The sequence below is a fragment of the Hippocampus bargibanti genome, linkage group LG17 (genome assembly GCF_051943395.1).
Source record: "Hippocampus bargibanti isolate YZ-2025 linkage group LG17, ASM5194339v1, whole genome shotgun sequence".
NCBI classification, from domain to species: domain Eukaryota; kingdom Metazoa; phylum Chordata; class Actinopteri; order Syngnathiformes; family Syngnathidae; genus Hippocampus; species Hippocampus bargibanti.
In genome coordinates, this window is record NC_142750.1 from 3417501 (window position 1) to 3475077 (window position 57577).

General features: G+C 40.3%; 2 protein-coding genes across 2 annotated transcripts in view; both read left to right on the top strand.

Moving 5' to 3' along the window:
* The window catches only part of LOC148885267 (adhesion G protein-coupled receptor E3-like), a 16790-nt gene extending 13616 nt beyond the window's left edge, over window positions 1-3174 (top strand). Inside the window, exons 20-22 of the mRNA XM_089018685.1 lie at window positions 974-1133; window positions 2008-2070; window positions 2225-3174. Coding sequence (XP_088874811.1) covers window positions 974-1133; window positions 2008-2070; window positions 2225-2272 — 271 coding nt within the window. The 3' untranslated portion in view covers window positions 2273-3174. The remainder of the gene's footprint in view (window positions 1-973; window positions 1134-2007; window positions 2071-2224) is intronic.
* A 6401-nt stretch (window positions 3175-9575) lies between these two features.
* elfn2b (extracellular leucine rich repeat and fibronectin type III domain containing 2b) lies at window positions 9576-50435 on the top strand. The gene is made up of 4 exons (XM_089019402.1): window positions 9576-9714; window positions 19752-19922; window positions 45615-46255; window positions 46349-50435. Exons 3-4 carry the CDS (start codon window positions 45917-45919, stop codon window positions 48848-48850), a joined length of 2841 nt encoding a protein of 946 aa, XP_088875528.1. The 5' UTR covers window positions 9576-9714; window positions 19752-19922; window positions 45615-45916; the 3' UTR covers window positions 48851-50435.
* The last annotated feature ends 7142 nt before the right edge of the window (window positions 50436-57577 follow it).

Here is a 57577-nt window from a genome sequence, read left to right on the forward strand (position 1 = left end):
GAGCTGCTGTAAAGGCAGCGGTGCTATCTTGAAGTCAAAACAACAATAACAAAATAAGACAACATAAAGACATTCAATCTTAAGCACTTTCTGCACCCTCTTTGTTGCACGAAGCAGTTCTAGATGAAAGAGGAGAGGATCAAATCATCCTTTTCACCAGTGGATCAGGGATGTCATGGTGAAATGAGCACATCTGCTACAAACTAAATGTTGAAAAGCAAACACGAAACCGTAGCGTCCATTGACGAAAGACGTATGGCTGCCGCTGCTCACCCGCAGAAATATATCCTGTGACTGTAAAGTGTCCTTGAAAGGCGCTTATAAATGAAATGTATTATTATTATTATTATTATTATTATTATTATTATTATTATTATCTCACATTTCCTGTCCCACGTAAATCCGCTTCAATTCCAAGCTGCGGCAGTTCTACATATGCTAAAGCACAATCGCCCCAGAGCTGTCCAGCGATGACAGTCAAGGCACCGACATTCCTCCCAATCACAAACTGTGCTGGCATATTCGCACGACAACAAAAAAGCAATAATAATAATAACAATAATAATAATAATAATAATTTTTATTATTTATTTATTATGATATATTATATATATTTATTATAATTCATTTATTGTTTTTTATTATTACAATCAAGGTCACTTTACAGTCACAGGATAAGCTTTTCTGTGGGTGAGCAGCGGCAGCCACACGCGCCAGCGTTCACTCAACCCGGAAGTAACTCAAATAGATAGAAAGCTAGCTAATAGATAGCTACTAGATAGCTACCTAGATAGCTAATAGATAGCTAGATAGCTAGTAGCCAGCGAGACAGCTATTAGATAGCTATTAGATAGCTAGCCAAATAGCTAGCTAGATAGCTAATAGATAGCATACCTGATGGTTGCCTAGCACTTGACTTAATAGTTCATACCACTTACCAACTACCATTTTGTGTTATTTTTGCCCCCCACAGGTTGATTATTTTTAAGATCGTGGCGCAATTTGTCATCTTGGGCTGTCCGTGGATTCTCGGACTATACCAGAGCAACCTTTTCTTCCACGTCCTCTTCATCCTTCTCAACTCCCAGCAGGGAACCTTCCTCTATATTGTACACTGTGTGCTCAACAAGGAGGTCAGACAACGCTGATGACCGTTTATACTCATTGCATTTGGCCATTCACTCATTCACTGCCACACTATGTGCAAAAATGTGTCCATTATTATTATTATTATTATTATTATTATTATTATTATTATTATTTGCTAGCTATCTAGCTAGCTGGCTATCTATTTCCTATCTATCCAACTAGCTAGCTATATATTAGCTATCTATTAGCTAGCTAGCTAGTTAGCTGCCTGTCTATTAACTAGCTAGTTAGTTGGCTTTATATTAGCTATCTTTCCAGCTAGCTAGCGATCTATTAGCTAGCTACCTAGCTTTCTATCCATTTGAGTTACTTCTGGGTTGAGTGAATACTGCCGCATGTGGCTGCCGCTGCTCACCCACAGAAAAAAAAAACTTCTCCTGTGACTGTAAAGTGACCTTGAGAGTTTTGAAAGGCGCTTATAATAATAATAATAATAAGAATAATAATAATAATAATAATAATAATATTTCATTTATAAGGGCCTTTCAAAACTCTCAAGAACACTTTACAGTCATGAAATGTATTATTATTATTATTATTATTATTATTATTATTATTATTATTATTATTCCTAAATTATATAAGCCTGGAGTTAGATTAGATTGAAATGGGGGCAGCTGTACAAAAGGCAAATGCTGCCTCCTCGTGGAAGGGGAAAAAACATTGCTAGAGGTTTGACCAGCGCTTTATCTGCACCCCCCGCAATCAAAACCAAAATCCGAACAAATTCAGGAATGGCGCTCCACGTCATATTTTCAATTCCCGAATAAATTCGGTGATGGCAGTGAATGAGTTAAAAAAACATTTGTAAAATGTTTTGGTTGTTGTAAAAGTTGGTTTCCATTTTTTTGCATTTAGGTTAGGGAGGAGTACAAGAAATGGCTGACGTGTTCATTCAACAAGGAAGAAGATGATTCTGTGGTAGGTATACATCATTGATATGCAAATGAGGGCTCGACTCCAAATGTTACATAACGATACAAAGCGCGTTTCGTATTGTGACAGTCGGTGGCCATTTTATCACACACTTATCGTAAAGGTGAGATAAATATCAAATTGTTTGTTTTTTTAACAGCAAGATGCGGCGTCAGTATCTGAAGACTTTGACAAGGCCGAGGAATAAACAAACTGAAACGGATGAAAAAAACCATTCCGATTAGCGATATGTGAGTGTGATGGAAACACAGTACAGTGATACCTCCGTTTACGAACGCTTTAGCTAACGAACTTTGCGCCTTGCAAACATTAAATTCGCGAGAATATAATCTTGGCATACAAACTATTTTTCGGGAAACACACCGTGCGCCACAATGAGTGATGTGTCGTTCGCTAACGAGCCCGTTCTTGGAGCTCCTGAAATGCTAGACTGCAAGGTTAAAATATCCCATCAATCAGGATCCACAAATAACCTGCACAAGCCATCTGTACAATTTGAAGAGAACATGCGAGCAAGGGAACCAGCTATTGATGAAGTTTCTAGTGTATCTGCCTGCATTTGTTGCTGTTGCAATATCACAACTTCCAAGATGTCCAACCCAGAGCTCCTTGAGACACTTTATGCAAAAAGCTGTCCATTCCATCAAGCCATCAACGACCATCTCAAAGGTAAATAAAACATTTTAATTTAAAACAGTCTGTGCACTGTCTGCCAGAAAATAATGTTTTAAATTAGGTATCAAGTAGACAGGATGAACTTAATACAACTATTATGGGGAAATAAAACGACTTCATTATACTGTATCGTTTATTTCTTTAATTACAATACAATATCACATTTATTATACATAAAATAAGGTATATTTTGTGTAGTTTTAAGGCTTATTTAGTCGAAAATTATGTTTTATGGGGACCTGGGAACAGATTATTCTCATTTTAATGGTTTCCTATGGGAAATTAATGTTTGGAATACACACTTTTCACCTTAAACACACTTTCTGGGAACCAATTCAGTTCATAAGCCAAGGTATCACTGTATATGCATTTGTATAGGCAATATCGGATCCAATAAAACTTTCTAACAACTCATCAAGCTTATTTTTCCAGTCTTTTGCATGATTTGTTTAGAGTTTGTGCACGAGCTAAATAAAACAAGCAAGCGCTTCGCAATGTAAACCATTTGTACCTTAGGTGACATTTCCTTTGGGAAGTACATTCTTACTTTGCAAGACAAATGTAAAGGACTGACAAAACCAAAACGGCGTACGCTGTCACATGGAGAAAATGCAAGGCATTTCCCTACGTATTTCCATAGATTGAAGTTGTTTCTGCCACTTCCAAAATAATTATTTTCTACATTAATAACTCATTCACTGCCATTCCCAAATTTATTCAGGAATTGAAAATATGATGTTGAGCGCCATTCCCCAATTTTTTCAGGTTTTAGTTTTTCTTGCTGGCGGGCCGATCAAGCGCTGGTCAGACCTCTGGCAATGTTTTTCCCCATTCACAAGAGAAATGATTTATTATATATTATTATTGTGATTCATTATATTTTATTTACTCATTTAATATTTATATGATTACTTGATCTTGGTTTTACTCCTTGGTGTTTTCTATCTTTGTGACTGCTTTCTATCTTTGCGACCGCAACAGTCACAACGACGTAATTTTCAAGTGACACTGACGTAATTTGCGGTTCTCACCGCTAGATGTCAGAAAAGAGCCGAACAACGTCAACCGCTCTGATTTATGAATAGTCTGGTGTGATTCACATGTTCCCTTTTAGTAGTCCTAAAACCCAGACCATAACTGCTAGTTTTACGCATCTGTAAGCCGTCACTCAATATAATAGTTGCGCTCACCGCGCTATCGATTGTCAAATATAACATCATCATTTCTGACAGCGTATCGTTTTTCATTCATTCCATCTCGTGATTGAGAAAATGGGCACAGAATGGTGTGTGGTGAGTGAAGGAAATAAATACATTTATTTAACCCTTATTAAATATTAAAATACAAGTTTAAAGGGTACTTTTAGGGGATATACGGTGTTGTGGGATTCAGAAAAAAAACAACACAAGTAGTGTACGTATTGACTTTGAATGCCCAGAGGTAATACAAACGTATGCGCACAACAACTTCCTGTCCAACAATGTAAATCGGTCCGACACGAAACAGTAACCGAAGCAGGCGTTCCTTATTTAAATAAACATTTTAGATGCATATTCTTTCGAAACCAATGTAACTATGCGATTCGCTTTACCTGTAACCAAAATACAAAATAAGGTACTTTTTTAATCTGTCACATATTCCCCCTTAAAATAGATGTTGTCCCCAACATCTGTACGAGTAAATACGTACATATATGCGCTGGGCGACATATATGTCCCAGTATCAAATAAGAAGTAGCTTTTGTAAAGGCAACATGTTTTCATTCAACTTCTGAATCGACCGACGTGAGATCAAATTGAATTTATTCAAATTCCACTCTCTATTCATAAACTGAAGTCGACTTCAGTATTTTAATTCATACTAGACTGCAGCAAGTGAGTAGCTGAGTGGCAAACATTGTCAAACGTATTTTCAAACTCTCTAAATAATGGTGCCAGGCAAGTGACACCAAGTCCGAGTCGGTCAGGAGACAAGAGGGCAGTGTTAGTACGAGTTGGCTTCTCTTTACACTACTACACTGTGTAACCATGGCAACACTGGTTGAGAGTCGTGAGACGGCTCTGCTGGAATGCATCGTGCGGTAAACAGTCCTGTTGCCACAAGTGTACGTGCCTGCAGCCGACTTGGGAAAATTGTGCATCAGAAAGGGGCAACCAGGCAAAAAGAAATGCGTGCATAATGTTTTATATGACAGTTCAAATGTCTTCAAGAGAAAACGAGAAATCAACACTCTCTTCACAACACACACACGCACACACACACACACGCACGCTTACGCGTTTTTATGCTTTCTGGGGACCACTTTTCGGATGATACTTCTGGGGACCTGAAACGTTTTTTATTTGATTTTTTTATGGGGACCAGGTTTTTTGTCCCCATATGTTAAACGGTCCGCAGGACGTGACTGTGTAAACAGGTTTTTGTCCCCATAACACATATAAATGAGAGCACACGCACACACACACACACACACACACACACACACACACACACACACACACACACACACACACACACACACACACACACACACACATATATATATATATATATATATATATATATATATATATATATATATATATATATATATATATATATATATATATATATATATATATATATATATATATATATATATATATGTGTGTGTGTGTGTGTGTGTGTGTGTGTGTATGTGTGTGTATGTATATATATATATATATATATATATATATATATATATATATATATATATGTGTGTGTGTGTATATATTGCTTGATTTCCCCTTTAAGAGGATGCATGAATTATTTTTTTCAAACTCATATATATATATATATATATATATATATATATATATATATATATATATATATATATATATATATATATGTACACTATGTATATACGCATACTGTTTGTATATACATATACTGTGTGTATATACGTATACTGTGTATATATTCTATATATATACTGTATATTTATATCTCTAAAATTCATGCACGCTCTTAAAGGGGAAGTCAAGTAAAAATGTGAATTATTCTCTTTCCTCTGTATTCGACTGTGTAGTCCCTCCCCCCTGTCTTCCTCTTGGTTCACCCTTCCCTTCCTTCATCATTCAGTGTGGGCCATCCATCTCGCCAATCACTGCACCTGTCTCAGCCGCACACCTGCCAGTCTTCACCTCGTCACCCACACTCTCCTCGGCACCTTCAAGGCCAGTCTGACGCTTTGCTCATTGCCAGTTTGTCCGCAACCTTCACCGCTGCCACACGGTCGCGTCCAGCCCTGCGGTCACCCTTAGATTTGTTTCCCCTGACAGCTTCTGCCTCCTTCACGTGCCCTGACAATAAACCTGTACTGAGTTCATTGTTATCAGCTTGTCTCTGACAGCAGTATATAGTCTGCAGTATTTTATATACAATATAAGGGATAGCTGATGATTTGCAAAGCCGGAATGGAACTACAATGTGCAATAACAATGACTGGTGGACGGACTTCAGTGGATGTACTTTCAACAAAATGGAGGCCTTTGAGGATTGGGACAATGCTTTAATACCGGTAAGTTCTCTCATATAAAGAGTTGATACAATTCTCAACAGGTGAATACAATGAGACCTCAACTTACAAACTTAATTGGTTCCCAGAGAGAGTGTGTAAGGCGAAAAGTGTGTATCTAAAAAAAAAAAAAATCCCATAGGAAACCATTAAAATGGGAATAATCCGTTCCCGGGTTTCCATAAAATATACTTTTCAACTAAATAAGCCTTAAAACTACACACAACATACCTTATTCTATGTATACCTTATGCTATTGTATTGTAATGAAAGAAATACACTGCATTGTATCATAAAGTCACTTTATTTACATTTGTGGTGGTCATTGATGGCTTGATGGAATGGCGTTGAAGGTCAAAGGGAATTGCTGTTTGGAAAGAGAGTCGCATTAGATGAGGACTGTAATTAAATAAATAAACTGCTGTAAAATAAAGTTTTATTTACCTTTTTGATGGTCGTTGAAGGCTTATGGGAGGAGAGTCACCTTCCATAAGGACAGTTGGTAATTTAACCTCTGGTGCTGTTCGGTCGTGTGCTTCCGCCGAAGATCACTCCGCCAGCCGTGGTGGGTGTGTATTATGAAAATAGTGCTTATTATAAGGTTTAATCTTCAGAAATTTGACGTTTGTAAGATGAAAAGTTTGTAAGATGTTACGAAAAATAAAGCACAGCCATCTGCTGGTCAACTATGGGATAGCAGTTATAAACAAATAACGTTTCAGCAGCATTTACAATAATAATAATAATAATACATTTCATTTACAAGCCCCTTTCAAAACTCTCAATGTGACTTTACAGTCACAGGATAAGTTTTTCTGTGTGTGAGCAGCGGCAGCCACAAGTGCCAGCATTCACTCAACCCGGAAGTAACTCAAATAGATAGAAAGCTAGCTAGCTAGATAGATAACTAGTTGTGTTAAGTTCATTCAGTTTCATTATCTGTTACAAATTAGCTCGATAGCTATACAGAAAATAGATAGCAACTAGATAGCTAGCTAGACAGCTAAATTCCACGTCGTGCGCGACATCAATTCGCACCTCGTCACACATGACCGAACGTTCTGGCGGAAGTTCGGCGACAGATAACTGTTTTGTCGCGCGACGTGCCAAAGACGAGACGTGATGTGCTATTGTTTCACCCTCACAATGTTTAATAATGAGCAAATATTAATGAGAGTTTGGTTGCCGTGTCAATCTCCGCTGTGAGAAGAGAGAAAAAAAAAATTTGGAGATGCAAGCGAGGGCGAGTTAATGAGCCGCGCACGTGTGCCGGTACGCGTGCACGTGTGCACGCTTACTGTGAGTGAGAAATGAGGACGAGGGAGTGTTAATTGACGATGAGCGCACTTTTTAGTGTGGGAACGAGCGGATTGATGTTCTTATTATTTGATATGAAATTTTGAATTCTTTTTTCAGTCCCGCTGCGCTGTGGCACTTTAACTCATTCACTGCCATGCATAAATGTATTTTGAAAATATGATAAATCGCGCCATTCTTAAATTTATTCGGGTTTTGTTTTTTCTTGCTTGGGTGCTGATAAAGCGCTGGCTAGACCTCTGGCAATGTTTTTTCCATTCCGCAAGGGGGCAGCATTTCCCTTTTTTTCCATATTAGCACTTTGTTACAGCTTTAGCTTAAGCGCTATATAAATCAATATGTATGTATTGTATTGTATTTTGTACAGTCGCCCCCATTTCAAGCTCAAATAACTCCAGATCAATATAATGTAGAATTAACTATTTTTTTCTAATGAAAGAAGAAAGTCTACATTTTTTTCCCGCTGTATTGAATGTTTATGTGTCCTAAAAGTCAATATTCTGTGGGTCCTGGAATTCGAGTGACATTGACAAAAACCCTGGCACTGGAGTGGACACATTTTTGCTCGTGACTGGCAGTGAATGAGTTAATTCTATGTGACAAATTATCAGGTGGGCTGTTGGAAATTCGCCATTTTCACTTAAAGGGGAGTTTTACAAAAATCATATGTCTCAGCATTGAGCCTTGCGGTACACCTCAAGGGACAGCGACTGCGTTGGACTGAGATTTATTCATGTTGATGAAGTACGCTTCGCAAGGTACCCTAATCAGGATTAAGCGGCCTGGAAAATGGATGGATGGATGATATCACAACATAATATTTAAAACACAATATCCTAATTTTTAAAAATCGTGTACAGTTTTAAGGCTTAGAAAATTAGAAAGTAGAAAATTATGTTTTATGGGTACCTGGGAACGGATTATTCTCATTTTAATGGTTTCCTATGGGAAATTAATTTTTGGGATACACACTTTTCGCCTGATGAACCAATTAAGTTTATAATCCAAGGTCTCACTGTACTTACTTATCTAGTGCTAATTTTTACCGCTAGCAACAGCCACAAGTACAGTGAGACCTCAACTTACAAACACCTCAACTTACAAACTTTTTGTCTTACAAATGTCAAATTTCTGAAAATTAAACCTTATAATAAGCACTATTTTCATAATACACACCCACCACGGCTGGCGGAGTGATCTTCGGCGGAAGCACACGACCGAACAGCACCAGAGGTTAAATTACCAACAGTCCTTATGGAAGGTGACTCTCCTTCCATAAGCCATCAACGACCATCAAAAAGGTCAATAAAACTTTATTTTACAGCACAGTTTATTTCTTTAATTACAGTCGTCATTTAATGCGCCTCTCTTTCCAAACAGCAATTCCCTTTGACATTCGACCTCCAACGCCATTCCATCAAGCCATAAATGACCATCACAAATGTAAATAAAGTGACTTTATGATACAATGCAGTGTATTTCTTTCATTACAATACAGTAGCACATTTATTATACATAGAATAAGGTATGTTGTGTGTAGTTTTAAGGCTTATTTAGTTGAAAAGTGTATTTTATGGAAACCCGGGAACGGATTATTCCCATTTTAATGGTTTCCTATGGGAATTTTTTTTTTAGATACACACTTTTCGCCTTACACACTCTGTCTGGGAACCAATTAAGTTCATAAGTTGAGGTCTCACTGTACTTCACACCATTTCAACTGTATTAGTCACTGAGCATCGTCGCTTGTTTTTGGCGCTTATCGTACATCATGGCCACATCTGTTCATATCTGCCCAAGATCATTTTTTTCTTTTTTTTTTGGGGTGGGAGGGTGAGAGACGAAGAAATGAGACCGTCTTCCATTGTAATGCAGCTCTCGCCCTCTCTCTCTCTCTCTCTCACTCTCTCTCGCTCTCTCACTCACTCTCACACAGTCATCGGCGATACCGCCGCGTTGCCGCGACTGCTGAGCCTGCGACGTTAAGGCAGCGAGATGAGAAAAAGAGAATAATCTCCCCTCTTTTTTTTTTTCTTTTTTTGTCTTTTCCAGCTTCCGCCAAATGGACGCCCAGTTTGAAGAGGACGCATGTCCAGGTACTGTCCACACATCAATTCTATCTTGTCCCCTTTTTGAAACGATTTAGTGCGAGAGGGAATCAGGCACTTGAGACTTGCACAGGGTATTTCTCTCTCTCTCTCTCTCTCTCTCTCTCTCTCTCTCTCTCTCTCTCTCTCTCTCTCTCTCTCTCTCTCTCTCTCTCTCTCTCTCTCTCTCTCTCTCTCTCTCTGCTGACTTGAGCTGTCTTCCTGCAGTATTCGCTTGTTTTTCACCCTGATTTACAACAGCGTGCGTTTCTCCGCGTGAAATGTTCGCGACTGCTGCACCGCAAGGCGATTCCGGCATGGTAAAAAAAAAAGAACATTGATTTAAAGTAGGCAGAGAAATGAACAGGCAGGGGGTGGGATGGGACTATGGGGCGTAGGATAGGGGGGTGAGGATTTGGGGGGGGGGGGTCTTATGAAGGGAGGTGGTGCAGCGAAAGAAAGATTGGACAGGCTGCGCCATGGACAGATGTGCAAGAGGGATTTAGAGTCGTGGGAGGAAATCACGCAAGGGGATAAAACTGCCATTGAGTGAAACACACAAAAACACACACTAAAAACACACACACATTCCTGTTTCAATAGTTTTGTGAGGTCCGGATAACTCCAGATAAGGAATGAGGACCACCGTTGCCGATAAGATTAGAGAAGAACTAGTGTTCCATTTGAACACTAAATGTCACCCAATTTCCCACTTCAACTTCTTTAAAAACATAGAAATAAAAAGTGGACTTGAAACTGAAATAACAGCAGGAGTGAGGTTTCTGAATGGCTACATTCAAAGTCCTCACCCTTGTAGTGAATTTGGTTAAATATCGTTTTACTTTTTGTGGTATGAACTTTTTCATCTCATTAACCACACACACACACACACACACACACACACACACACACACACACACACACACACACACACACACACACACACACACACACACACACACACACACACACACACACACACACACACACACAGTGAGTAAAAGGTGTGTGTATCCAAGTGAAATGAAAATCTACACTAAAAAATCATTTTGGGTGAATTTGTGAGGACCTCTCTGAAACTTTAACAGATGCATATATAGACCCTCTAGAAGCCTCTAGAATGAAAAACTGCCAAAAGGTCCTCACTTGTCAAAAATGTCCTCACTACATATGGTGTAAAATCTTAGTGGTCCTCACAAGACTAGTCATACAAACACACACACACACGGACACCCCCCCCCCCCATACACACACACACCCTTCACCTGCAATGAAGGGCTTGGGTGTCAGCTGCTTTGAGCACTCCAACGCCTCTATGAGATTTTGTGCATGTCAGTCAGTCAGTGAGTGAGGGAGAGATTCCCGACTGCAACCGTGTCCGGAGCACGCCGATACCGAGCGGCGCCCACACGTTTTTGGGACGAACAGGCAAGGAAAGATTCTCTGAGATTCGGGAATAGTTTAAACGAGACTCTGCTTGGATTGTTTTCACCAAAAAGAAGGAGAAACTGGTGAGATATACATATGTTGTCCATGCACTGATGGAGTAACTTCAGCACCATGGAGAGCGCCCAGTGCTGAGCCAGCACAATGAAGGGGGCTGTGCCGCTTCCAACACCCCCCCCCCCCCTTATTTTTTTCCTTTTCCCTCATGCTGGGGAGATTGCATGCTTGATTATGCACATGTGTATTAGCGTATAAACACATTCTGATCACATAAGACATTCGGGGACGGGGGGGGGTGAAGGGTGGGAGGTGGACAATGGCATGTATTTATAGTTCAGTTCGCTCCAGTCCCAACCAAGGCGGAAGGACTTTTTATTCAGAACTCATTCACTGCCATTCACAAATGTATGCATGAATTGAAAATATGACATAGAATGCCATTTCAGAATTTTTTTCGCTTTGTTTTTTTTTTTGGGTGCCGATAAAGCACTGGCCATGGCCTCTGGTAGTGGTTTTTCCCTTCCTTAAGGGGGCAACGTTTCCCTTTTTTCCATGTTAGTGCTTTGTTCCAGCTTCAGCTGTTGTTAAAGCATGATATAAATTAATATGTATGTACTGTATTGCATTGTATTTTGGACGGCCACCCTCATTTCAAGCTCATATAACTCCAGACCCATATCATTTTATCTGGGTATTCATTTATATCTTTCTTTGTTTAAATAATATCTATTTTTATTCACAAAACTTTATTTATTTATTTATTTATTTATTTATTTATTTATTAGTTAGTTATGTATGTTTGCTTGTTTATTTGTGTTTATTTATTTATTATTAATTTAAATACTATGTATTAATGTATTTATAAAACATGTATTTATTTATTTATTTATTTTAAGTACTATTTATTTATCCCTGAAACCATTTTTTACATCTTTATTGAAGTTTTCATTTATTTAATAATTAAATACCATCTATTTCTTTACAGTAAAGTCTCGTTATATCGATATTCAAGGGAGTCCGAAAAAATATCGATATAACCGGGACTATCGATATATCCGATATCGATATAACGAGACTTTACTATATATATATATATATATATATATATATATATATATATATATATATATATATATATATATATATATATATATATATATGATGTTAATAATTTATATTATAATATTTATAGCCGTGAAAATTTTGGCAAACATCAGTGAAAGTCTTGGTTTGATTAGTGAAAAAAAAAAAAGGTTAATGGGCGCAGCCATTAGTGCCGTTTAAACATTTTGACCTCGATATTCGTCGAGGCCAACACACGTTGGGCTTTGGCGACCGAATTAATTCACGTGGACGCCTCGGGTCAATTGAATTATCGTGCGAATTTGACGGCTCGTTAGTTCGATTAACGAATGTGTGATTTGTCAGGTTAAAAAAAAAAAAAAGCCTGCTGGAATTGATGATTTTATTTGTCATATATTGTAAATCGGTGGCTTTTGAGATGGAATTTGAAGGTGGGAAGAAAATCTATGTTACGAATGTTGGGTGGAAGTGACTTCCAGAGTTTGGGGGCAGAGCAGCTGAAAGCTCTGTCCCCCATCGTGCTGAGACGGGCAGGGGGGTGCACACAGAGGTGGAGGGGGGAAGAGGATCTGAGGGAACGAAAGGGAATAGAAATTTGAAGAAGGTCAGATAGGTATGGGAGGCGAGGTTATGGATAGCTTTAAATGTATAAAGAAGAATTTTAAAGGATAACCGACATCACTTTTTGTTTCCTAACTGACATCAGAAAAACGTTTTATAGCATCTAAAATACCCAAAACACGCAGTATGATATTTTTAGTGCAATGCAAAACAACAATAAAAACATGTACCCTGTGATTGGCCACGGGGCCACCCGCCGAGCGTGCATACGCTCCAATATCAGAAAATAGATGGACGTTTACACGCTCCATGCGCATGATGTCATCTTCTGGCGCACCGTCTTCGCTATTGTTTCTGATCTCGTATTCAACAGGGTCGCTCGGCGTACCTCCGCCAGCTCCGCATTCCAAGGCGCAACCTCCGTATTGATTTCTGGATCCAACAGGAGTGATTATGCAAAGATCCAAAAGGGGGGCATGGGAGGGGGGGTAGATAACCATTGGGACACTCCTCCGTGTTAGTCCAGCGATGCTGTCCAATAGCGCTAATGCGGGTTGAAACAAAGATGGCGGAGGAAATGCAAAAGGTGTAGAGCAGGGGTGTCAAAGTCATTTTTTTGCCGTGGGCCACATTGTAGTTATGGTTTCCTCTCGAGGGCCGTTATGAATTTGGGGAACCCATTAGAATGTTTAAATCCCTTCAAATATTACATATAGAGCACACAGCAAATTAATGAAGAACTCGTTTTCAAATCTGAAGTCAAGAATAATGACTTTTATTGTGGTTGACATCCAAAAATATGAAATTTTGACTCAAATTTTACCAATCATCATGGAATTTAACAAGTTTGATTTGCTTTCGCGGGCCGAAGAAAATGATGTGGTGGGCCGGATTTGGCCTGCGGGCCTTGACTTTGACACCTGTGGTTTAGAGGATATATTATTATGATTATTCTTCTGGTGTTTGTTTTGTTTACATGATCTTTAGGGGTGTTCATTGTTTGATCTGCCATTTTGTTTCACGTCTCAAGTACTAGTAGCTATCTATTCGCTGGCGAGTGGATAGCTAATAGCTATCTATTCGATAATAGCTATCTATTTGCTAGCTATTAGCTATCTATTCGCTAATAGCCATCTATTTGCTAGCTATTAGCTATCTATTCACTGGCTATTAGCTATCTATTTGTTAGCTAATAGCTATCTATTCGCTAGCTACTAGCTATCGATTTGCTAATAGCTATCTATTCGCTAGCTATTAGCTATCTATTCACTGGTTATTAGTTATCTATTCGCTAGCTAATAGCTATCTATTCCCTAGCTATTAGCTATCTAGTGCCACTTAGCATTTTTTTTTTGACAACGATACTAGTGCAGCGTGTTCTACCGGAAACAAATTCCTTGTGTGTTCTACATACTTGGCAATAAAGATGATTCTGATTCTGATTTGCTAATAGCTATCTATTCGCAAGCTATTATCTATCTATTCACTGGCTATTAGTTATCTATTCGCTAGCTAATAGCTATCTATTCGCTGGCTATTAGCTATCTATTTACTAGCTAGCTAGCTTGCTATCTATTTAAGTTACTTCGGGGTTGAGTGAACGCTGGCGCGTGTGGCACCCCCCACCCCCGCGCCGTCCCCTTGGGGTTGGACTGAAATATCATCGAGCGAGAAGTGAATGTCGTTAACATTTTCTCCCGTGGCACCTTGAATTAAGCGGCGCTGGAGTAATGCAATGCAATATTGGTTTCTATAGCACTTTAACAACAGCTGACGCTGGAACAAAGTGCTAACGTGGAAAAAAAGGCAAATGCTGCCCCCTTGTGAAAAATAGAAAACATTGCCAGAGGTCCGGCCAGCGCTTTATCAACACCCTAGCATGAAAAAAAAAAACCGAACAAATTTGGGAATGACGCTCTACGTCATATTTTCAATTTCCGTATAAATTCGGGAAAGGCAGTCAATGATTTCTTCATTTTTGGACTTTTTTTTTTTTTAAATGTAAAGAAACTGCTCAAGTCACGACAGTATCCAACTCCCGGTTAATCCATTTGAAGGCATGAAACGCTGGCTCGGAGTTTGTGACTGTTGACAGTATATGTGTGAGAACTGCACGCGTGTTCAGTCAAGACCATCTGCCATGATCCATCCTTCGTGCCAGCAGCCCGTACCCCCCCCCCGAGTGTGAGCAAGTGAGAAGTGAATGAGTGAATGAGTGAGCGCTGTGCATCCAGCAATGTATGTATGTGTGAATATGTGTACATCTACATCCATACATAATTTTTGATGTATTTTTAAATGAGCCCTTGATCATGACCTCTCTTGTGGCAAAACGGCTAATTCAAGCCGGTGGTATGATTGCAGAATAGTGTATCTCGGTCATGTGCCTGTTGATTGTAAATGCTGCTGGGCTGTGCTTGAGTCCTCATTCTCCTGCAGGCGTTTCTCCGCATGCATTGCACCACCGTGGTGCGAGCTAGTAGCCGTACTGTGTACATGTTGAGCTGCTAATACGATGCCCGCTGTAAGCTCCCCTTGTAGAGGTCAGACTGGTGATTCAGCAAACTAATTTCAGAAGGGACTCGCACATGAATGCACAACAGCAGAACGGACCATTGGGTGAATTTGATTTTCTTCGCAGTTCCTCATGTCGGGGTCCTCATCTTTTCACAAGTCTTTCTTCGTCGCTCGAGTTCACCTGCCTGCAGGTGGTTGTTAAAGCGAATATAAAAAGAAAAGGCATGAAATTGCCAAGCGTCCGTGGTGTTGAAACAAAATGAGACATAAAGAAAAATGGACACAAACAAACCGGGTGGGGATGTGCACGTCGAATGAAAACGTTGTTGAAGCATCTTTGATCCAAATGACCATATTTGGTCTTTATCGTATCGTCTTCGTCCATCTTGGATGCTAATATCCGATCTGTGAGGCCCCAGTTGTTGACGACTGCATTTGTCTATTAGCTACCTATATGCTATTTATTAGCTATCTGGCTGGCTACCTATGTAGCTGATTATCTATTAGCTATATGGCTATCTGGCTAGTTAGCTAACTGTCTAGCTGGCTATCTATTCACTATCTGGACACATTTTTGGACATCTGGCTGTGAATTAGTTAAATATTTGCTAGCTACTAGCTATCTATTCGCTAGGTATTAGCTATCTATTTACTCGGTATTGGCGAGCTATTAGCTCGCTATTTGTTAGGTATTAGCTATCTATTTACTTGGTATTGGCTAGCTATTAGCTCTCTATTCGTTAGGTATTAGCTAGCTATCAGCTATCTATTCGCTAGGTATTAGCTATCTATTCACTAGCTAATAGCTATGTATTCGCTAGGTATTAGCTATCTATTTACTCGGTATTGGCTAGCTATTAGCTCGCTATTCGTTAGGTATTAGCTAGCTATCAGCTATCTATTCGCTAGGTATTAGCTATCTATTCACTAGCTAATAGCTATGTATTCACTAGGTATTAGCTATCTATTTACTCGGTATTGGCTAGCTATTAGCTCTCTATTCGTTAGGTATTAGCTAGCTATCAGCTATCTATTCGCTAGGTATTAGCTATCTATTCACTAGCTAATAGCTATGTATTCGCTAGGTATTAGCTATCTATTTACTTTGTATTGGCTAGCTATTAGCTCTCTATTCGTTAGGTATTAGCTAGCTATCAGCTATCTATTCGCTAGGTATTAGCTATCTATTCACTAGCTAATAGCTATGTATTCGCTAGCTATTAGCTATCTATTCGCTAGCTTGCTACGTATTTGAGTTACTTCCAGGTTGAGTGAACGCTAGCGCATGTGGCTGCCGCTGCTCAACCACAGGAAAAAACTGATCCTGCGACTGTAAAGTGACCTTGAGAGTTTTGAAAGGCGCTTAGAAATGAAATGGATAATGATAATGATAATAATAATGATAATGATGATGATAATGATGATGATAATGATGATGATGATTATTATTATAAATAAAAAATGACATATGGTTAGCTAAGTTCAATAAAAATGCTGGTGAAATATTTGTCTTCGTATTTGGTGCGCCGTTCAATTCCCAAAATAGCATTTTGTAATCAGTTATTGTTACCTAGCACGCAGAAAAAACCTGAAGGGAATGCTTTTCAAACAACATCCAATTGTCCTCTCTCTTCTGTTCCCCATTTTACTCTCATTCAATTTTATTTAACAGTTTGGCAGTTAAAATTCTCATCAAAACATTCGCTCGATCTGCTTCGAAAGGTTCATGATTGTCAAATGAGAGCGACTGGGAAGTCAACCAATGTCACCGCCTCGCCGTGTCTCCACTTTGGATAATGGCCGCTCCATTTGGAAAAAAAAGCAGTTTTCTGTTCCCTTTCCCCTTCTGATGGACAGAACTTAGGACTTAGGACTCCTTTATCACAGGAGCAATTTACGACTTGAAACTCCTTCACAGGAAGAGCTCATTCGCCAGGTTACAAATGTATCAGTTCACGGAAAAGACAATGTTTTATTGCTTACATCTGTTCATGCTTAGAACTCAAGAGGTGTGGTATTCTAATCAAGAAAACTATGTTTTACTAATGTATCACTTTAATTTGCATATACATTGAGACCTCAACTTACAAACACCTCAACTTACAAACTTTTTGTCTTACAAACGTCAAATTTATGAAAATTAAACCTTATAATAAGCACTATTTTCATAATACACACCCACCACGGCTGGCGGAGTGATTTTCGGCGGAAGCACGCGACCGAACAGCACCAGAGGTTAAGTTACCAACAGTCCTTATGGAAGGTGACTCTCCTTCCATAAGCCATCAACAACCATCAAAAAGGTCAATAAAACTTTATTTTACAGCACAGTTTATTTCTTTAATTACATTCATCATGTAATGCGCCTCTCTTTACAAACAGCAATTCCCTTTGACCTTCGACCTCCAATGCCATTCCATCAAGCCATAAATGATGTAAATAAAGTGACTTTATGATACAATGCAGTGTATTTCTTTCATTACAATACAATAGCACATTTATTATACATAGAATAAGGTATGTCGTGTGTAGTTTTAAGGCGTATTTAGTTGAAAAGTATATTTTATGGAAACCCGGGAACGGATTATTCCCATTTTAATGGTTTCCTATAGGAATTTTTTTTTTTGAGATACACACTTTTCGCCTTACACACTCTGTCTGGGAACCAATTAAGTTCGTAAGTTGAGGTCTCACTGTACTCTCAATAAATAGCTTGGCAGAGGGCTGCGGAATTCAGACATCTGTCATGAATGGCTGCGTCTCCTGCCGGCAGTAAAAGACAATCTTTCTAGGTTCGAGTCTTTGTCCACAATCTCCGATCGAACAACGCTAACATGCGCCCGGTTCAACGAGGATGGAAAGACAGACGGGAAGATGATTGAGATGGATGCCGTTCATTAGAAAAGCTCATTTTTACTCGTCTCCGCTTCACAATCGTTCCCCCAAACGGGACGCCGAACGCTCCCGTCGCTTTTTTGCAGTTCTAAACGCCGGTAAAAATCCTCACTGGGCGCAACGATGACTCAGTGTTTTATTCAAACTTGATTCTGCCGTGACGCATTAGCCAGATGTGTGCTCCCGCACGGCTCGTTGGGCACACCTGCCAAGATTTCACTCGCCTGCTTTGCGCGCGTTAGCGCAAGCAGTAAACTGCAGTCGTGGCATCTTGAAAACAACCTGAGCTGTGTAATGCCACTCGTAGTTAAATTTAATTGTTAAACTCGTTATGTTTGACATTAATTTAAGACATTTACAAGTTGCGTATTGAAGCTCATGTTGCTTTAAATTCTGTTAGCCTAATGCTAACGTATCATGGTAAACGCATAGAACAGAGTGATAGCGCTTTAAGCAATGTACTGTATTTCGGGTTGTAGGTCCAGTAGACACGGTGTCCTCTGGAGGATTATATTTCATATTGTGACAGATATATTGGGAACTCTTTAGTTAAAAGTGGATCCAAACATTCCCCTACTTATGAACATTCAAGTTACGAACATTTTTGTTGTAACATATGTAGTCTTCTCTCCAGTTGTACAGGTACACTGTACATATCTTTATAAAGCATATATTTTATTGAATGTTTATTTTTCAGTACAAACCAATACAGGTTACTTCTACAAGCCTTAAAAATACTTATATAAACCTTAAACATACTTATATAATCCTTAAACATAAAGTACATTCGTCTGTGTAAGCTCTCAGTCGTACAGGAGTGGTCCATCGGTGAAAAGGTTTCTTCAGCCGTCATCTGTACTTCTTTGAAGGTGTCGGACGTTTCGCTTCTTATCCAAGAGGCTTCGTCAGCAATTTTTTTTTTTGCTGGTAGTGTTGGCCCTATATATATATATATATATATATATATATATATATATATATATATATATATATATATATATATATATATATATAAAAACCCTACTGTTCAGGCGTCTGCTAGCAGAGTCTGCTATGATAGGTCCTTGCTCTCTATGTGGATGGCTAGCGAGACGGATGGCTAGCGAGATGAATGGCTAGCTGGATGAATGGCCAGCTGGAGGGATAGCTAGCGAGATAACTGGCTAGCGAGAGGGATGGCTAGCGAGATGGATGGCGATCTAGATGGATAGCTAGCTAACTAGCTAGCTAGAAAGGGAGAGAAGAGCGCATTGTGAATAGCAACACAGGTGTAACCTGGTAAAACCTGACAATAATAACAAAGAGGCTCAAAGCCTCCTGGGAATCCACGTTGGCAGGTCACAGATGGTTTCAGCTTTTATGTGCTTTGGAATGAGAAGCCCAAAGCTTCTTTTCACACACGGATATAACATGACAAGCCCACCTACACCCCCCCACCCCCAAAAATAGAAATCATGCTCCAACTGCCATGAAGTATTTTTTAAATTTCTTATTTTTTTTTTTTACAGGAAAGGGTTAACCTCCTCTTTGATTTTCATTTCTAGGCCCTGAGTTGTGATTGAAGCCATCAGAAGTGAGTCTTGGAAGGTTTTTTATTTTGATTTTTTTGGGGAAGTGGGGAGTGTTTGCTCACTCCGTGACGGATACGCCGCCGCACCGCAGCTAAGTGAGAGAGCCAAGCCGACAAAGCCGACTGACGACATAAAGGGCAACAGGTACGTTTTCCTTTTTGGATCCTTTGAATTCACTTTATCTTGATAATAATCGACGAGAATTTAGATTGAGAAACCATTTTTAATACAAGACCAAAAACAAGAAAAAAAATACAACAATTTGCATTGTAATGAGATTGAGAAGTAAATAATAATCATAAAAAAACATTTAATTTACAAACGCATTTCAAAGCACCCAAGGACACTTTACAATTAGAAGAACAATACACACCGATAATGATACTGATACTGATACTGCTACTACTACTACTACTACTACTACTACTACTACTACTACCACTAGTACTACTACTAATAATAATACATTTCATTTCATTTCTAAGCGCCTTTCAAAACTCTCAAGATCACTTTACAGTTACAGGATAAGTTTCTGTGAGTGAGAAAGCGACACGCGCCAGCGATCACTTAACCCGGAAGTAACACAAATAGATAGAAAGATAGCTAGTTCGCTAATAGCTAGCTAGTCTGCTTGATAGCTATTTAGCTAATTGATAGCTAGCTAGATAACTAGCTCGTCAGCTAGATAGCTAGCTCGTCAGCTAGATAGCTAATAGATAGCTAGCTACATAGCTAGCTAGATAGGTAGCGAGATAGCTAGATAGATAGCTAGCTGGTAAGATAGATATATAAAAATAAGTGATAAATATATAAAACCATTAAATAAATAATATATAATATATATAGTCACGCAATAATAAATAAGTTCTCTTTGGGTTCTTATTGGCCTCCATTTATGCAATCACTATCAAAATAAAATCAGATCTTATTTCAAGCTCAATCGTCACCAAATACTGTCTAAGCGTATAAAATAGCGTGTTTTTCAATTTCATGAATCGTTTTTAGGGCAAGTGACAGATTTCTTCCAAAGTGTACATTGTCACTTTGTTTTAGCGAGCAGGAGGAGCTTGTCACCGGCGGCAATGAAAGCATGAGTTAGCGTCTTCCTTCACATCACATAGCTCCCTTTCCGGTTTATAGCACGTAGCGTAGCATAGCGTAGCGGCACGGCTATCATTTGCGCTTTACCACTACTATTATATCACGGCGGGAAGCGGCGCGATAAGTGTCGCTATATGTGTCGCGCCGTGATAGAGTCAAAGAAATAATTGTGGTAATTAGCATTTCTCTCGTTTTTATTCTGCCTACTTGGGTGAAGAAGAATGGAACGCGGGACACATTGGAATTGCTGTTTGCCTTTCGAATTGCTCAGATCACTTGATTGGATGGAATTCTGGTCATTATGGGGGGGTTGTTTGATACGGTTTTGTTTTATTTGTTGGGTTCTAATTTCCTGGAGTTATTGGACTTCTAAAAAAAATATATTTCTATATTATAATTGGAAAACTGGTTTTATTCATTGAAGGTGCGCCTTATAGTCCGGTGCGCCTTATACAGTAAAGTCTCGTTATATCGATATTCAAGGGAGTCCGAAAAAATATCGATATAACCGGGACTATCGATATATCCGACCCTGTTTGCATGTAATTTTCTCCGTGCGTGCATAGAAATAGTATCGATATAACCGGGACTATCGATATATCCGATATCGATATAACGAGACTTTACTGTATATGCAAAATGTTTGAAAATACACCATTCATCGGGGGTGCAATTTATACTCCGGTACGCCTTATACACCGGAAAATACTGTAATATAACAGGTCTCAACTACTGTCAGCAGCCACAACTCAATTCCCCCTGTAGAAAAAGTCATGTGTACTTCCCGCCTCTACTGTAGCACCATATAATGCGGTGTGCCTTATACAGGTAACATCCGACTTACGACCGAGTTCCGTTCCGACCAAACGGTCATATGTCGAAATGGTCGCAAGTCGAAATCCATTCAAAATGTTGACTAGAGACTCTGAGGCTAATTGTCACGCAAACTCTCCCCTTTGGTTGCCATCACACGGTCGATTGCTGTGCGAGAGTGAGATGCTGGCTGGCTGGCTGGCCAAAATTGTCGTACGCGTTGCCGGCCTGATAGCGTGATGTGGTGCCAGACGTACAATATTTTTTTTTAAAAAAATAGGGTCTGGAGGTCGTGGTCGTAAGTGCGTTTGGTCATAAGTCGAGCTGGTCGTAAGTCGGCTGTTAACTGCATTTGGAAAACTTTTATCTATTTATATATTATACTTGGAAAACTTTTTTCAATCATTGAAGATGCACCTTATGGTCTGGTGCGCCTTATATAGAAAAGGTTTGAAAATACACCATTCATTGGGGGTGCGCTATATACTCCGGTGCGCCTTATACACCGGAAAATACTGTGTTTATTTTTTACATTGTGAAAATGTTTTTCCTTCATTGAAGGTGCACCTTATTGTCTGGTGCTCCTTATAAATGAAAAAGTTTGAAAATACACCAATCATTGGGGGTGCGCCTTATGCACCTGAAAATACGGTATTCCTATTTTACATTTTGAAAACGTTTTTCCTTCATTGAAGGTGCACCTTATGGTCTGGTGCGCCTTATATATGAAAAAGTTTAAAAATACACCATTCATTGAGGGTGCGCCTTATACTCCGGTGCACCTTGCACACCGGAAAATACGGTATTTCTATTTCACATTTGGAAAGTGTTTTTCCTTCATTGAAGGTGCACCTTATGGTCTGGTGCGCCTTATATATGAAAAAGTTTGGAAAGACACCATTCATTTGGGGTGCGCCTTATACACCGGAAAATACGGTGTTTCTATTTCACATCTGGAAAGTGTTTTTCCTTCATTGAAGGTGCACCTTATGGTCTGGTGCGCCTTATACATGAAAACGTTTGAAAATACACCATTCATTGGGGGTGTGCCTCATACTCCGGTGCGCCTTATACACGGGAAAATATGGTATTTATATATTATATTTGGAATATGTTTTTCCTTCATTGTAGGTGGAACTTATGGTCTGGTGCGCCTTACATATGGAAGACGGTTGAAAAGACACCATTCATTGGGGGTGCGCCTTATACTCCGATGCGCCTTATACGCCGGAAAGTACAGTACGTTGTCTCGCATTGGTGGACTAAAGAGTTTTTTTTTTCTCTAAAACCTCTGAACCAAAAAAAAAAGTAAAACTTTAATAAACAATCACGAGCGTCTTTTAGGAGGAATAACGGCTTTGGGGATTGAAATACAATAAAGTCTCGTTATATCGATATCGGATATATCGATAGTCCCGGTTATATCGATACTATTTCTATGCACGCACGGAGAAAATTACATGCAAACAGGGTCGGCTATATCGATAGTCCCGGGACTTGAATATCGATATAACGAGACTTTACTGTATTTTCACATCTCAGAGCAGAGAGAGAACGGGGACGCCATCAAAGTCAGACAAAACACTAAACAAGGATTAATTATACGGATTATGAGACGATAGAGGCGGAAAGCAATCCCAAAAAAAAGTCGTTTGAATGTCGATGAGGAAATGACAAAACGTCATGCGGCATATCGTATCGGTGACTCATAGTATTTGAAGTAGTTTTTGAATACTTTCCATCTCCACAGGAGGCAAGCTGGTGAAAATGATGACTTTGGTCGTATTGGGCAGTCAAGCAAAAATAGCCTTAAGCGGAAACCTTTTTATTTTCTTTCTGTTTTTTTTAACGCGACATCAGTTTTAGTCTGGCAGGAAAATAAATCAAACCTGAGGGAAATAAAACAAACAAATAAGCAAATTGGAATTCATATTCTGTGTATCACATCAATGAATGAATGTCGTATTTCAGCAATGAAGTACCGAAGTCACACTGCGCATACTAATTAGCACGTTGTGTTTTTTTTCACATCATCAGAAGCGAAATAATTAACAGTTCAAGACAGTTAGAGGGGTAATTATGAAGGGACCTCATGACACAAAATAAAAAAATAAAAAGAAAGTATTTAGCCTGACATCCCATAAGAAGTTCCTGGATTTAATTGGATTAGGCTTTATTAGTCTCGCAGTGGAGAAATTTACATTTTGCAGCAGCACAGTAATGAAAGTAAAGAGAAAAGGAAAGAAAGAAGTAGAAAAACAAAATACAGGAGCTGCTGTAAAGGCAGCCACTCTCGCGGCGCCATGTTGAAGTCAAAACAGCAACTAATAAAAAAACTAACAAATAATATGACACAGACAAAGACAGTGGAGAAATTTACATTTCGCAGCAGCAAAGTTATGGCAGGAAGAAGAAAGGAAAGGAAGAAGTAGAAAAACAAAATACAGGAGCTGTTGTAGAGGCAGTCACTCTCGCGGCGCCATCTTGAAGTCAAAACAGCAACAAAAAAAACTAAATAACAAATAACGTGACACAGACAAAGACAGTCATTCAATCTAAAGCACTTTCTGCACCCTCTTTGTTGCATGAAGCAGTTCTAGATGAAAGAGGAGAAGATCAAAGCATCCTTTTCACCAGTGGATCAGGGATGCCATGTTGACATGTGCACGTCTGCTACAAGCTAAATGTTGAAAGCAAATCACGAAGCTGTAGCATCTTATTGACGAAAAGAGACTGTGCCACATCTCCTGTCCCACTGCAAATCCGCTTCAATTCCAAGCCGCGACAAGGCAACAAAAAAAAAAAAGCAATGATCAAGGGAGCGCTTCCTTACTCGGGCGCCATCTTTGCCTTTTTTTGTCCTGTATTGTCAGAATACCAACGGTGTTTGAAAACCACTCACGTTTTTGTTTGTGTGAAAACATTTCACATTTTTAAAGATGAAAAGATGTGTAAGAAAATCATGCGGTGAACCCGAGGGACTGTTACCAAGGTTCTGTAGCTTTAAGAGAGAAGGCGAGAATTTGACATCGTTTTGCTGCGTCTCATTATTCACCCCCCCCCTCCCCCACCCCTTTTCCCACAACCAACCCTGAAATGTAACTGTAAAATTCGCTCCACTTCCTGTCTAGTGCGCGAGCGCCCATTAGCTTGACAGAACAGCAGCAGTGTGACACAGGTGCCATTCATCTAGTCAAGCGTCGGGAATTAAACTAACTCTGGCGCTTTAATAATAATCCATTTCATTGAATTGTGACTGTGATTTGAGTTATTCCGGGTTGAGTGAACGCTGGCGCGTGTGGCTGCCGCTGCTCACCCACAGAAAAAAACGTATCCTCTGATTGTAAAGTGACGTTGAGAGTTTTAAAAGGCCATCTTGTGCATTTTCTGGCCGCTACATTGGAGTCCAGACGGCTGGAATTGATACGGAAGGACTTCTTTAATCGATTGCAAACATTTATGCTTTCCTCTTCAGAACTATCTGTAATCATATTCATAACTGGATGACTAACAAGAAAGGATCTTCTCCGAATCGGAACTCTCTGAAGCCATTGTTTTGATTCTGGAGCTAGGCAGTTTGTGACCTAATGTGACATAACAAACAAGGGGGCGGGACTTTCTCAATCTGTCCAGTTCTGAGCTCATTTTGTGGCAGTTTTGGGCCACTTTAAGTCATTTTTATTGGTGTTTTGCATTTGACTGAAAATATCAGCCAGCGTGTTTTGCGTATTTTAGATGCTATAAAACGTTTTTCTGATGTCAGTTAGCAAACAAAACAATGATGTCGGTTGTCCTTTAAACAACACCCAAACGCTTCCATGGACGTATTAACTTGAATGACCCCCCTGATCACGTTTGTAGGTGATGTTTAAATGAACCTGTGAGTCAGTAAAGAACATACTGAGTCAGACCCGACGAGGCGGAAAAAATCCGAAGGCTCACGCACGCATGTGCTTTGGATAATGAGGGAACACAGAGTAACACGGTTTCCGGATGTGAGGAACATGAAGATGCATTTGTGTGTGGTGTTGGATGATAATCACTCCATTTGGTGATTTTTGTTTTTTTTTCTCACGTGTACGCCGTTCGCTGCATCAATTTCTCACAATGCCAGGACATTTTCTTTGGGATGCCAATGACTGATTGTGCCCATTCAGGCATCAATCTTGTGAATTGCACTTTAATTATGAGTCATGTCTGCTTATAAGTGCCTTTTTACAACCAAAATAAGAAAACCCATTCAGTCTTTTAACTCCTTCACTGCCAGACGTGCAAAAATGTGTCCACTCCGGCGCCAGGGTTTTTGTCATTCAAATTCCGCGACCCACAGAATACTGAGTTTTAGGACTACATAACCATTCAACGCAGCGTAAGAAACTGTAGACTCTCTTCTTTCATTGAAAAATGGTTAATTCCTAAGTTATATGAGTCTGGAGTTATATGAGCCTGAAATGTGGGCAGCTGGATAAATGCAATGCATACATATTGATTCATATAGTGCTTTAACAACAGTAGCTTAAGCTGTAACAAAGCGCTAAAATGGACAAAATGCAAATTCGGCCCCCTTGTGGAAGGGAAAAAAACATAGAGGTCTGACCAGCGGTTTATCGGCACCTTTCCCACAAGAAAAACTAAAACCCGAACCAATTCGGGAATGGCGTTCCACGTCATATTTTCAATTCCCGAATAAATAATAATCTCTTCATCAGAAACAAATAGTTAATTCCTAAGTTATGAGTCTGGAGTTATCTGAGCTTGAAATGGGGGGTAGCTGTTCCAAAGGCAAATGATACCAAATTTGGGAATAGCGCTGCATGTCATATTTTCAATTCCTTAATAAATCTCTACTTTCTTCAGAAAAAAACTAGTTAAATCCTAGGTTATATGAGTCTGGAGTTATCTGAGCTTGAAATGGGGGCGGCTGTTCAAAAGGTAAATGATACCAAATTCGGGAATGGCGCTCCATGTTATATTTTCAATTCCCGAAAAAATCTCTTCTTTCATCAGAAAAAATAGTTAATTCCAGAGTTATATGAGTCTGGAGTTATCTGAACTTGAAATGGGGGGCAGCTGTTCAAAAGGCAAATGATACCAAATTCGGCACTGAATGAGTTAACAATCGCCCTGTTGTCGCTTCGCAATCGGGTGTTCACATTTTAAGACTTTTTTTTTTTCCATACCCTTTACGTCTTTAATTTTTGAGCCGCTGGACGAAGCAGAAAATGAACGGTTTAATACAATATTTCTACGCCACAACAACAACAACAAAAAAAATGACATATGATGCACAATACAAAGTGATGAAAAATGTTCAATGCTTCAAATATCGACACAGGAATTAAAGCTTATTTTTAAAAATGTATTTATTCAAACGCTTCGTGACCTACAAACCGAGAGAGTGAGAAAAAGAGAGCCGGCGCCATATGCAGCCAATCGTACACATTACGTAAACTGACCCAGTGTTGTAATCAGATCAGTATGCTTGAAAAAGCCAATCCGCAATCCAGTGCGAAAAACAACTGCATTTTCGCAAAGAAGAAGAAAAAAAAACATGTACGCTTTCCTCCCGTGGGAATTTTTTTTTTTGTATGTTCGCAGATCCTCGGTGGTCTCTGGGGGGGTCTTTGACTGACTTGAAGATTGCATCCGAATAATGCGCAAAGTGTATCCGTGATGTATATTTCATGTACGCGATGATCGGTGTTCGCAATTAAAAAGTAAGAATGGATGTAGGGTGGGAAGTGGTGTGTGTGTGTGTGTGTGTGAGGGTCTTGGTAAGCAGCATCAGATGCCATTTTGTGGGTGCAGAGTGCTTCCAGATTCCATTTTACTTTGGTTTATTACTATCTATTTAGCTAGCTAGCTATTATCATTCTGGATGGCTGGCTACTGTAGTTAGCTACTGTGTTAGCTATCTATTAGCGAGCTAGCTTTCTATCTATTTGACTTACTTCCGGGTTGAGTAAACATTGACGGTTGTCCTTTAAATCTGCGTTTATGTATGTTAAAAAAAGAATTAAAAAAATTAGAAAAACATCAGATCAGAAGACTGTACACAGAATGCCCTGAATCCATTTTATAATTCATTTTTGGCCACTACTAATATAAAAAAAAAAAATAATCATAGCGCCCACTTTGAATAATCCGAAGCTTCAGTGTTTTTAGCAAAGGGCGCGGCCAAACGCGACGACCATTTTGCACTTTAATGACCCTGTCAATCAAGCTTACCTTCCTTTCCATGTTCCTCCTGTTCATGTTGGACTTACACATACAATTCAATGACAGCTGGCAGAAGAAGTCACACAAAATCAACTCTGGCTGGTTTAATCTTAAAACGAGACGATTGCATTTCGGATTACGGCTTTTCCGTCGACGAAACTAGCGACTCGTATTCGCCTAACATATTTTTAAAGGTCTCAGAGACACACTCCTAAGTGGAGCATTAAATGAGGACTTGTTCCTCGTTTGAGACTTAGCCCTTGTGCTATTTTCAACCCGTAGAATCATGTCAGGGTTAAATTAAGCAGCTAGCCAGTGAGCTAGAATGTGAGCGCACGCGCGGTTAGAAAATCGGCAATGGGTCGCTTCAAAAGTATGACGGCGGTGTCCTGAGATACAAGTTGAACCCTTTTGTGCACCCTATAACCTAATACAATAGTAGCTATCTAGCCTTCTCTTCGCTAGCTAGCTAGCTTTCTATCTATTTGAGTTACTTCCGGGTTGAGTGAACGCTGGCGCATGTGGCTGCCGCTGTTCACCCGCAGAAAAACTGATCCTGCGACTGTAAAGTGACCTTGAGAGTTTAGAAAGGCGCTTAGAAATGAAATGGATTATTATTATTATTATTATTATTAGCGATCTAGCTAGCTCGATAATGAAATGCATTATTGTTGTTATTATTATTAGCTAACTATTAGAAAGATAGCTAGCTAGCTATCTATTTGAGTTACTTCCGGGTTGAGTGAACGCTGGCGCATGTGGCTGCCACTGATCACCTGCAGAAAAACTGATCCTGCGACTGTAAAGTGACCTTGAGAGTTTTGAAAGGCGCTTAGAAATTAAATGGATTATTATTATTATTATTATTATTATTATTATTAGCTATCTGGCTAGCTCGATAATGAAATGCATTATTGTTGTTATTATTATTAGCTAACTATTAGCTAGCTAGCTATCTTTCTATCTATTTGAGTTACTTCCGGGTTGAGTGAACGCTGGCGCATGTGGCTGCCGCTGCTCACCCGCAGAAAAACTGATCCTGCGACTGTAAAGTGACCTTGAGAGTTTAGAAAGGCGCTTAATAATAATAATCCATTTCATTTCTATTATTATTATTATTATTATTAGCTATCTGGCTAGCTCGATAATGAAATGCATTATTGTTGTTATTATTATTATTAGCTAACTATTAGCTAGCTAGCTATCTTTCTATCTATTTGAATTACTTCCGGGTTGAGTGAACGCTGGCGCGTGTGGCTGCCGCTGCTCACCTGCAGAAAAAAACTGATCCTGTGACTGTAAAGTGACCTTGAGAGTTTTGAAAGGCGCTTAGAAATGAAATGGATTATTATTATTATATTATTATTATTATTATTATTATTATTATTATTATTATTATGTGGGTGAACTGAGCTAAATTTTGTTGTTTGCGACTCTGTCTTGTACTCGTTCATGGTGGAATGTTTCACTTCTGATGTTCGCCTTGCGCGGTCCGACATGATATGAAAAATTCATCACGCTAAATATGTAAATTGTATATGTTTGCGTACATGCTTCTTAATCCATATTTGATGCTACATGTTTGTGTTCAGACTTGCGCCGTGTACCTGAGCAGCACATTAGCTGAAGCACCGACACGCATCTTCCATTAAGTTTACGGCTTGTGCTCTCTGCCCTTTTTTTTTTTTTTTTTTTTTACATGGCCCCTACCGAGGATTTTCTTTATCTTGCATCTTTCTTTCTCTTTAAATCAGGTCGTAACGCTGCGCTCGGTAATGGCCGTAAAATGCTTGCGCTTCCATTAAAGATGTCCAAATTTGATTGGTTGTTCACCCACCTTGTGGTTATTTGGTTGAGAATGGCAGCGAAGACGCATATATTTTTCTGTAGATATGACATTTATTCGATATAACATTTAAATATACAGTGATACCTCAGATTACGAACTTAATTGGTTCCCAGAAAATGTGTGTAAGGCGAAAAGTGTGTCATCCAAACATTAACTTCCCATAGGAAACCTTTAAAAATGAGAATAATCTGTTCCCAGGTCCCCGTAAAAATTTTTTTTCTATGGAATAAGCCTTTAAAACTATACAAAATATACCTTATTTTATGTATAATAAATGTGCTATTGTATTGTAATTAAAGAAATAAACTGTCCTGTATAATAGTCATTTTATTTACCTTTGTGATGGCTCATCAAATATTTTGTTTTATTGGCTCCTCCATCCACATGCATAATTTACAGTATTTTCCGGTGTATAAGGCGCACCGGAGTATAAGGCGCACCCCCAATAAATGGTTAATTTTCAACCTTTTTCCATATATAAGGCGCACCGGCGTATAAGGCACACATTCAATGAATGAAAAAATATTCCCAAATATAATACTATATGAATATATATAAAAGTTTTCCAAATATAAGGCACACCCACATTATAAATTGAGGCTGGGCTTACGCACAACTTCTTCGAAATGGAGTCGGTGGCTGCTGACAGTCGTTGCGAGACCCGTTGTGGCTCAATATGACTTCACATATAAGGGTGTTTGGGTGCGCCTTATACAGCGGAAAATACGGTTTAAAAAATGTTTCAGAAAAACGCTCCTCAAATTTTGTAATTTGCTCCTCAAATTAAATAATTTATTGGCTCTTCAAAGAAAAAAATAGCAGCCCCCCCACGCCTCGCCCCCCTCCCAAAAAAAAAAAAAAAAAAAATCCCCAAAGCAATGCAGAAAATGCCCCGCAATCATTTTTCCAATCCAACTCATTGATTAGCGATGATTTCCTCATCACATCCCCAAATGAAAAACAAACCTGTATGTGCGTGCACACGCTTTTTTTTGCCATGCAACAACAGCTTTACATCTGTAATTGACACTCGATATCAGGCTCCTTACATCAGCCTGCGAGGGCCTTGCGGGTGGGAGATAAATGGCTGTTGAAGCACCCGAAACGAAGAGAAATAGACATTGTGGTTAAAAAGAGAGCAGATGAGCCCCATCAATTAGGGCTGATTTGAGGAATGGAAGTCGTGGCAGGGCATCGAGACAGTGAAGAAATCAACTGTGAGTCGTGGCAGGGGAAAAAAAATGGAGAGCTGCGCTAACGTGAGTGCGAGCGTGTGAAGCAGGAGGTTGTGAGCGATGGGCTTGTGGAGTGATGATCATTCTTGCGAAGAAGCTCAAGTGTTGGCAAGTCGCATCTCGACACTGATGCCGTCGGGCAGTTGGTGTCCACAAGCGCGCCGTACTCATCAATCCGCTGGAGGGGAATGTCGTTGAAATCAAGGCGTCCCGGGAATAGATGGCGAAATATGCATACGGTTTGGGTTGGATTGGATGTAACTTTATTCGTCTCGCAGTGGAGAAATTTACATTCACAGGATCGCACGCGCCAGCAGTCACTCAACCCCAAAGTCACTGAAATAGATAGAAAGCTAGCTCGCTCGCTAATAGATACAGTCGCGAATAGATAGCTACCTAGATAGCTAGATGGCTAGCCAGTCAGCTAGACAGCTAATAGATAGCAAATAGATAGCTAGCGAGCTAGCTTGATAGCTAGCTAGACTGTCATAAGGAATTCGGTCAAACGAAAATTCCTTAATCCGGAAAAAAAAATCGTATGTATTAACTTTTTTACCACTAAATGATAGAAAAGATCAATTCCCTACAATGGAAATTAAAACAGAATTACAATGCTTTATTCGTCTCGCAGTGGAGACATTTGGACACAAAAACATCTTCAACGTCTACCCCCTTTTTTTATTCTGTTGTCCAAAATTCCGTAACTTGAACCAAGGAAGGCACCAACGCGTTGGCTCCTTTTAGCTTTGACCCGAAAAAATAAATGGCGAGCTTCCCTAAACTACAAAAAGAATGCGATATTATCCGGTTCAAACCGGGTGGTTTGAAACAACTTTAATGAGCCACCTGGGGAATAGTTGGCTGTCAACAATACAATACACGAAGAAATGTAATTATACCTCCTGGACATTCAAAGTGAAGATCATCGTGAGTTTATGAGACTTGCGTAAATGTGTTTCGGTGAGAGAAAACGAGCACGTGTGATATTAATGGTGAAGGTTGATAAACTATAAATAGAGTGGGAATTGTCAGTGAGCGAACAGGCTTGTAAGGCCTCCCACAGACATACGACATGCGAGTGTATATTCAGAGACGATGATGAGAGCATGGAAACAAAAAAAAAAAAAAAAACATGGATATCGGTAGATGCTTGGAAAATGTTTAGCTTGCCTTACGACGTGACAACAAATCTGTTCATCTTCTAATATGGATGGTTTCCATTAGACCTGGATGGCGTAGCTTGGAATTGGTCCCAAATCGATTGCGACGTGGAGGGAAAAGAAAAGTGTAACTCTGTGTGTATCGATATAACTCTACCTATATATATATATATATATATATATATATATATATATATATATATATATATAGGTAGAGTTAAATGGCAACAAAGCCGTGTAAGGTATTAATTGGCCCGTTTCCACAGGCTGATTAATTCCTTACATGGAGCTTTGTCGCCCTCTTCTGCCTCTTTTTGGTCCTACATGAAGTTTTCAGACCAAAATACAGCAAAATGTGATGGAAGGACTGTTACAATGTGTCCTTTTTTCGGTCAGGGGCGTTCCTTCAGTGACGTAGGGTGAGGACTCGTCACCAACTCAAAAACAAAACTTCTGGAATATTCAGTGCGAGTCTTAAAACGTAAAATATAGCTATTTGCGATGGAATCTTTGTAAAATACGCTCAGTAGAAGTCATTTGAAGACATTTTACAAATTATGGACACAACTTGTCCGGAGACGTCGATTGTCCTTTAAAAATTGAGGCCATCTCCCCAAAATGTTACAGTCACAAGTAAAAATAATTCGGCATGATGTCAGCAAGGCGCAAAGACACGCACTCACGCCACGTGTCAGCATGTGTCACTGAGTTGCCTCAACCAGTGTCGGGCTTCACTTGACCCACGCTGTGATGGCCTGCTGTTTGGAGCCGCGGGCTGCCTACCCAGTGAGGAGCATCTGGAGCCCCAGACATTCCACTTCATTATTATTATTAGATATGACATAGTGCCTGGATTCACCGTGGACTATTTTTTTTTTTGTGTGTGTTGATAAACGGCTCAATATAAATGAGGTGTAATGTAATTATGGCCCTGGGTGTTTTCCTTGAGGAACATGTAGCTTGATAGATTGTTATATCCAAATCCCATTATGAATGGTAAATTAATTTACTTTGTGTTTACCGTATTTGCACCTGATACACCGGAAAATACGGTACTTAACTCATTCACTGCCAGATGTGCAAAAATGTGTCCCGAACCCACAGAATATTGAGTTTTAGGACGATATAAAAATTCAATGCAGCGTAAAAAAAAAACTTTAAACTCTCTTCTTTCATCAGAAAAAAAGAGTTAATTCTTAAATGACAGGGGTCTGGAGTTATTTGAGCCTGAAATGGGGGCAACTGGATAAATGCAATACATACATATTGATTTATATAGCGCTTTAACAACAATAGCTGAATCTGTAATAAAGCGCTAACATGAAAAAAAGAGAAATGCTGCACCCTTGTGGAAGGGAAAAAAACATGGCCACAGGTCTGGCTAAGTGCTTTATCGGCACCCAAGCGATAAAAAAACAAAACCCGAACTAATTCTGGAATGGCGCTCTAAATCTATTCGCTATCTAACTAGCTAGCTGGCTACCTATTTAGCTATCTATTTGCTATCTATTCGCTATCTAACACGCTAGCTAGCTATCTATTATTATCTATTCGCGAGCTAGCTAACCTATCGATTTGAGTTATTCCGGGTTGAGCGCATGTGGCTGCCGCTGCTCACCCGCAGAAAAACCAATCCTGTGAATGTAAAGTGTCCTTGAGAGTTTTGAAAGTGGCTTAGAAAGGAAATGTCTTGTGTTATTATTGTTATTATTATAAGTTTGTGAATGGTAATGAATCGGTTAAATCAATTGTTGTTAGCACAACGAAAGCATGTGTAGCCTTCATTGTTCCCCTTATATTTCACGCGATCTTCTCCTGATAATCATGATGACTCGACAGACAAAACGAGTTTCCGCTGAGTAAATTTGTCGCGGATAAAACGACATTGAATTATATCAAAGGAGGCCATTATACATTCGGTATAATGAGCGGAAGCATTTTATGAACTAGCTAAGCCTTCAAGGCTGGATTTAACTAAGCCATCATGAGCCAAATGGTTTCATTGTTTCCACAAATAAGACTTCTTCATTTTAATGCCGCGAAGCCCTCGCGGGACTCATTCATACCTTAACCTGACCGTAAACCCCATTGTGGAATCGTCGCTTCTCGGCCTTCCTCTGGTCTCGCATCAAATCAGACTCCACCCCCTTTTGTGTTTTGATTGTGTTGTTCGTTCTTGATTGAATAATGTTACATCCACCAAAGACACTTTGTCCTTAATGTCATTAAGAACATAATCAGAAAATAGGGACGCTCTGTATATAGTATCGGGTAAGATATGAGTCCAAGGTAGAGGCTTAAAGGACAATCGACAGTATTTTTTTTAAATATATATATACCAATAAAATTGACTTGAAGGACAACCAACACCATTTTTTTGTTTCCTAACCGACAAAAGAAAAACGTTTTATAGCATCTAAAATACCCAAAACACGCAGGCTGATATATTTAATCAAATGCAAAACACAGATAAAAATGAATTAGTGTCCCAAAACTACTTCAAAATGACAGCGGAAATGGCGAGTTTCAGAAGGTCCCGCCCCCTTGTTCGTGACGTCACGCAAGCACGTCTTCGCCTTGCTCTAGAATCAAAACAATAACTTCAGATTCGGAGAAGATGCTTTCTTGTTACTCATCCAGTTATGAATATGATTCAAATAGTTCTGAAGAGGAAAGCATACATGTTTGCAATCGATTAAAGAAGTCCTTCGGTATCAATTCGAGCCGTCTGGACGGCAATGTAGCTCCCCGAAAATGCACAAGATGGCCCCCAAGCTCCGTTGGAAATGGGCTGATTTGTCTGCTGGGAATTTGTGTCAACTAGTATCAAATATAATAATATTTATGTGTTTTCCTTCTAATTTCGCCATCAAATCGGATCAACACGAAGTTTTCAGACCAAACAAAGTACCCAAAATGCATTGTGTGTCGCTTTCTCGGTCAGGGGCGTTCCCTCCGTGACGTCACGAACGTCATTGTAAAATGCGGTCAGTAGAAGTCAGTTGAAGTGATCTTACAAATTATGGACGCAACTTGTCCGGTGGAGGTGTCGGTTGTCCTTTAACCAATGTAACATACCACCGCCAAAAAACTTCCGTCTCTGTTCCATATGTGCTTCCTATATATTCCTCACTCTCCGCCACGAGGGCTTTTACGCATTGTCGGATTCCGTGCGTCTGTGATCAAGAAGAAATGTTGCGCTTCGGGCCTGCGGCCTTGTTGCTATGGTAGAACTGGTGAAAGCGGGTAGGCAGCGTCGACGGTAATGATGGAAACAAATGCATGGGATGGCGCTTTGATCCACGCCGCAGTTTCACCCACGGGATCATTTGGTGGTGACTTTTAAATGGAAAACAATTTGAGTGCACGGTCATGCGTACGTACATGTGAGTGCATGTGCAAATTGGTGACATGGATGTGAAGACTGTAAATTACAGGTGTTATTTTTTTATTATATATATATATATATATATATATATATCAGCACCTGACAATTTATTGACTAATTTACTAATTTACTAATTTATTTATTTGCTCAGTCATTTACTTCATGTATGTACAGTATGTATGTAGGCATGTATCTATCTCGCTATCTAGCTAGCTATCTAGCTAACTACAGTATTTCTCTATCTAGCTATCTATATAGCTAGCTATCTAGCTATCTACTATGTAGGTATAAATGCATCTATCTCGCTATCTAGCTAACTATCTAGCTAGCTATCTAGCTGTCTAGCTAGCTAGCTAGATAGCTAGATACTGTAGATAGCTAGATAACTAGCTGTCTAGCAATCTAGCTGTCTAGCTATCTAACTATCACAGCTAGATAGCTAGCTAGATACCTATCTAGGGACCTGTCTAGCTATCTAACTATCTCGCTAGATACTATAGATAACTAGACAGCTGGCTAGCTATATACTGTAGATTGCTAGATACTGTAGATAGCTAGATACAGTATCTAGCTATATAGCTATCTAGCTGTCTAGCTATATAGCTAGCTAGGTACTGTAGATAGCTCGCTAGATAGCTAGCTAGATACTGTAGATAGCTCACTAGATAGCTAGCTAGCTCTGGTGATTGGATTGGATTGGATTGGATATGCCTTTATTAGTCTCACAGTGGAGAAAGTTACGTTGCTCTTTCACAACCTCCAATTGGAAGTTTTTCAATAAATTATTATTTAGCATAAATAAATCGTACGTACACAAACTCGCAAAAATGTAGAAAATATGTTGTTTTAATATCGCGTGTGTGTCTGTGTATGTGTGTGTTTATAAATATTGTTTTGCATGTATTCATAAATGTAGATATTACCGTGCCGGTGTGTGGCCCGCTTATTACATTTCTCTTCAGTCATACCAATTAATTTCTTCACCTGGAAAAATAACAATTTCACATCATCAGAATGCTTTTTGGTTGACAATTATGTGCCACCCTCAAACAAACATTCAACCTAACAATAATGTAAATTTCTCCACTGTGAGACTAATAAAGGCATATCCAATCCAATCCAACAATGAACCGCGTTTTATACATCGGCATTTATGAGTGTGTGTTCGATGCAGATAACTTGTCGACATTAGCCAAGCACCAACGCAACTTGCTTTTTATGTTTGACTTGTAGTTCACAATGTGAATGTAAAATGGCAACCTTGAGCACACAGTCATTTATTATTTTGTTGTTGTTGTTTTTTGTTTTTTTGTTTTAAATCTCGTCAGTACAATTGCGAGTGTATTACCGATGGAGAAAACCAAGCACACGATTCACTTCTATTAGATTAAAATCAGATGAGTGAATGCAATTTCAAAAGTAAATCCCGTCTGATTGGAGCTTTGCTTTATCCAATATGAAATTCCGTCAGCTGCGAACAGGTCTGTGATGTAAGTGCATCCCCCCCCAACCCACCGAACAGGCTGCTTTTGAATTCACCGAGCAATCCGTCATAAAAATACAAGAAAGCCGAGCAAAAATCAAAGTTTTTAATTATCCGTTGATCAATATGTAGAGCACCTTGAATTCACTGAAAACACATACACATGCCGTACATGATGCCCTTAAACTTGAGGTGTACAGTATTTGTTACAAATGAGGTTATGAATGTAGTACAGTGATACATTTGCTTACGAACTTAATTGGTTCCCAGACAGAGTGTGTAAGGTGAAAAGTGTGTATCCCAAAAATTAATTTCCCATAGGAAACCATTAAAATGAGAATAATCCGTTCCCAGGTCCCCAGAAAACGTAATTTTATACATTGTAATTTTATAAGCCTTAAAACTACACAAAATATAACATATGTATAATATGGTTATGATTATGTATAATAAATGTGCTATGGTGTTATAATTCAATAAATAATAATAATTTAATAATAATAATAATAATAATAATAATAATAAAGTCGTTTTATTTACCTTTTGTGATGGTCGTTGATGGCTTGATGGAATGGAATGGCCGGTTTCATCAGCATTAAACACTTGATGAGGAACGTAACCTTCTTCTTTCACCATCTTGAGAAATGATCCCTTGTAGGTGCTTTCTCTGCGATAATTGTACCTAGTTCATCATCAGTTCTGTTCTGTATAGCTGGGTTGATAGCTTTTTGCATCAAGTGTACGGATGGCTTGTACGGGTTATTTGTGCAGCCTGATTAATGGGAATTTTAACCTTGCAGTCTACACTCTGCCTTTGAACTATCAAAGTTGAAATCCATTTTCTCGTTCTCTCTCTGTCATCTGCCTGTCTCTTCAATGTTTAAACCACCTCCCCTCACTGCTGCGTTCTTGACCAATCACGTGGCTTTAACGACAATTCGGACAAAAAAAAGTCGTCTGCCATTTTCTTGTGAGGAGAACGGGCTCATTCGCGAACAACACATCACTCATTGTGGCGCTCTGTGTGTATCCCGAAAAATAGTTCGTATGCCAAAATGTTCATAAATTTAACATTCGTAAACCGAAAAGTTCGTAAGCCAAGGGGTTCGTAAACAGAGGTATTACAGTAAAGTCTCGTTATATCGATATTCACGGGAGTCCGAAAAAATATCGATATAACCGGGACTATCGATATATCCGACCCTGCGCGCATGTAATTTTCTCCTTGCGTTCATAGAAATAGTATCGTAATAAGCGGTACTATCGATATAACCGATATCGATATAACGAGACTTTACTGTACTATATTTTTAGTTTTTCGGGTCCACGGGACTCGTCGTGGTCTCACTGGGCGTTTTCCCCTTTTGATGCATTTCATTCCAAGACCGTCCTTCTGGCCTGAACTAACTCAGATGCTCACGTTAAACCATCATGTCGGACATGAAGTGGAGAAACTGGTGGCCCGTGGGCTGATTGCGGTCTGCGGGACATATTCTACAGGCCCCTTGATGCTTCTTTATTAAGCCATTGTTTCCTGGTAGATGACATTGCCCTGATGTTATCTTGTAGTTCCCCCCCCCTTTCCCCTGAGAGGCCATGGTTCAAGCATGCCCTATTATTTTTCTCGAGCTTTGAGCAAAATGAGAAAAAAAAAATGGCGGAGGGTTGACAAACTATCCAACTGGTTGCCTTGACTGACTCTTGAGTTTCACCCCTTTCAGCCAGACAATAAGCTTTGGGTTGTGGAGTCTCACCCTTGATCCTTGTCACCCCGCCTTACGCAACGCCCGCTCTCATTCCAGAAACAAGCTTATCGACAGGAGAGACGACGTACTGCAGCTGATAACTTATTTGAGAAAGGAGGTTAAGGGCTCGTCTCCATTTAGTCGTAGACCTCCGGGCCCTCTTGCTGTGACTCCGTCACGCTTTAGTGCATTTGTTTGTCTTCATGATGCATCCAGCAATTGGATATGATGTCATGCATGGGCAGTGACAGAGATTGTTAAGGGATAGAAAAACATGTGAAGCCAAGAGGGCAATACGCTATCTTTCTATCAATCGATCTATTTATCTAGCTAGCTGGACAGCTCTCTATGTTGTTAGCTTGCTGGCTAGTCAACAGATAGTGAAGAGGACAATACACTATCTTTCTATCAATCAATGTATTTATCTAGCTAGTTGGTTGTTTATCTCGCTAGCTGGACAGCTCTCTATGTCGTTAGCTTGCTGGCTAGTTAACAGCGAGTGAAGAGGGCAAAACGCAATCTTTCTATCAATCGATCTATTTAGCTAGCTAGCTGGACAGCTCTCTATGTTGTTAGCTTGCTGGCTAGTCAACAGATAGTGAAGAGGACAATACACTATCTTTCTATCAATCAATGCATTTATCTAGCTAGTTGGTTGTTTATCTCGCTAGCTGGACAGCTCTCTATGTCGTTAGCTTGCTGGCTAGTTAACAGCGAGTGAAGAGGGCAAAACACTATCTTTCTATCAATCAATGTATTTATCTAGCTAGTCTGTTGTTTATCTCGCTAGCTGGACAGCTCCCTATGTCATTAGCTTGCTGGCTAGTTAACAGCGAGCGAAGAGGGCAAAACGCTATCTTTCTATCAATCGATCTATTTAGCTAGCTAGCTGGCTATTTACATAGCTAGCTGGATAGTTCTCTATATCGTTAGCTTGCTGGCTAGTTGACGAGTGAAGATGGCAATGTGCTATCTTCCTAACAATCAATCTATTTAGCTAGCTCAGTGGCTATTTATCTTGCTAGCTGGATCGCTCTCTATATCGTTAGCTTGCTGGCTTGTCGACAGCGAGTATAGAGGGCAATACGCTATCTTTAAATCAATCGATCTACTGTATTTAGCTAGCTAGCTAGCTGGCTATTTATCTAGCTTGCTGGATTTCATTACCAGAGCACATGAATGTCATCACGTTGAGGCAGCGACTAAAGGGTCTTATCTTGATCTCATTTTCTCTTGTATTACAGCTCCAAAATGTCATTTGCACGTTTTATGCACAGCATACTAAGCCGTTGATGGATCTCCCTTAAAATATCGTCCATATGTCCTCTTTTAGCGACCATGTGTCATTTTTTTCTGCAATTTAAACACTGCAGTGTCTAAAACATACAGGACAAATTAAGAATAAATAATGCTGGCTTACCCCTAATTGCGACAATGCATCTGAAACGACGTTGATTTTGAGCGTGACTAGCCTTCTGGTGTACCCACATTGGCCACTGGGGGCAGTACAAACTCCAAATAAAATAACATTCTGCCGATCACAAATACTACTACTACTACTACTACTACTACTACTACTACTAATAATAATAATAATAATAATAAATTGCATTTCTAAGTGCCTTTCAGAACTCTCAAGGTCACGTTACAGTCATAGGATCAGTTTTTCTGTGGGTGAGCAGCGGCAGCCACATTCGCCAGCGTTCACTCAACCCGGAATAACTCAAATAGATGGAACGTTAGCTAAAAAAAAAAAAAATATTCTTGTAACGTTGATTCCAATGGAAAGATGCAAATTTGTCCGTTTCAGCCACTCCAAATCTCCCTTTGTTTTGATGTGGCATTTTGACAAGCACATCCAATTTGATTCTCAGTCGACTCGACTCAAGGTGACAGCGTCGTATACGACGGCTAAGGACAAGACGCTTGCTATAAATACGGTTTGCGTTTGGGATGATGGCCGGCCCTGCTTGGAGGAGACACGCCGATAGAAACTACAGCATATGGACACGTTCCAATTCCAACACCTGTCACAGTTAATTTTCCAAGGACCTCATTATTATGCGGGCAGGAGAAAATCATCATTGAGGCCAACCAAGCGGAAGGCGTGCGCTGATTTGATGGCAACGCTGAATAAACGTTCGATATGATTGGCAGAGGTTTTCATTGCCGACGCTAATTGTACAGTATGTGTGACGATTGATGAAAGGGACTATTGACATTTGAGGCAATGAGAAGGCGGATATGTAATCAGTATTCGGTACTATCTCATGTGAATTCTGGAGGCACAGTAACAAATTATGTTTTTGTCCAAATATTTATCCCTGGGAGATTAAATCTAGTTAATTTTGGGTTTTTTTTGTACTTGTTTATGTTCTTCTCTCTCATATAACGATGCAAGGTTTCTTCAGCTGTCATCTGTACTTCTTATCCAAGAGGCTTCGTCAGCTAACTAAAATCTTTTGCTGGTAGTTTCGGCCCTATATACAGTAAAGTCTCGTTATATCGATATCGGATATATCGATAGTCCCGGTTATATCGATATTTTTTCGGACTCCCTTGAATATCGATATAACGAGACTTTACTGTATATATATATATCCCTACTGTCCAAGCGTGGCGGTCCCTGCTCTCAGGTTGGGGGGAGCAGAGGACTACTCCCTGCGGCTACACTGATTACTTCTATTGTCCTGACTGATTACTTCTGTTGTCCTGCCTGAGTATGGGGTCTACGACTGGCCTGATTGCCCCATTTGCTCTAGTATCACCTCATCAGCGTAACAAAGTCTATGTTGCTTAAGAAGTCTGTTGTAGGAACGATCCAAATTGAACCTCACCCCACCATGGCGATTTAGTGAAGGGTTTTGCTGTTTTATGAAAATAGCTTCTTTTACTCCCCTTTCAAACCATCTATTTTCTTTTGCTAAGATTTTAACCTCATTGTCGTCAAATGAGTGGTTGCTAGCTTTTAGGTGCATATGTATTGCAGATTGAGGCCCACTAGTATTATCCCTGCGATGTTGATAGTCTTTTTTTGGGTAATTTGTTTAGTCTTCCCAATGTATTGCTCTTTACAATTTTCATTTTTGCAACATATTGAATAAACTACATTACTTTGTTTTTCATTTGGCAGCCTATCTTTTGGATGCACTAATTTTTGCCTTAGTGTTTATCGGTTTGAAATAAGTAGGAATTTTGCAACACAAAATTCCCACTTATTACTTGCAACACAAAGTTCCTACTGCTGTACGACTGAGAGCTTACACAAACCTCTCTCATTGAAATAATTAACCTGAAACAATTTAAATAACAGGCAAATGAAATTTGTCGAGCAAGAATTGATTATGAGCTGCACTTTAACGGCTTTGATGTTCCACCCCGGTCGCCCGAGTGTTTACACTCAAGCGCCTTCCGTCAGGCAAATAATTACCGACGAATGATTCAATAACCTCACCTACGACCTACCCAGATGATTTCTCGCGAGCAGCGCAAATAGGTTGCTTTCTTGAAGCTCATCGGTGCGTGGAACGTACAGCTGGGATCGCTGATAAGGCGCTTTACAAGATGTATTGATGTCTTTGCCATTTCATGGTTTGTGCAATGCAAGAATTACGCAACCACATTGACCTAGAACATTTAAAAAGCAGCGTTCAACAAATCAAAAGATTGATCCCTATAAAAGGTGTATTGGATGCAGAGGAGCTATTGTCGTGCACGTGCATGTCACTCCTAGGCCTTCAGTAGTGCTATGTCTGAATCACTCCACAGCTGCGAGTGCGGTGTGATTTACTACAAATCCACTAGAGGGTGCCATTAGCAAAGGAATAACTTGTGACTTGAAAAACTTAAGAAATACTGTCATTAAACTGATCAAATTTTTACTCTGAACGAGTGGATTCATAATAACCGCGTAAAATTGCGATATTATTTGCTATTTTTGCTAGCTTCGGAGCTGTCCAACCTAAATAATATCATCTATTCTGATAAATTCCATCTTGAAAACAGATTTTACAGTATTTCTGCATCCAAAATCGCTATTAAATCAACACAAAAACATTTTATCTGCTTATTTAGCTCGCTACGGATTCAGTGTACTAGCTCTGGCCTTTATGCGCTTATCGCATAGCAGCTAGTGATACTATGATTGACTTGTGACTAGCCAATCACAATTTACAAAAACTCTTTGGAGCAGGCCTCAGATTGCCAACTCGAACTGTGATTGGTTAAAACAACAATTTCATCGACATTGATTCTTAGGCTCCAGGGCCTGCAGAACTGATTGTGAAGGCATCCAGGTCGATTTCTGACCCTGGTAACAAATGATGGCTGAAATGTGATTGGTTAAACGCAGCACAACAGGGGAAAAGTAATTAAAGGAAGCTGAAAGACAAATTGGGCCAGTAGAGAAGGCCTTGAAAAGTTATTGAAAAGGCATAAAAAAAACTAAACTAAATCCACTTATCAGCCAGAAACCGATGATTTTGGGAGGACGCTACCGGCTTCTCTAGCTTCTCCGGCAAAAACATATTGAACTTATGTCCCCCGATACTTTGATCCTTTGATCCTAAAAATGGATCAATGATGCGAGTGTTATTTCCCTGGTGGTCACCATTGCCCCACATTCCTAATTATGCAATCACGTCCCCAAACTGCGCGGTATGAACTTCCTGCCTCCCCAACGTGAACCTTGCGACTTTTTTATATGGGCCAACAAATTAGATCAAGCCTGAAATAAACGTCACACAATTAAAATGGCCGACCGACTATGTCCAACTAAAAGCAGACCAGGATTTGCTTCAAATGCACACAAAGTGAAATTCAGGACCTATTGAAGTTTGACTGTTTTTTTATTTTATTTTTGTCATTGCCACAATGGGGCATGTGGATTAATATTTTATACATTGAAGGTGAGAAAAGAATCGATGTTACGAATGTTGTGAGGAAGTGAGTTCGAGAGTTTGGGCGCAGGGCAGCTGAAAGCTCTGTCCCCCATATGCTGAGACGGGCAGGGGGGCATACAGAGGCGGAGGGAGGAAGAGGATCTGAGGGAACGAGAGGGAATAGAAATTTGAAGGTCAGATAGGTATGGGAGGGAGCAAGGTTATGGATAGCTTTAAATGTATAAAGAATAATTTTATTTTATTTTTTTTGCTCTTATGTCACAAATTCCTGTAGTCGGAAGAGATGATGGAGGATGATCGGCACCTCAAGGGAACGTGGACTAGAATAGACATGGAGTTCAGTTCTCTCTTGCGTCAAAATTTGCAGCACAAAGATTTCTAAAATAAAAAAAAAGGATGTTCCACTGAGTGAAAGGCAAAGTGGCATTTGATGTGATGATAAAGGAAATTAACAAGGCGGCAAAAGAAGAAAGTGGGATGAAAGTGGTGGAACATAAAAGTGTGTTAGGTGAAGTGCTCCACGTGTAAAAGCTTTATTAAAGGAACCATATAGAAACGGGAGGACCATTGAGCGTCGAATATATGTCAGATGAAGGATGCTTCCCAAGGCTGTTCAACCAGCAAGTGGGCAATTTATATCATGACGCAACAGGCTGCTAATCCTCTACTTATGTAAACACTTGACTGCAATTCAAATGAAATGCAGATTGAAAGGCGAAAGAGCGCTGGCATCTTTCGCCAGAAGACAAAGAATGTCTGCGGGGAGACGACATGCTCTTGTTTTTTTTTTTACCACAAAGTCCTTCGCTCTGTGGCCCGAGGTCCAATTGGCAGGGGAACATTGTGGATGCCAAACAAAGCTGAAATGACCTCATTGCATCGGATGTAAGCGGGGGAGGGGGGGGGGGTAGGTAGCGAGGGAGGAGGGATGCGGTAAAAGGTTGTCATCAACAACCATAATGAGGAAAACATTCCCGACCTGTTGGAAAAAACGGGCACATTCATCATATTTCTTGTCATTAGATCATGGCAAGGTTATTGCATTCTTGCGTATAAATGTGTTTACTCCAATATCCCAATGCAGAAAAATATTGAAGAACAACTTCAAGGGTGAAGCATTTATCACCTGCAAAAAAATCAGTGACTGAATTTCGACCACATCATGGATGGATGGATATACAGTAAAGTCTCGTTATATCGATATTCAAGGGAGTCCGAAAAAATATCGATATAACCGGGACTATCGATATATCCGACCCTGTTTGCATGTAATTTTCTCAGTGCGTGCATAGAAATAGTATCGATATAACCGGGACTATCGATATATCCGATATCGATATAACGAGACTTTACTGTATATTATATATCTATCTATCTACAACAGGGGTGTCAAAGTCATTTTTTGCCGCGGGCCACATTGTAGTTATGGTTTCCTCTCGAGGGCCGTTATGAATTTGGGGAACCCATTAGAATGTTTAAATCCCTTCAAATATTACATATAGAGCACACAGCAAATTAATGAATAACTCGTTTTCAAATCTGAAGTCAAGAATAATGACTTTTATTGTGGTTGACATCCACAAATATGAAATTTTGGCTCAGATTTTAGAAATCATCATGGAATTTAACAAGTTTGATTTGCTTTCGCGGGCCGAAAAAAAATGATGTGGCGGGCCGGATTTGGCCCGCGGGCCTTGACTTTGACACCTGTGATCTACAGTATCTATACTATAGATAGACACTTATAAAAAAAAAAAATCCTTGTCTCACTCCTTGGGTGGTGTCCGTCCTCCATTTTGGCTCGAGTCCGCTACCAGAAGCCATGAAGCTTGAGGGTTATGTGCAGTATCCGTGCTGTTCCTAGCAGTTGCTCAAAAACAAACATCGACAGAATCTCTATATAATGTATGTCCTTTTTTTGTGTCTATATCGTCCCTCACAGAACCGACTTCCTGAGCATGAAGAGAAGCTGCGACTCCCCTCACCGCAGCCTAAAAAGAAATGACATAACCCGGATGACCTGCTAATCAACCATGATAGCCCTAAAGCTGTGACTGGCATTTGAAATCTGCCCCCCGCCCCACTCCCCACCCCCCCTTCTATACCCGACACGGTCCCGCCTCTTCTGCCACGATCCTTCCCAGACACCTTTGCTACTTCCTTTTCTCCAACAAACACGCCCTTCCCTTTTGCGCCTGCCCTGGCATTTCTCCACTGGATTACACGAACACTTCCATCTCCATCATGCAGAGTTTTTCCACCCCCTCGGGTTACATTGCTATTCTCTCCTCCCTCCTAATTGCCACCCGCTTTCCCACCGTGGTCAACGGGGACTGCTGGCTCATTGAAGGGGACAAAGGCTACGTGTGGTTGGCTATCTGTAGTCAGAACCAGCCGCCGTACGAGACGATTCCGCAGCACATCAACAACACCGTCCATGACTTGAGACTCAATGAGAACAAGCTGAAAGCGGTGCACTTAAACTCCATGTACCGCTTTACCAACCTCACAGACCTTAATCTCACCAAGAATGAAATCGGCTACATTGAAGATGGAGCATTTTCAGGACAGGCCAACCTCCAGGTGATCGGGCACGCCGAAAAACTCCAGAACCACCTAAACAATACGCTCATGCGGTGTTTATTAATGATTTTATTTAATTTTTTTGGTTCTTAGGTTCTTCAACTGGGCTATAACAAGCTGACCAACCTAACAGAGGGTATGATGAGAGGGCTCGGCCGCATGCAGTGTCTTTTCCTCCAGCATAACCTCATTGAGGTTATTGCCAGCAATGCATTCTGGGAGTGCCCAAGCCTTAGCAGCATTGATCTGTCATCCAACAAACTTGCCCGGATTGATCCGTCCACGTTCACTGTTCTCAATCGCCTCATGGTTTGTGAACTGGCCGCAAATCCATTCCACTGTGGCTGTGATCTTTACAGCTTCCTGAGCTGGCTGGAATCCTTCAACAACGTCACCCACACTTATGATCGACTCCAGTGTGAGACGCCGCGGGAGATGTTCGGCTTTCCCTTACTCAGCCCCATCGCGGCCGGTCACGCCGGTCGAAATGCCAAAAACATCTTGCATTCTCACTGCAGAGACGGAGTGATGATTCCTGGGATGACGTCCTTACCACCAGACCTGGACGGTCCGTCCGGAATCGGTCCGGAGATGTTTGGCGGGGTGGGACCTTACCACCAGCCCAACTCCTCCACATCCGCAGAAAACAGTTTCATTCCCAGCATCAAACTTCATCAGGTGTCCTTGTCGTCAGCCTCTCTCCTCGTACAGATCCCGAGGCCCTTCAGCAAAATGTACATCCTCACACAGTACAACCACACGTTCGTGTCCGATGTGATGACCCTCAAGAACAAGAAAGAGATGATCACCCTCAACAAGCTCAAACCGCACACCAATTACACCTTCTGCGTGGCGTCCATCCGTAACTCCCAACGGTATAACCACACGTGCCTCCAATTTTCCACCCGTTCCCAAAATGCGAGCAACATTCTACCCACGCCGTCAACCACCACGCATTACATCATGACCATTGTGGGTTGCCTATTCGGCATGCTCATCATTCTGGGCTTTGTCTACTACTGTCTACGTAAGAAACGTATGCATGATGAGAAAAAGAAGTCAATCTGCGTCAAGAAAACCATACTGGAAATGCGTTATGGGCCCGAGGTGGCGGCGGCGGTAGCTAAAGATCCAGCGGCGGTGCATAAGCTTCAGGAACACTCCAGAGAACATCACCAATATCACCACCACCACGGGGGTAAGCTTCCCATGTCGACGTCCTCCAGCTCTGGAATGCTTCACTCGGCGAACACCAGCTCCTCGAGGCTTTCCTCGATTCCCCAAGTGGAAAAAATGGCCACTGCCTTCTCAGAGGCCATGACGGGGAAAGGAAATTACATGGACGTCAGAAGCGGAGGGGCGGGGAAGGAGAGGCACGGAGGGGAGAGTGGCCATGGGGGGATGCGGGGGGAAGATTTAAGGGACGATGATGGCACCGATGTCGGAGATGACACGGATGACGACGGGCATGGCTCGGCGTCAGAGATCTCAACAATTGCCATGGAGGTGGACAAAGTCAACCAGATAATCAATAATTGCATCGATGCGCTCAAGTTGGATGCGGCCGCCGTTGCGGCTTCGGGTTCCTCTTCGAATTCTGCACTGTCGTCCACCAACCCGACCTCGCCCCCCCCGAACAGCACCTCCGCTCTTACTCGTGGTTTGATGACGCTTTCGCAAGGGATGACCGAATCCTGCCAAGCGAACAAAATTCCACCTCCGCCCCCTCTGCCACTCCCGGCTTTGAACACCCCGCTTTCTGAGCGCCCGGGGATCAGCGGTGGTGGATTTGTTGTTTCCCCTCCCTACAGGCCGCCTCCCCCAGCCAATGCCGTGCGCCCCATTCAGCGGCAAATGAGTGCGGATGCGGCTGTGGTGATAGTAAATTCTGTCAAGAAACAAGGCAGCACCGCCTCTTGCGGATCCGCGGGACGGGAAAGGGAGCGCGGAGGGCCTCGCGTCTATAGCCTGGATGTTCCGGAGCCTCGGAGTCCGGACGCTTGCAACCAACAACAACAGTACCAAGATCGTGCCAGTCCTGTGGGCTGCGGGGAACCCTTGGACAGACTGCCATTGGTGGGGAGTATGAGCTGCACGGGAGGGGGTGGCGGTGGTTGCGACAGTGGTGGTGTTGGTGCTCAACATCAAGAGAACCAAAACCCGCATCATTACCATCAACAACAACAGCAGCAGCAGCAGCAGTTGGAGGTGCAGCAAGACTACCACTGCTCAGAGCACCGCCACTCCGTCCCAGCTCTTTACTACGACGGCTCCCATCAGGGTTCCCCAGCCCAAAGGGTCTCCTTCCTGAAGCCACTCTCCCGTTCCCGTAAGGACGCGGCGTCCTACTCCCAGCTTTCACCAGCTCGCCACCATTCCAGTTATTCTGGCTACTCCTCCAGTCCAGAGTACTCCTCAGAGAGCACATTGAGGATCTGGGAGCGCTTTCGTCCCTACCGGAAGGGTCAGCGCGACGAGGCCTGTTATGTAACGGCTGGCAACGCCCTCCGAAAAAAGGTGCAGTTCGCCAAGGGCGAGGACCTCCATGACATCCTGGATTACTGGAAGGGTGTATCAGCACAGCAGAAGCTTTGACTGGAGGACCAATATTAAGCCTTGGGAGGAAAACGGTTTGTTTACATCTGGGTCTATGGTGCTCCTTGAGGGCTGGAGAAACTTCGTTGGACACAGTTAGGCCTTTAATTTGTTTTATTTTTGGCATGCTCAAGTGTATAGAGTATTATGCGTCAGCACGAACTGTGCAACTGTGCCTGGGATACCCGGAATCATAACTCACTGCGTTTATTTTTTACACTTCATGGTAGCACGGTTTTTGGATGATCCTAACTGCAAATTTGGTTTCTCTCCACAGGGGAGCCAAAGCAAACTGTGCAGTCTCGTAATATTTGTCCGGCCATTTTGTGATCTTTTCCTCAGTACTTACTCAGTGCCATGTTATTAGTCTTTGGGAAACCGCCACAGACCAATATGATATTGTGTTGATCCGAAAGATTTTGACAGTGATCACGTTTGACCGAGTCAAATGATGGCTTACCGCGAAACAACAGATGGGGCGGATGTATTTGTATTATAACAGCGGGATCCATCCAGGAAAAATAACTGCCAGTGTAAAGTGGGACCTGCTTCAAATGTTACCACAGAGGAAATTGATGCCGAAAATGTAGGAAAAAAAATAGTGTACTCCCAGAAAAAAACATCCCATTTTAGGTTTAGGGTGTGAAGAACGTCCGGATGATATCATGACGTTATTGCTTCAGGAAGACCAAGTAAAATGCATTCCAAATCGATTGCAAAAGTAGTAGGACCTCTGTTTCAACACATGTCCAACATTTCTTTTTAACTCATTCACTGCCAGACGTGCAAAAATGTGTCCACTCCAGTGCCAGGGTTTTTGTCATTGTCGGTTGAATTGCAGGAAACCACAGAATATTGAATTTTAGTACTACCTAAACATTCAATACAGTGTTAGAAACCTTAGACTCTCTTCTTTCATCTGGAAAAAAAGAGTCAATTCCTAAGTTATGTGTCTGGAGTTATATGAACTTGAAATGAGGGCGGCTGTTCAAAATACAATGCAGTACATACAGATTGGTTTATATAGCGCTTTAACACCTAAAGCTGGAGAAAAATGCTAACATGGAAAAAATGAAAATGTTGACCTTTTGTGGAAAAGGAAAACACTGCCAGAGGCCATGGCCAGTGCTGTATCAGCACCCAAGCATGACAAAAACAATACCTGAACAAATTTGGGAATAGCGCTCTACGTCAAATTTTCAACTCCCGATTAAATTCGCGAACGGCAGTGAATGAGTTAAGTTGTAGTTATTTCACATACGGTATATATATATACAGGTAACATCCGACTTACGACCAGCTCGACTTACGACCACCCGTACTTACGACCACGACCTCCAGACCCTATTTTTAAAATTTTAATTCTACACCTGGCCCCGCAACACGCAAGCCGGCCGGCAACGTGTACGACAATTTTGGCCAGCCAGCCAGCATCTCACTCTGGCACAGCAATCGACCGCGTGATGGCACCAGAGTTTGCGAGACATTTAGCTTCTGAATCTCTAGTCAACAACATTTTGAATGGATTTCAACTTACGACCATTTTGACTTACGATCGTTTGGACGGAATGGAACTCGGTCATAAGTTGGATGTTTTCATATATATATATATATATATATATATATATATATATATATATATATATATATATATATATATATATATATATATATATATTGGACCAAATGTCTTACATGTTTGCTTGCACTCAATGGCTTCAGTTTCCGTGTCGTAAGCGGGTGTCGGCATGCTTTGTCCGATTTTTATCGTCGATGTCTAAATGGATTGGAATGAATACTCGCGAGTGTCCTGTTTATGAAATATTTACCGCTGTTCCAATTCTTTCCACATCGCGATAGACACGGGCGAATGCACAAACAACAACAGCAGCATTACTCCTCGTTATTTTTCCAGACAACACATCACCATTTGTAATTATTCGAACGTAGCCCAGTGCCTCTTGCGACGACACAGCCATGATCTTGTTTATGGACCCAAAGTGTTTTTCTTCCCTTGGCTTTTTTTTTGTTTTCTCCATTGCAACAATCTGATTAGGATTTCCAAGCTGCCTATCTAAACTGCTGTGAAAATTTTACATTTATTGTTATTTATATTTATTTTATTTTCCTGACCCTCCAATGTGAAAACTGAAGTGATCCTTTCCTCGCATTTGTATTTAGGGCTGAAAACAAAAACGTGTTTGAAAGGCATTTCTAAATTCAGGACTTTGTTGACAAATATAATCAATCATATCATGAGCATATGTATAAAATATTTATGTGCACCTTATCTCCCAAAAAAAGGGGGTAGACTTTGATTTTATTCGAGCTGCCAATCAAACAAGTCACATGTTTACTTTCACGATTTTTCCCTTTGAGTCAAAATGTGAAATTCGGATCTTGTCAACCGCCAAAACTGTGAACGTGTTTTTCTGTGCAACGATTTCCACAATCAAAAGATTTGACCGAGCAATACGGCTTTTCATTTGTAACCATTTTGAAAGCCTGAGATTTATCGGTCCTAGGTAACTAGGACGGTCAATCAAAAGCAAGCAAATTGGTGATCGTATGAGCACAAATAGCTTGAAAGGACTCTCAAAGCAAAGTGTTTTATTGAGTCTGAAAAGGTGATCAATGAAGATAAGATGACAAAAAAAAACATTTTTGGGTGCACTGGAGTTATATTACAGTGATACCTCAGTTTACGAACCCCGAGGCTTACGAACTTTTCATTTTACGTTAAAGTCATGAAAATTTTACCTTGACATACAAACTATTTTTTGGGATACACACGGAGCGCCACAATGAGTGATGTGTCGTTCGTGACTGAGCCCATTCTAACAATAAAATGGCAGCCGACTGTTTTGTCCTCTATTCCCCGCCCCCAGTCTTCGCTTGAAGCCACATGATTGGTCAAGAACGCAGCAGTGAGGGGGGGGGGGGGTAAACAATAGACAGGCAGACAACAGTGAGAAAATGTATAGGAAACAGTGAAATTTGGACTCGTTTCAACTTTGATAGTTCAAAAGCAGAGTGTAGACTGCAAGGTTAAAATATCCCATCAATCAGGCTCCACAAATAACCCACATAAGCCATCTGTACAATTGATGCAAAAAGCTATCACCCCAGCTAAACAGAACACAATTGATGACGAACAAGGTAAAATTATGGCAGAGAAAGCACCTACAAGAGATCATTCCTCAAGATGGTGAAAGAAGAAGGCTCCGTTCCTCATCAGTGTTTAATACTCCATTCCATCATGCCATCAACGACCATCACAAAGGTAAATAAAACTACTTTATTATACCGTACAGTTTATTTCTTTAATTGTAGTACCATAGCACATTTATTATACATAAAATAAGGTATATTTTGTGTCGTTTTAAGGCTTAGGAAATTCGAAGGTAAAAAATTGTGTTTTATGGGGACTTGGGAACGGATTATTCTCATTTTAATGGTTTCCTATGGGAAATTAATTTTTGGGATACACACTTTTCGCCTGACACACTCTGCTTGGGAACCACTTAAGTTCGTAAGCCAAGGTATCACTGTATTTTGGTTTTTGTCTTCCCATACCGTCCTCAGCCGTCAACCCTGGCAAAATGAGTCACATTTACTCAATGAAGAGCAGTCTTGTATCGAGAAGGAAAATCAGGAGAGCAATGGGATGAGGTTTTTGCTACAATCCTTGCACACAAATTGCGGGTAATAGAATTTGGAATTCAGACTTGATCTCACACTGACCCTCTTCAAATTTTTTATTTTGATTTTTTTTTTGATGAGAAGCAATGACATATTCAAGTTAGAGTGCCCGTCGTATAAGCTCAGTCTGGCTTTAAAGGAATAAAAAGCAGCCAGTGCTTAAAAGCCCGAAAGAAGCTTTTACTGGGCTTTTCCTTGGAGAGAGATATTAATTAGACCTGACGGGAAGTGATTTCATCTCCCAAAAGTTCGCTGACTTTTTATTGAACTATTAAAGGTGGATATTTTAACTCATTCACTGCCAGTCGTGCAAAAATGTGTTGAGGGTTTTATCATTGTCACTTGAATTCCAGGACCCACAGAATTTAGAATTTTAGGACTACAAAAATAATGACGGAGGTATTTAAGGTGGAGGTGGGATTCCACCAGGGATCAGCTCTGAGCCCCTTCTTATTCGCTATGGTGATGGGCAGGCTGACAGACCATGTGAGACAAGAATCTCCTTGGACCATGATGTTTGCAAATGACATTGTGATCTGTAGCGAGAGCAGGGAACATGTGGGGGAGAAACTAGAGAGGTGGAGGTATGCCCTGGAAAGGAGATGAATGAAGATCGGTCGCAGCAAGACGGAATATATGTGTGTAAATGAGAGGGACCCAAGTACAAGAGTGATGCTACAGGGAGAATAGATAAAGAAGGTGGATGATTTTAAGTACTTGGGGGTCAACTGTCCAGATCAATGGAGAGTGTGGAAAAGAGGTGAAGAAGCGTGTCCGGGCAGGAGAAAAATGTCAGGTGTGATGTGTGATAGAAGACTTTCAGCTAGGATGAAAGGAAATGTTTATAAAACGGCGACACCAGCCATGATGTTTGGACTGGAGACAGTGCCGAAACCGAAAACATTGCCAGAGGTGCGGCCAGCGCTTTATCAACACCCAAGCATGAAAACAAAAAAAACAAACACATTCGGGAATGGCGAATCCTATTTTCAATTCCTGAATAAATTCAGGAATGGCAGTCAATGATGTCTTCATTTTTGGACTTATTTTTATTAATCTAAAGAAACTGCTCAAGTCAAGACCTCTGGCAATGTTTTCTCTTTTTCCATGTTAGCGCTTTGTTACAGCTGTTGTTAAAGCGCTATATAAACCAATACACACATATTGGTTTATCTAGCTGAATCTGGAACAAAGCGCTAACATGGACAAAACAGAAATGCTACCCCCTCTTGGAAAGAAAAAAAACATTGCCAGAGGCCTCGGCCAATGCTTTATCGGCACCCAAGCACGAAAAAAAAACACCCAAACAAATTCGGGAATGGCGCTTTGTGTCATATTTTCAATTCCTGAATACACTTGTGAATGGCAGTGAATGAGTTAATGCATTCCAGTCAAATGCTTGTCTTTTTTTGTGTTTTTTTTTGCTACATTGCTCTGAAATTGTATCTGAAAAGTGCAGTCAAAATGCTTGACTGATTTTTTGGCCACTTGTCACACTTGACAGTCAAAACACTTCCCACGCACTTTGTGAAGAAAAAAAAAAGTTGATTCCAGCTGCCGTATCGACAAGTCATTTGAAATCCAGACATTATCAATGCCTCAAATGTGTTTCTACCGTTCAACTTACAACCGGTAGTTTTCCAAACGGAACAGTATTTAAATTCCACGATGGTCCGATTTAAGTAAGACTGAACATTGAACCGGCCATGCCAAATGTTTGTTTATTTTTTTCCCGTATTAAAAAAAAAAAAAAGATTGATTAACTCTTTGGTAAAGATATCCATGTGCAGTATTTGTATTTAGGGTTTGCTTTCCAAACAAGGATGTTAAGGAGCTGTGAAATATGTTCATTTAAAATACTTCAATTGATGTTTTATACTCAGCCTGAGATATATTAGTGTTTTTTTAAATCTTTTTTTTTTTAAACGGTATTTCTGATCTGCAATTATTTGGTTACATTTTTATTAAGCCTAGGCAAGGTTTTGAATGCCATGATATGTTCTAACACAGTGTCAAAGTCAAGGCCCGGGGGCCAAATCCGGCCCTCCATATCATTTCTTTCGGCCCGCGAAAGCAAATCAAACTTGCGAAATTCGATGATGCTAGCTAAAATCCTAATCAAAATGTCATATTTTTGGATGTACAATAACAGTCATTAGCTATCTATTAGCTAATGGGCTATATGGCTATTTTGTTGGCTGGCTGGATAGATAGCTGGCTATCTATTAGCTATTTATGAGCTGGCAAGCTATATTGCTATTTGGCTGGCTGGCTGGATTGATAGCTGGCTATCTTCTAGCTATCTTTTAGCTGGCTAGCTGTGTGGCTGTTTAGCTGACTGGCTGGATTGATAGCTGGCTATTTTCTAGCTATCTTTTAGCTGGCTCGCTGTATGGCTATTTGGCTGGATTGATAGCTAGCTATCTATTAGCTATCTTTTAGTTGGCTAACTGCGTGGCTGTTTAGCTGGCTGGCTTGATTGATAGCTGGCTATCTGTTAGCTGTCTATTAGCTGGTGAGCTCTGTGGCTGTTTAGCTGGCTGGCTGGATAGAAAGCTGGCTATCTATCATCTATCTTTTAGCTAGCGAGCTGTGTGAATATTCCAGCTATTTGAGTTACTTGAGGGTTGAGTGAACGCTGGCGCGTGTGGCTGCCGCTACTCACCCACAGAAAAACACATCCTGTGACTGTAAAGTGACCTTGAGAGTTTTGAAAGGCATTTAGAAATGAAATTTATTATTAGGTTTAGGGTTCGGGTTAGGGTTAGGGTTAGGTTTAGGTTTAGGGGTTAGGGTTAGGGTTAGTCCTTGAGAGTTTTGAAAGGCGCTTATAAATGAAATCTATTATTATTATTATTATTATTATTGACTTCAGATTTGAAAACTAGTTATTCATTAATTTGTTGTGTGCTATATATATATATATATATATATATATATATATATATATATATATATATATATATATATATATATATATATATATATATATATACAGTAAAGTCTCGTTATATCGATATCGGATATATCGATAGTCCCGGTTATATCGATATTTTTTCGGACTCCCTTGAATATGGATATAACGAGACTTTACTGTGTATATATATATATATATATATATATATATATATATATATATATATATATATATATATATATATATATAATATATGGAGATGATGATACATTTATATGGCTTCCCCAAATTCATAACTGCCCTCGAGAGGAAACCATAACTACAATGTGGCCCGCGGCAAAAAAAAAATGACTTTGACACACCTGTTCTAACATATTAAGAGCAGAGAAAGAAAGGCTTGTAATCGTTTTGTTATGTTCAAGAAAGTTGTACATTTGCATGATTCTCTGTAATTTTGGGAGACCTAGGAAAAATATATCTCGATGTCGTGTACAATGAGTGGACGTATGATGAAACAAAAACAACAAGGGGCTGTACGTGTTTTTTTTTTGTTCAGCTTTTGACATTTTTTTTAATTGTAATTGTTATTTCCATTGCTACGACGTTTTTATCTTGTGCAAAAAAAAAAAATGTTGGAACTTTGCATTGCTTTGAAAATTGTGCTACATAAGATAAATGACATGAACTGATTCAAATTTGTTCATCCAAAATTTTGTTTCGGGATTACAGACATAGATTGTCAACATGGAATTCTTATAGGACAACAGACGCCTCCTGACAAGTTGTGTCCATAATTTGTAAAATCACTTCAAATGACTTCTACTGAGCATATTTTACAAAGATTCCCACGGCATATAGCTATATTTTACGTTTTAAGACTCTCGCTGGATATTCAGGAAGTCTTGTTTTCGAGTTGGTGACGATTCCTTACGTGACGTCACGTCAGGAACGCCCCTGACCGAGAAAGTGACACACAATGCATTTTGGGTACTTCCTTTGGTCGTTTGAGTGTTTTCGCCTCGGTTGACATTAACCACGGAATGTTTTGTGACAAACTCTTGATGTAATCATAATTGAGTCATGCTCCTTCAAATGTCACTAGATTGGATTGGATGAGCCTTTATTAGAACTCGCAGTGGAGAATTTTACATTTCACAGCAGCAAAGTGATGAAAGTAAGAGGAAAGGAAAGGAAGAGGTAGAAAAACAAAATATAGGAGCTGCTGTAAAGGCAGCCACTCTCGCGGCGCCATCTTGAAGTCAAAACAACAACAAAAAGTCAATAAAAAGTAATTGGATCGGATGTACCTTTATTCGTCTCGCAGTAGAAAAATTTACATTTTACAGCAGAAAAGTTATGAAATGAAAGGGAAAGGAAAGAAAGAAGTAGAAAAACAAAATACAGGGGCTGCTGTAAAGGCAGCCACTCTCGCGGCAGCATCTTGAAGTCAAAAACCCAAATAACAAATAATGTGACATAACACCAAAGACAAAGACAGTCATTCAATCTTCAGCACTTTCTGCAACCTCTTTGCCATATGAAGCAGTTTTAGATGAAAGAGGAGAGGATCAAAGCCTCCTTTTCACCAGTGGATCGGTAACATCATGGTGAAATGTGCTACAAGTCTGCTACAAGCTAAATGTTGAAAGCAAATAATGAAGCTGTAGCATCCATTGACGAAAATAAGATTGTCTCATATCTCCTATCCCATGTAAATCGGCTTCAATTCCAAGCCGCGACCGTTTCACATACGCTCTGTAAAAAAAAAAAAGCTAAATCACCCCAGAGCTGTCCGGTTTTATCCAACACAATTGGCCTTTTATTTTTTATTTTTTTCCCACCCCTTCCCGTTATTTGAGACGCGAGATTAGCCACGCACGGCTACTCAACTCATCAACGTGGCCATTTGGCATCTGGCATCCATTTTAGCGAGTCATTTTGTTTTAATTGGATGCGATTGCATCGTAATCACACCAGTCAGACATTTATTAGTGCTGCCGCTGGCCCCATTTTGGAAGTCAGAAATGAAATTTCATTCACCTCCGGAGAAGTGCAATTTATTGAAAAGATCCCAGCGGACTGACAGCCCGATATCGCCCTCCAAATGT

What these genes read in the sequence shown, in the direction of transcription:
- elfn2b (XM_089019402.1), top strand. Translation starts at nt 45,917, where the DNA reads ATGCAGAGTTTTTCCACCCCCTCGGGTTACATTGCTATTCTCTCCTCC. An exon ending in CAGGACAGGCCAACCTCCAG is followed by an intron (nt 46,256 to 46,348) that starts GTGATCGGGCAC and finishes TTTGGTTCTTAG; the next exon opens with GTTCTTCAACTGGGCTATAA.